Raw genomic sequence first — 72,089 nt, 5'->3', positions numbered from 1 at the left:
ACCATAATTAACCACGCTCTAATCCATCATCTTACAGATGCTAAACTACTGACTGACAAACAATATGGATTTAGACAAGCCCGTTCCACAGCAGACATCCTCACCGTGATCTCTGAACGTATATACCAATCACTGGACAAAGCGGGGGAAGGCAGAGCGGTAGCTCTAGATATATCTAAGGCTTTTGACAGGGTATGGCATGAGGGTCTCCTCAGTAAAATCAGATCATACGGTATCACTGGTAGAATACTTAACATAATTAAATCCTTCTTAGATAAGAGAAAAATCCAGGTAGTCCTCGACGGTCGCACATCTAAACAATATGATATAAATGCGGGAGTGCCCCAGGGTTCTATCCTTGGACCTCTATTGTTCCTGATATTCATAAATGACCTCCCCGACAACATTGCCTCTGAGATGGGTATATATGCTGATGACACTACACTCTATGGCAGACACGACAGGAAGACGAATGAACACATTTCTAAAGAAATGGCAGAAACACTAGAGGAAGACCTCCAATCTGTAGTGGAATGGGGACAAAAGTGGTTGGTCGCGTTCAATGCTGCCAAGACTAAACTAGTTTCATTCAATAATTACAAGAAACCCACTCTACCACCAATAGCAATGGCCAACGACTCTTTATCTGAGAGTCCATCTTTCAAACTCCTTGGCCTAACGTTCACAGGAAACATGAGTTGGAACAATTACATTGAAGGCATTGCCAGGGCCGCTGCAAGAAAGGTGGGCTCTCTCTACCGTGCTAGAAAACTACTAACACCCGAAAGTATCCTGTACCTCTATAAGGCCACCATTCGCCCATGTATGGAGTATTGCTGCCACATCTGGGCTGGTGCATCTGCTACTAGTCTCTCGCTCCTTGACAAGGTTCAAAAGAGAGTCGCAAATCTGATAGGCCCTGAACTGGCATCTAAGCTTCAGCCTCTGTCCCATCGACGAAATGTTGCATCCCTCTGCCTGTTCTACAAGTATTTTAGTGGTGAATGCTCTGATGAACTGCAATCACTTGTGCCCCCACGACGCGAGCACCCTCGACAAACCCGACAGGCTACTAGATCCCACCCCCACACTGTAGAGGTCCCTAGATGTAAAAGATCTTTTTACTCCAATAGTTTCTTCCCCAGAACCGCAAGACTCTGGAATTCCATTCCAGGTCCCTGCTTCCCCAACAGTACTGACGTGCAGAAGTTCAAGTGTAACGTGAACCGACACCTTGCTGCCCAAATCCCTACATAGTACCCCAGTAGTTGTTGCCCCTGATAGTAGCCCCCTACACCAAAGTGGCAATTTGCCTTGTTTGGGGTGAAAATGTAATAAAAAAAAAAAAAAAAAAAAAAAACTAAGGTAGGAACAGGCAGATATTATCTAGCTTGAAGTAGACCCATTTTTTTATGCTTCAAAAGCAGAATCGTATCTTTTTCAAATCAGTTATTATAAGATTATTCTGTTGCGATTTTGGGGGTTCTCCATCTGGGGACAACTGAATTTTTTCACAGTGTGGGGAATTTTTACGACCATCTTGAAGGAAGCCCGCTGGGAAAATGGTGGGATTCTTCTATCAATCCAGTAGATATCTCACTGTTGATGCAATTCTCTATCTATATAAGAGCCAGGTACGTCCAAGGATGGAGTACTGTTGCCACATTTGGGCAGGAGCTGCTAGAAAGGACTTATCCTGCCTTGATAGAGTTCAAAATAAACTTTGTAGCCTCATAGGAGATGTCCTTTTCTCTTCTCTGCAACCTCTATCTCACAGAAGAGATGTTGCGAGTTTGTCTCTGCTTTATCGTTATTTTCATGGCAAGTGCTCAACTGAGCTTCAATCTATGGTCCCCCCTCGCCAAACTTTCACAAGAAACACTCATCTAGCTGAAAACACTATCAATAATTCCCCCCCCACCCCACTCTTTATCTGTGCCTAAACCTAAACGTAGATTCCATGAACAAAGCTTCTTTCTTAGAACTGCGTGTCTGTGGAACTGTCTTCCATTCTCCTGCTTTCCAGCTGACTACAACCTGATTGTCTTCAAGTCCAACGTAAACAAGTTCTTGATGAGCCGTTCTACTTAAGTTAACAAATTTACCGAATTTCTATTACTAACAAGTACTATATTGTTCAATTGATTACTATACACTCTTAACCCTTATCTTTGAGTGGTCTCTGGGCCTTGATAAGTCGTGATGCTTATGTAAAAAAAAAAAAAAAGAATCAGCAAACAAAAAAGGCTGCACAAAAACGGTTTCTGCATACAGTGAATAGTAGAGACTAGTGTTGGGACGATTAATCGGAATCGGAATCGGGAATCGGAAAAATCAGAAGATTTGGGGGCATCGGAATCAATATCGGAATCGGGAAAATTGATGCCTATTTTCCGATGTCAAAACGATTCTTTTAATTGTCTTTTTTTTTTTTATTTGATTTTGTTCAAACCCAAATCTTCTACTGCTGGTAATAATGATAAAATATTAAATATTTATTGATTTTAAAATACCAGTAAAGCTAGAATCGATAGATCCTCCTCCACAAGTGTATTTTGATGCTGAGGAAAATATCTGCTTATTTAACATGTGTTTTTACGAAAATCAGAGGGAAGATAACAATTTTATAGTTAAATAATTAGAGATTTATAAAGAATCGGAATCGGTAATTGTATCGGAATCGCCAATTTAGCTCAGAATCGGTGATTGTATCGGAATCGGGAAAAATAATGAATCGTCCCATCACTAGTAGAGACATTGAAAAACAGAGACAAGTTGCTAAAGAAAATGGGGTTTAGTGGTGTAATTTCTTTTATTTTCAACAATGACTATAATTAAATTCACACCATATTACTCAACTGTTTAAGGGTTGTTTGTAGATAAAATGTTTACAGTAAAATAAAGTCATTAAAAAAACAATTTTGTTATTCTTGTCAATACAACAACGATGATAACCACAATACAAGGAAACATAACAATGGTGACTCTTACAAAAGAGTATAAACACAACCTTTCAACTTCACGACGCAGGCGTTTTCAAAAGACAACCTTCAACATAAGTAAATTAAATAAAATAAATTACATAAATAATCATTGAAGCGAATCGCAAAATCTTTTTCATAAAAAAGGAAAATAAAACATTTTTTTCTCACTGAAACAACATTTCTAAAAAAAAAAAAAAAAAAAAAATGGAAGAAGCCTGTTTCCAATAGATAAATATTAAAACGTCATAGTTCATGGAAGCGGCAGTATATGTCTGGTTCTCCACCCTGGAAGCACAATTTTCCAGAAATTAAACCTCCAACGACTAAGCAACAAGCAACTATTTGTTTGTTGTAAAGACAGCCAAAAATAAATAAATAAATAAATAAATAAATAAATAAAAATAAAAATGAAATAAATAAACTTAAAAACAGTTTCAGTGGGTATAAAAAACATATAATTTAATTTTACTGCGTTTGGTATAAGGTATTTGTTGATTTATATTGTTGTTTACGATTTCTCCTGTTAACTATTTTGCCCTTTTACAGTTGCCTTTGTTGTTCCTGTTTAGTTGTCTTCCCAAAAAGGCGTACATTTGCAACAGCCACAAAATATAGGACCTACTGTACCAACATGACACGCATATGAACTGATTAAAAATTAAAAATAAACTAAGATGAATGTACAAAATGTATAACGATTTTTTCAATTTTGACTAATTTTTGTCCCCTAAAAAAATATTTTAACCGGCTAAAGACCCATAAAAGAATGGCCCATAAAAAAATCCAATCATTTGAGACCCCTAGCGCCGCTCTGCGACTTTTAGTTTCGGAGGAGATAGAGTTTGAACATATGGAAACAGAAAGACAGACATATAGCCTTTTATACATAAGATTAGTTAATAACCGCTACAAGATGACCAAAAAAGGGTTTGTTATATACATCAAGTAACACGAGTTATCTCCCCTTGACTGGGATTACTCCCACCATCGTCATTACCATCATGTGGTATATCGTAGTAGCAAAAACTACTACTCCTTCTTTAGTGTTAATAAACCTTCTGTTCCGTCCACACGTGTGTCTTTCTCTTCTCTCTATGTTATTGCTAACTCCTTACCAATACAGGTCACATAATACAACAGGGTTAATATCTAAACTATTGTTCTCATCCTGAGTGTTACTCTCACAACGTTTTGACCAATGTAACTTCCGACCTTTTCAGGTTTATCGTGTAGAATTCGGGAATATTTACACACTCTTATGTTGCCTTACAACTGGAGGTCAGGTGGCTCACACTTTCCACTATTTTTTAGTAGAAGTTTCACTTTATCATTGTTGAGACCACTGGTCTTTTTAAAAACATTAGTCATCATCATCTCTTGATCTTGAGCAACCATTTACCATCCTCTCTTGATCCTTGTGGAGCGATCCTCTTTTCAGACAATCTACAGGGTGGAACAATAAAAGTGTCACCCTAAAGAAAACAACACTACAGCTTTATTTCAAAACTTTTACTGAAAAGTTCAGGTAACTTGATTACATAGTAGATCTGACATCTGTACAATGTAGTCGCCTTCAGCCTCAATCAATGTCTTGATATGGGTCCAGAACTGGGAACATGCCTTTTCCACAAGTGCCGACGGGAGTTCGGCAAATACTCGGCAGAAGTAGTTTAGTGGGTTCCAGTTGTGGGGGGGGGGGGAGCAGTGAGAGAAGGATACAAAGTCGTAGCATTCCTTCTGAAGCCAACCTGGGTCTCTTTGGACTTGTTGACTGGTGGCAAGTTTTGCTGTTACTCCCAGGGTATGCTAGCGGCCACCTGATTGCACCAGAGGATCACCCCACTCTTCAGCACATTCAGGTACACTGGTGTTGACTTTCAAGTTGACTTCAAAGATGTGAAGTGACATGATGTGGCTCTCACTTGAAACCACACCAAAGATCATAACCATAGCTGGAAACTTCGTTTTCATCATAGTTCTTCCCCACAAAAATATTGTTAGTTGGCCCTTAATTCCATTTTCATTTTTTTTTTTTTTTTTTTTTACTATGGAAGGTCTTAGTGGATTTTATCTCGGCTCTTTTATATTTAAATTACCCATTCAATCCTTTGATCTCCCCTCCCTCTCTGGTGAGCAGATCTTGGCCTACCTATTAACTTGTGTTCATTCAATTTTTGACCTTCACTCCTTCATGTTTTATCAATATTTTCTCTGCTGTTTTCTGCCTGGTAAAAGATCTGTAGCTAACTTACTGGACCATTAGCAGTCATGTTATTATAGGACTTCCAGAAAATATCTGACATGTTGTTGGTTGGCCTATTATCCCAGTTTTCTACTATGGAACATCTTGGTGTATTTGGGAACCCATCAGATATTAGCAAGTGCTCAATGTTGATGATTAATTTCTGAAATCCCCATAACTCCTGCTCCTCTGGATAGACATTGGTTTCTATAGTTTATTTTGTACAGTGTCAATATTTTACTTGTCTTTAGGTGTAACCCGTTTATGTTTTCTCTTTTTTGTTTTTGTTTTATTTTACTTCAGTCGAAGTTCTCAGAAATCAAGGGACCCACTACCTGGGGCTAACACTTGAACTCTATATGAGATACATAGATATTCGAATTTTCCATTAAAGTTCTTTATCCCTGAAACACTGAGCTAGTAAAGAAATTAAGAACATAATTTTCCTCTCCCCAAATTAACCATTTTCATATGTTGTAGTATATCTTTCATTTTGGTCTCTAGGTCTTACTGGATTCCAGGACAAGAATTTATCTAGTCTGGTGGAGTATCCAGCTTCGTGCTATTATTTGAGGTAACATCACTTGGAGAAGGTGCACCATTCCTCGTAAAAGCTAATGTAAGTTAGCCATAGTGAGGAGATCTTATTTGGGCAATGAATACAAAATGTGATTTTGAATATTTGGTCAGGGTTTACTTCTATGGAAAAAGTATCCTCATACCAGGTTGTTCTGACAAACCCCTGTAGAGAGAGACCTTAGACACTCGAGGATAGTGTCTAGTAGGCATTCAAGTTCTCTCCTTTTCACTCAGTGTAATTATGCATGTGTGAATTCAGGAGCTATTGTGTTAAATAATGGGACTGATCATAGGCCGGAATAAACAAAGATGCAAATCGAAGTAATAACACTCCAGGGCAATGCCAGGTTCCCCAAAAAAGAGTAAGCGGGAGAGAGCGACTCAGATTCTGACCTGTGATATAAACGAAATGTCAAATGTTGAACAATAGATGTGATTGTAATAAAAATAAATGGTTTTGAGTCAGTTATGGAGATCACACGAGCTATAAAATAGTGTGTTGTTGCCACTCCCATCTCTCTCTCTCTCTCTCCCTCCTGCCATATATTATTTGTCAAATAAAGATTGTTTTTGTAGACAAAGGAATTTGTCATTTATTTGATAAACACAGCATGTTTCAGATGCACATTTGGTTTCATTAAATACAGTAGAAATAGAGGCAATTAATAAAAACAATTATACATTCACATGCATGCACAGAAAATAATGTAGAACTTTTATACATACATTGTTAGAGATATCCAATAATTATGCATATTTGGCCTTTGTCAGTGTGTGAATACATGCAAACTTCTGTGTGTGAATATGTGACCTCCTGTGTATAAATACGTGAGCACTTCTGTTTGTGCATATGTGTGAGCTTCTGTGCGTGAATATGTGTGATCTTCTGTGTATGAATATGTGTATAAGTTAAGTAGTTATTCACTTGCCCAGGCCTCAAAAGATGCAAAGAGCTGAGCTGAGTCTAATATTGTATTCGTCTAATCTTGTTTTGAGATCTGCTGAATTCCTTTTCTGAGTTTTTTTTTAAGTTTTATTAGAAATTAGTATTTCATACATGCTCATGAAATTAATTATTTTGAACGAGTGGTAATTATTTGGATTGATTGAAAATTTTATGATTTGCACATTTATGTTAAATCATGTTTTTCTTTATTTCATGGAAAATATGAAGCCATTGATTTGATTGTCTCCCACTTCCACTTAGAAGTGGAAAAGAAGAAAGGAAAAGGAATGGAGAAAGAGAGTAGCTTATACAATCTAGTATTTATTTTACATACATTCATATCATATCTCTACATTGCTACAATCTCTTGAACCATTGCCGCTATTAAATATCAAGATTCGAATCAGCATTGTCAAAAAGACAAACTCATCACAAACGAATGGTTACCAACAATAATAAAAAAAAGCGTTATAGTCAGCTAATGTACTTCCCAACTTCTGGCGTGGCTGCTATCCGAAGCGGTGACAAGACAAATTAGTTCCTCCACTTTTATTGTTCTTCAGTATTTCTATTGTGAAACAATTTATTGAAATAAAATAAAAGAAAATGACATTATTGAAAAATATACAATAAAAGTTAACAAAATTATAAAAAATAAAAATAGCATAATTAATCTTTCTTTGCATTTTTAATAACAAAATTAAAAAAAAAAGTTTTAAAAAACAAGCAATCTTGGCAACAGATTTGATGTAGGTGTTCCATTTCAGATCAGGAGTGAATGTCAGTCCCAGAAGCTTATCAAGGCATGGAGCTTCTCCAAGACAAGAGCCATTCGGGCGTGATGAGTGGGGGGGGCCTTAGAGCGATTATGATGAAAGGAGAGAAGCTTGGTTTTCAATACATTACAATTAACCAACCACCCTTTTCCCCACTGCATTATGTTCTCAAGATTAGAAGAGTGAGAATCAAAAGGATCTTGGTCATTACTGGCCTTTAAATTGTTGCCATAGATTGTGGTGTTGTCAGCATAAATGTCAACAAATGATCTAATAATGTGATTTGGGTGATCATTGATGAAGATCAGGAAGAGAGTTGGGCCAAGGATGGAAACTTGAGGGATGCCAGCATTAATACTATGAGTTTCTGATTTTTGCCCATCAACAACTACTCTTATAAGCCTATCAGAGAGAAAAGATTTAATAATTGAGAGGACATTTCCAGCTAGTCAACAGCTGGCGATCTTGTGAAGTAGACCTTTATGCTGTACTCTATCAAAAGCCTTTTCTAGAAATGAAGGCTCTGTCTAGAGATTCACTAATCCTGCTTGATATAACAGTTAGTACATCAGCTGTATATCCTGCAGAATGGAAACCATATTGCATGTCAGTGAGCAGATTATTTTTGTTTTTGGCTGACCACTTCTCTCTTTATCAGAGGCTCCAGCAACTTATTCACGATGCAAAATGAACTTAATAACGTAATACTCACACACATAAATACTCACACACACATAAATACTCACACACAAATACTTACACACATAAATACTCACACACATATACTCACACATAAATACTCACACACAACCTGCTTTCAATGTAAATACGGACTTTCTCATATAAACTTTTGTGGTGATTGAATCACCAAATGATTCCACCATCATTGCTGATTGGTTGTAGCAGTGACCTTTCTTTCTGGCTTGTCCAATCAAAGAACATCACACAGTCGAGTTGACCATGTGACTGAATTTATAAGAAGTTAAACCAACGGCAATTCTCTCTCTTTCTTTCCGGATCTTGGGCTGACAACAATGCCATGTGGCATGGACCAATCCCCAAACTCTTCTCTTGGAGCACAACACAACTCACCCACTAAGACGGAGAGACAATGAATCCAACATGGCTACCATTAGACCCTGACTTAGATCCAGTGCTCAGGTGAACGCTTTTCTCATCCTACAGTACAGTCTCTAATCTTTTGTCCCCATTCATACATGAACGCACACTTCTACTACTAACTTCAACACACATCCATGCACTCTCTTTTTTTACAGGTCTGCGTAATCTTTCATCTACGTATACACACATAAGCTCCTTCCAATACTAACCCTTTTTTTTTACTTTTTTTTTAAAATTTTCTTCCTTTGAAGATTGTAATGCTGAGTATGGGGCAGCCAAAACAGCTGCCAACATTGCCCCGCTTTTTATTAAAACCAACTGAGAACTCTTTTTAGTATCCTCGCTGTTCCCTTAAGTTCAATTGTCTGGATCTCTTTTGCACTTGGTTCACCAGGAATATTAGTTAGGTAGGACTTCAGGTTCTTCTTCATAAGTCCTGTGGCACCTTCAGTATGTCTTTCTTTATTTTTGCCATGTTTAGATATAATCATCTTAAAAATACGAGGAATATGTTGTTTTCATGTGAAATTCAGTTTCATGATTTCCAAAATTTCGTTCTGATAGTATCCTCACTGTTCCCTTAAGTGCAATTGTCTGAATCTCTTTTGCACTTGGTTCACCAGGAATATTAGTTAGGTAGGACTTCAGGTTCTTCTTCATAAGCTCTGTGGCACCTATAATAACTGGTATGATTGATATCTCTCTACGATTTCAGTTTCTTTTCATATCATACATGAGACCTTGTAAGTTTTCTTGGTCGTGTGCGTTTTTGTATTAAGCATTCAAGTTCGCCCTCATCTATTAAGCATTCACGTTCTCCCTCGTCTATTAAGCATTCAAGTTCTTCCTCATCTATTAAGCATTCAGCTTCTCCCTTTTAGTTGGCATTCAATTTCTTTCCTTTTATAGACATTACGTTTCTCTTAGTTTTTCCTTTTCTTTCTTTGAAGATTGTAATGCTGGGTATGGGGCAGCCAAACCAGCTGTCAACATTGCCCTGCTTTTTATTGAAACCAACCTAGAGCTCTTTTTAGTATCCTCGCTGTTCCCTTAAGTGCAATTGTCTGGATCTCTTTTGCACTTGGTTCACCAGGAATATTAGTTAAGTAGGACTTCAGGTTCTTCTTCATAAGTCCTGTGGCACCTATAATAACTGGTATGATTGATATCTCTTTAAGATTCCAGTTTCTTTTCATATCATACATGAGACCTTGATATTTGGTCTGTTTCTCTCTTTCAGCTCTGTTCAGGCCGCCATCATTAGGGACACTCACTTCAATCAAGGTTGCCACTCTTTCTGACTTATTCCATATAACTATGTCAGGTTTCACGACAGCATTTCTAAGGTAGGTGGCTGTAGGGATTACATGGTCGTAATGTATGGTATAGAAGTTATTTCCAACCGTTCTTTCAGGTTGATGTTCCCAGGACTTGCTGCAACACTGAATGTTTAATTCTTTACAGATGGTCCAGTGGAGGTACTTACATACTCTATCATGTCTTGTTGTATAGTAGCCGTCCCCCAAAAGAACTTTGCAACTTGATATCAGATGACTCACATTTTCCAATTCTGTACGGCAGAACCTGCATTTGTTGTCATTACTGATACCTGTCATCTTCTTGAATGCATCGGTCATCAATCCCTTGTCTTGAGCAGCCATTATGACCCTTTCCTGATCGTGGTGGAGGGCTCCTCTTTTGAGCCAGCCCAAGGAACTTTCTTTGTCTATGTATTCCTGAGAGAGTTCCCCCCCCCCCAAAAAAAAATACATTGCACACTGATGCCGCTCCCATTCTTTAAGGTTCATCCTTTGGAAGGTCTCAGTTTACCTGTCTAAAAACGGTTGTACCTATTTACTATGCCTCCCCACGGGACAGAGTTAGACATCAGGGTCGTTTTTTAATGTGGAGAAAAGGTACAAAAATAAAAATTGTCTCAGTCGTGAAGGATTTCTCCTCCACCGAAAGAGAACAAGAAATGGAAGTGCAGCATCTGAAGAACAGATACTACACTTTGATCTTGACCAAAAGGCCAATGTATCGGTTAAAAACGGTTGTAATCAATAAAGTTGTTTTAAATGTTTTTTGGCTCTTTTCCTTTCCATGCAAACTCTTTCCCACAGAAAAGACATTGCGAGTCTGTCTTTGCTTTATCATTATTTTTATGGCAAGTGTTCGTCTGAGCTCCAATCTATCGTTATCAAACTTTCACAAAACTCACTCGTCTAGTTGAAACTACTATCAACAATTTCCCCCACACTCTATCTGTGCCTAAATCTAAATACAAACTCTAGAACAAAGCTTCTTTCCTAGAACTGCTTGCCTGTGGAATTCTGTTCCACTGGTCTGCTTTACAGCTAACTATAACATAGTCGTCTTCAAGTCCAATATGAACAAGTTCTTGCTGAAACGTCCCCTAAAATAATCTAATTTCATCCAATTTCTGTCACTAATGATCACTACGCTGTTGCCTCGATGACCACCATACGCTCATTAATTTTTATCCTTGAGTAGCATCTACGCCTTGATAATGGATGACTCCATTAAAAAAAAAAAAAAAAAAAAAAAAAAAGTAATATGTATATGTACAAATCGTAAGGCGACGCAAAGTTAGAAACTTCTATAAAAAACAAAGAGTCAAAATCTAGAGACGGAGATTATCAAGTTGGAAAGACCCCAGAATGTACGCTCTTCAACGGTAAATATGCACTTCAAGTGCGTAAATTATTTGACTTACATAAAATCATTAAAATCTTTTTTTTTTGATAAAACACATTAAATCTAAAGACTTAAATAAAATTATAAAAAATTAAATTCAATGCAAAACAGTAAAACGTTTCAATGTCGACCATGTTTTTTTTTTTCCTTTTTTTTTTCCAAATTAGTTAAAAGCTTTTTATAATTTTATTTAAGTCTTTGGGTTAATAGTGTGTTTTATGAACAAAAAAAAACAAAACAAAAAAACAAACAAAATAAAACAAACAAAAATCAAGAAATAATTTACGCACCTGAAGTACATATTTACGCTCTTCAACTTTAAAAGGAGTTAAAAGAAAAGAAAAGAAAAGAAAAGAAAAGAAAAACAAACAATAATGCACAAGTGCCATATTTAAAATATTGAGTGCTTATTTAGATTGGTATTTATGGCGGCAATTAAAAGTAAAAGAAAATGCAGAAAAGTCCGTGATGTATGACCGGTCACGAAACAAAGATAAAATATTCCAAAAATCACGTAATTTAATCAAGTAGGTTTTTTTGGCACTTATGCATGACAGTTACAAAGATCAAAGTGTAGTATCTGTTCTTCAGATGCTGCACTTCCATTTCTTGTTCTCTTTCGGCGGAGGAGAAATCCTTCACGACTGAGACAATTTTTATTTTTGTACCTTTTCTCCACGGTAAAAATCGACCCTGCCTGGTGTCTAACTCTGTCCCGTGAGGAGGCATAGTAAATAGGTACATAAGGCGACTGTTTGTATTTTAGTTTCAAGAACCGCCGACAGATGTCGCTTGTCAGGGGGTCAATAACTCTTCCTTTTCTAAAAGTTAGTGCAAACTAAAATTATATTTTTGTACAATCTTTCTGTACAAAAAAACAAAAACAAATTATTCTTAAACTGCTATGTTTCATGTTTTTTTTTAATTATATTTTGCTACATTTTTATACAACCTTACAGAAAAAAAAAACAATTCTAAAAACAATCTATAAATGTTTCATGTTTTTTTAAAATTATATTTTGCTACATTTTTATACAACCTTACAGAAAAAAACAATTCTAAAAACAATCTATAAATGTTTCATGTTTTTTTAAAATTATATTTTGCTACATTTTTATACAACCTTACAGAAAAAAACAATTCTAAAAACAATCTATAAATGTTTCATGTTTTTTTTAAATTATATTTTGCTACATTTTTATACAACCTTACAAAAAAAAAACAATTCTAAAAACAATCTATAAATGTTTCATGATTTTTTAAAATTATATTTTGCTACATTTTTATACAACCTTACAAAAAAAAAACAATTCTAAAAACAATCTATAAATGTTTCATGTTTTTTTAAAATTATATTTTGCTACATTTTTATACAACCTTACAAAAAAAACAGTTCTAAAAACAATCTATAAATGTTTCATGCTTTTTTTAATTATATTTTGCTACATTTTTATACAACCTTACAGAAAAAAACAATTCTAAAAACAATCTATAAATGTTTCGTGTTTTTTTTTTAATTATATTTTGCTACATTTTTATACAACCTTACAAAAAAAAAAAAACAATTCTAAAAACAATCTATAAATGTTTCATGTTTTTTTAAAATTATATTTTGCTACATTTTTATACAACCTTACAGAAAAAAACAATTCTAAAAACAATCTATAAATGTTTCATGCTTTTTTTAATTATATTTTGCTACATTTTTATACAACCTTACAGAAAAAAACAATTCTAAAAACAATCTATAAATGTTTCGTGTTTTTATCATATTTATTATTGCATTTTCGGCTATGAATCACTCATTGAAAAAAAAAATTATATTAATTCATAAAAAAATTTTTTTTGGTACATTGTTTATACAATAATTGTTTCGATTTTCATATTGTACAGTTTAATCAAGACATTAAAAAAATGAAAATATCAAGACGTTAAAAAAAAAAAGAAGTTATATTGTACATATCCGTGTTGGACTGAAGATCTCCGAATATAAATTTCACTTAATTTGATCGAGTAGTTCCCCCCCCCCTTTTTTTTTTTACAGCGGGAAAACACGTTTTTATGAGAGCGCATTGAAGCGTGACCATGAAGTCAGCCATCTTTGAATTTTTTGAACACGCCACGGGGAGATAATTCAATTTAAAGCACCGACACTCCTTCCTCATCTTTAATACTAGCTTTTCTTCCTAAAAATTGAACTTTTTGCTCGGTATCATAACAAATTGTTTTTTCGCTAAAAAAACAAAAAACAAAAAAAAAGAACTACTTGATAAAATTAAGTGAATTTTTTTTTCAGAGAACTTCATTCCATAACGGATACGTACAATATAACCTTTTTTCGATATTTTCATTTTTTTAATGTCTTCATTAAACTGTACAAGTACCTATTTTTGTATTATTTATTTCGTTATTATATATTTTTACGTTATCGTAAACACTTGTTTGTATTTGGGGTTCATATAATGGCCGCTAGATGGCAGTTCTCTTTCTAAGAACAGGGGTTGATAACTCGTCTCTGATGCTAATATGTAACTGTCATACAGAAGTGCCTTTTTTTTATTATTCAAGAAAATCAAATTTTATTCCGTGTTAATGCGTCCATGGAGGAATCAAGGGCAGACAACCGACTTTCATTTAATTTTTTTGTTTGTTTTTGGATAATGTTGGAAAAAGACAACAAAAACGTAAAACCAAACAATAATTTATTAACAAACGTGTATTTATTTATTTATCCATTTATTTTTCAGAACATAAGATTTTCAAATAACGAAAACATTCTTTTGGAAAGGTCATTTTATATAAGTAAAAGGTAAGGTAAATTTTTAGATTAGGTCCATCTCCACAATTTTCTTTTAAATGACAACTTCTTTAGGGTTTCGGCTATGCTGAATACGGAAATCGTATTGAAATTTTGCAGAAATAAATAGTTATCGAGATATAAAAGTTGTATAATGCATTGTAATCTCTGGCAGCCATCTTTTTACGCGCGTGCGCGCGTGTCATAAACAAATATACGCGCGTAACAAAGATGGCCGCCAAAGAATACTTTGCATAAAACAACTATTTATATCTCGATAAAGTCGGGTAATCGTGAAGAAAGAGAGCCTATTTCCTCCGATTGACTATAGGTGGCGTTACTGTCTGTCCACCCAGTTACGGAAGCACAAAATGTATATAATAGCACCCTTGAAATAAAAAATGTTTTTGTTATATTTTAATTTTAAACATGTTTTTTTTTTGCAAACATATTTAAGTTTTTTTGTTTTTTTTCAAACATATTTACGTTTTTTTTGTTTTTGTTTTTGCAAACATATTTAAGTTTTATTTTTCCAAACATTTACGTTTTGATGCTTGTTTATTTTCAAACATTTACGTTTTTTTTTTGTTTTTTTTACGTTTTTTTTTTTTTTTTGCAAGCATAAACTAAATGTTTTTGCTGTAGTTTTTTTTGTAAACATATTTATGGGTACAACCGTTTTTCCGCGAGTATTTTTTACGCTCTTATAAAAAAAAAAAAAAAAAAAAAAAATCAACATTTTTTCTTTTATCTTTTTTCTTTATGGACCCCCCTTTTTTTTCTTAATTTTTCTGCCCTTATTTTACCTTTTCCGCGAGTATTTATGAAAAAGGATATTGTAAAACCTGAATCTTACTTGTAAACTACTATTAAAAAATAGCGCGATACAATAAGGGCATAAGCAAACTTTTCAAAAAGAAAAATATTTAAAAAATATTTAGTTTATGCTTACAAAAAAAAAAAAAAACCCAAAAAAACCCCCAAAAAACGTAAATGTTTGAAAATAAACAAGCAACAACACGTAAATGTTTGGAAAAATAAAACTTAAATATGTTTGCAAAAAAAAAAAAATAATAATATTTAAATATGCTTGCAAAAAAAAAAAAACATGTTTAAAATTAAAATATAACAAAAACATTTATTTTTATTTCAAGGGTGCCATTATATACATTTTGTGCTTCCGTAACTGGGTGGACAGACAGTAACGCCACCTATAGTCAAAGGGAGGAAACAGAAACAGGCTCTCTCTTTCTTCACGATTACCTAAAAGTCGTCATTTAAAAGAAAATTGTTGAGGTGGGTGGACCTAATCTAAAAAAATACCAAACAAAATTTGAAGAATATTAAAATGGCTTCGGCCAACACTTATTTGTAAAAAACAAACAAACAACAAAAAAAAAAAAAACAGAACCCGCATTTTTTTTTTTCGAAAATAAAACAAAAACTACTTTATCAATGTGTTTTTTATGGTTTTTGGAACATACCATCTTCATTCCGTGACAAGTTTTTCAGCATTTTTGCTTATCACCATAAGTGCCTAAGTGCCAATCTAAATAATTGGTAAGCACCAAAAACTGACCCAACAAGTCACGGGTGATGAAGGTAAAAATTGTGTTATACGATAAAAAAAAAAAAAAAGTAGATTAGAATTTTATCTCGGGGTAAGAGTACTTTGTTCAATATTTTGGGCGAAGCAAAATATTTCAACAGTCTCTATACTAAAATTGAACCCGATTTAATCTTAACTTTCAGAGAAGTCAAATTTTTTTTTTTTTAAATCTAAATTTTTATTTATTTACCAATAAACCTAATAAGTAGGAAAGTATGGCGTTAAATAGATAAGAAAGTCTCCACTGTGAAGGTGGGGGTGTTTGTTGCTGTTTTGCGACATTTCGAACTCAGAACCGTTAACGGCTTTTTTACACTAATTTTATACCTTTTCTTCACGTATACATTAAATACGAAATTAAAAAATAACTATTAAAACTCCAAACAAGATATTGCCGGACGATCGTATTAATTAGATAGCCCATCAATTAAAATTATAAGAGGTCATTAATTCTATTTTTATCATACATTTAGAATTTTGTATAAATTTTACGACATTGCGGCTAGGTCGTTTTTCTTCAGTACTTCCGTTCAGTTTTTAATGGCCGTGTGTTGACAAAATCCGATGGCTTCTGGCAAACGATCATATTTGTTAAAATACAATTTCCAATTGGGAGAAGTGGTTTTGTGCTTCGAACCCGATCCCAGCAAGGCAAGGGTGCTCTACGATGCTAAGGTGAGTTAATATACTATGAAAAAAATATCATTTCTAAAAAAAAAAAAAAAAAAAAAAATAATAATAAATAGTATCAACTCCATCCATCTTCTACTCCCCAATAACTTATAAGAGAAAGAAAGAAGAAAAAAAAAAGAACATAATTGCTTTTGTTTGTTTTAATTTTGCGTTTTATAATCTTTATTTTAAATTTATTTTTATTTCAGGTTAAAATAATTAATGATTGCGAATTGATAATTATATATTAATGTGAAATGATTCCTTTTGAGGTTACCTCCTTCAAAATTTTTTTTTTTTTTGTAGGAGATAGTTGTTGATAAACTACCATAACTTGTTTAGCATGATTATAAATTCTATTTAGATTTCTTTTTTTTTTTTTTCAATATAAAGAACATGCGAGAATAAATCGATCTTAACATGAAATGAAAATGTTGAATGAGAAATTTAAATAGATACTCGTAGAAAAAAAGGGGCTAATAACTTGAGATTATTTCCGTATTTAATATTATCTGAACTGAAGTATCAATCCAATCCACAATTTGCGAAAGTAACAAAAGTTGCTATATATGCAGAATGAATACGGACCATGCTTAAATAACAATGTTACTATTTAGAAACCCATTCTTAACAAGAGGAGGGCAGAGCGGTTTGTAACTAGATAGGTATCTTCCTATTCTGTACTTTCATCTAATAATTTCATAAACAGAAGATACCGTAAAAATTGAATTTAAATTGAAAATCCTATTAAAAAAATATCATCGTCCATATTCATTCGGCCTAAGAACCTAAAAGTTTGGCTGACGTACACGAGTCAGACCCCTATTGCCAAATAGGCACTGGCTACAATGTTGAACGCGACATGCTGTGTTATTTCTGCACGTTTCTAGCCATCCATGTTTACCGCGAAGGAGAAAAAGAACGTGAAAAAAAAAAAAAAATAAAAAAGTGAGGTCTTTGCTGTTGCGCCCATCGACAAACCGGAAGTGACGAATGTTTAAATTAAGGCTAGTCAATCGAAGTGACCCCTCCCCGTAGAAAAGTGCCCAGTTGAGGATGAAGAAATTAATGTTTTTAGCCAATTTTTTTTTCAATATTTGTCGTCCGAAGGGTCGAGCTTCAAAACGATACCAATCTCGTGAAAATCCATCGCCTCTGTCAGAAGTTTTAAGCAGACATACAAACATACATACATGTATTTAAACAGACAGGTGAGATTTATATTATAGACTAGCCTGGGTCACCGGCGTTGCCCGGGTTGTTGGAGGTATGTGTTGAGCAAAAAGCAAGAAAAAAAAAAAAATTGGTAGTAGGCAGGCTTGAATCCGTACCGTGAAAGAGGAAAGAACGTAAAAAAAAAAAAAACGTGACGTCTTTGCTGTTTGCGCCCATCACCAAACTGGAAGTGACGAAGGTTTAAATTAAGGTTAGTCAATCGAAAAGAGGGGATGACTTTCGAAAATATCGGCGAAAAAAGCGACCTCTGTAGAAAAGTGCCCAGTTGAGACTGAAGGAATTAATGATTTTAGCCAATTTTTCGATATTTGTCGTCCGAAGGGTCGGCTTCAAAACGATACCGATCTCGTGAAAATCCGTTGCCTCTGTTGAAAGTTTTAGACATACATACATACATACATATATACATACATTTAAACAGACAGATGATATTTATATTATAGAAGAACATAATCTGAAAAGCGCAAAGTTCAAGCCAAATTAAAAAAACACACACACAAAAAACCAAGCTAAATTCACGAAATTTGGCCTAAAAATGTTGAGTGGTTCCAAAATGAATAAGAAATAATAACACAGCATCGCACGTTCAACATTGTAGCTTAGGTACCACCAAAGCTGTGTGTAAAACATCAGCGTTTTACACAATAACAGCAACATCATCGTTTCGTGTGTTTACTATTTTCTGAGCCTATTTCTATGAATAGGCATTGGCGCTATAAGTATTAATTCAAGTAACGTTTTTTTTTTTTTTTTTTTTTGCTATTGGATTTTCATATTTACATTGTAAAACAAATAGATTTTTTTTTTTTTTTAGCGAACTACACATCTAATGATAATGTTGCTTACAGGCCTCCATACTTTTTTTTTTTTTTTTTTTTTTGAAAAAAAAAAGCGTCAGAAAATAAAGATCCCCCTCTATCATTTTAAATAATAAAATCAAAGCAAATTTTTTTAGGTCGATTTTCTATTTGCGATTTTTATTATTTCAAGAGTCATATATTCTATTATCTGAATATATTTTTTTAATATTGGAAACTTGTTATAAAAAAAAAAAATCTTTGTTAAAACTTCCTATCGCGGAATATTTGAATTTAATCATTTAAAGCTTTTTAAAAATAATTATTTTTAAGAATTCTGCTTTTTTGTTGTATTTCAAAAAATTATCAAGAAAGTGTTTTTATTTATTTATTTATTTTTTTAACGTATTTATTTTATGCCCAATTTTGTTTACAACTTTAAGATAAGTGAAATAAATAACAGGATTTTATATATATATATATATATATACATATATATATATATATATATATATATATATGTATATATATATAACTATTTCTTAATTATTTGATCCTTTCAGCTTTAAAAAATGTTGAAATTTTTGTCAACCTACATTTATTTTTAGTTTTTATAACATGAAATATGGAGGGTGGGTAGAATACCTAAGAAAATATTTCCTCTAATATATTTAACAAAACCTACTTTTATTATGTAAGTTTATTTAATAATGAATAAATATCGAAAATTTCAGGAAGACCTGATGATTATTTGATTTTTGCTAGATTTTTAAAACATGGGTATATCTACGACTTCAAAAACGTCACTACATAGAAACGTTGTTTAAAGCAACGATAATGTAAACACGATTTTTGTCTCGCATTTTAATTATTTTTGCATGCTGTAAAAATTTTTTTAAAATATTAGTTTATTTGAAGCTTAAATGGTAAAAAAAGTAAGGATATTATTAAATTAGTTACATCATGTTACATACAGCAGGGGCTAAAACTGTGACACGCGTTGGAGGTAGCTATTGTAGCTGGTGCCTATTTGGCAATGGGAGTCTGACTCGTGTATGTCAGCCAAAAGTTTTTGTCAAAACTAAGTATATTTCTCATATTTAAGTAGCTTTTTTTTAATCTGAAATTTTACCTTTTTTTTTTTTTTTTTTTTTTTTTACAGTGATCACCACTTATCAAGGCCCGGAAGCCACTCAGGGATAAGGGTTATTGCAAGTACATTACGTTAGTGTGGAGATTTGATGAAGCGTTTAATTAAGGGGGCGGTTCATTAGGAATTTGTTAACATTGGACTTGAAGACATCCAAGTTGTAGTCCGGAGGGAAGCAGGTAGACGGAACAGAGTTCCACAGGCGTGCAGTTCTAAGAAAGAAGCTTTGTTCATGGAATCCGCGTTTTGATTTAGGCACAGATATAGAGTGGGGGAAATTTTTCACAGTGGATTCAGCTAGACGGGTGTTTTTCGTGAAAGATTGGCGAGGGGGGACCAGAGATTGAGGTTCAGACGAGCACCTGCCATGAAAATAACGATAAACCATTTGTTCCATGCTGTTAATAGAAAAATAAAATTTAGACTGGGGTTCACATTACTATATAAACTTAAAAATGATGATACTTGTTGTAGAATCAAGAATGTGCTTACCTTCCCTCTCCACCATTATGGACCATTTAACTAATTTCAACATATTTATTCAGTAGCAATTAGTGGTATGCTAATTGCCATTGGACCAGCCTACAATTAGTCAGGGATGGTGGATTGTTCTATTTTGAGGCGCCTGATTGGCTAAACATGCCAGGAGGGGCAGGTGCCACTCTACAAATGCCAGCTGCTCTGGCATTCAGGGTTTTTTTTTTTTTTTTTTTTAAATACTGTTCTAGACTTCTGCCAGGAACCACACTTTGTCAATTATCGCATCCATTCAGCACAACATCTTCATTGGGTTAGCTGGCTCACCCTAGCAATATTCTACACTTATGCACTTTTGTTACCATGCTGAAATAATAGAGTATTATTTAGAAAGCCATTCTTAACATGGGAAGGGGAGGGTGTTTTGTAATTATTCTGTATTTTCACCTAACAATTTAATAAAAGATCGTAAAACTTGAATTTAACTTGAAAATACTATTTCAAAAAAAATAGAGAGGTAACAAAAGTGCATAAGCATCAAAATGATTACCCATCTTATTGATCATATGGTGTAGGACAGAACGAGTAGCTATTTTTTAATTTCCAAAATGGACGCCATAATGGAAATAAAAAAAATGGAATTTATATTCATCAGCTCTCATGGCACTCAATATTTTTTTTTCGATAAAATTCAGTAACACAAAATTAAACTGCGTGTTCTTGAAATGAAACAAAAACAAACAAACATTTGATTTACAAGAGAAACGATGGTTACCACCTCGTGGCAATCTTGACTAAAGTTGCATGCAAGATTGTGGCTGCGAACGGATGTAAAAAAATGGAACAGAACGCAAATTTTAGCGAAGCAAAATTAGCGAGTCGACTGTACAGCTTAGCAAGAACAAAACAAAAAAAAACAACTGCTGATTACATCTATCCATAGCCCTTGAGCCCCTGGAGGGGCATAGGCCATCTACAACTTTTTGTAGATGTTTTTGTAGTGAGGAGTTTTTTTTTGTTTTTTTTTTACAGGGTGAGGGTGCTGACCCCATGCCCAACCTTCACAGCGCCTCACCTTTCCAAATGGTCACCCATCTGATACTGGCCAGGCTCAACGTTGCTTAACTTCAGTGATCTGGCAAGAACCGGTGTGTCAACGTGATTGTGCCGTACATAACTGCTGGTTACAACAACTAATAATAAGCATAGGCACAGCCAAAAAATGGAAGAAAAACTAAGTTTTTTTTCCATTTTTAAAATTTTTTTTTTAAATGGATTAAAATCTATTATTCTTGAGCAATTTTTGTTTTTCCAGAAAGAGAAAAGCCTAAATTTGAAAAGCAGAATAATATAAGACTTTTTCTACCATTTTTAATAAAATTTTAAATTTTCCAAAAAAAAAAAAAAAAAAAAAAAAAAACCCCATTCACTGCCATTTTTTGCTTCAATGGATAACACATTCGAATATTTTTAAAAGGTTTTTGAACCAATTACTTTTTTTTTTGTCTAAATAAGATTTAGGATTATTTGCTATAAGAATATGCAAAAATATTATAACAATAAGTACCTTAATTTCAAATAATTCCATCTTATATCTCACTCTATAGATTTCATATGATAAAATTTAAAAAAATCCAAAATTTAATGATAGTTTGGAAGAAACTATGGTAACCTTTACAAGACAAAATAAGTTCATTTAGTCTTGTAAATTTCTATGTATTAACATTTGTTTGACGATTAAGTGAAGAATCAATTTTATAAGTTTTTCATAAGCAAATATATATATATATATATATATATATATATATATATATTGCCTACATAACTCTCAAAGTTGAGCAATGATAAGGCTGGCCAGTACCAGATGGATGACCATTTTAGGAATGCTGGGCGCCATATGTGTTGGAGAGAACTCTTGCATCTGGTATCACGCTTGGTCGTCTTGATCATCAGGACCAAGTGTTTCTGGATAAGAGTGTGGTAGATGCAAGTCCCCCAAACTTTAAACTAATTCAAGCGCAAGGGGGAGATAACAACTGTGTGTAGGCGTTATGGTCTTCCATAGGTGAGGCATAACAAGAAATTACTAAAACAAATTCTTGTATATTTAGCAAAATGCGCAGTTATTTATCAATTTTTTTCTTTTTTTGGTATCGATTCTTCAAAGCATTTCCTATTTAATGGTATATTAGTAATATTGGGCTCACTAAAAGAAAATTATTAATCTATTTTTTTTTTAAGATTTAAAAGTAGTGTTTTTTGTAAAAATAATGAAAGTATATATCTATAATATAAAGCTGAATGTGTGTGTGTGTGTCTGGTCATGAATAGGCTCCTATATAGTTGACTATTTTAAAAAACTGATTACATATAATGATAGAAGATGTATCGAGACACAGGAATGAGTATGTTTGATCTGGCAGAACAGTGGTTCATTAAAATTGTGGAGTCTGCGTTCGTGCCTGGTCCACAAAGTATGGAAATAAAAAATTAAAAAAAACAAGTGTTTTTGATATAGATGTACATAAGAATACTTTGATAAGTATGTTTTAACTAAAATAGGGATGGTATAATAAAATTGTGGGGTCTGCGTTCGCACCTGGCCTCCATAGAATGAAAATAGGCACAAACTTTAATAAAGACTTTTCATATCTATCTGCGTAAGTATACTTTGATAATTATGTTTCAGTTTGAAGAAATATGGTATAATAAAATTATGGGGTGTTAGTTCGCGCCTGACCTCCATAGAATGGAAATATGTCACAAAGTTTAACAAGGTTTTTTAATATAGATCCACAGAATATTGTGATAAGTGTTTCAGTGTGAACAGGTATGGTATAATAAATTATGGGATTTATCTATTTTATTTTTACTTTCATCATATTTTGCTTTGGTTTTGATACCCCCAAATTCGAAGCTATCTCTTTACAACCCTTCCTTTTCATAACCTATCATACTTTCATAAATCAGTCCATTTTTTGTAGGCTGTTTTTGAACCCAGTCAACGACGGGTACTTTTGCTAGTATATATATATATATATATATATATATATATATATTTCTTTTTTGCTAATCTGAAAAATAATAATTATTAACACATTCAACGAATTTCACACTTCAAAACACAAAAGATGAAAAGTTAAACACCTTCAAAATTCGGATTTTCAACCTTAAAATCTGATACGTGCACAGTTGTTTTTTATTGTTTGTTTTATTTACAATCCTCACCCTCCCCACAATACAGTATATTTTGTTCAGTTTCGACTGATTATTTTAAGCATATTTGTAACCACAAATAAACGGGATTTGTAGGCAAAAAAAAAAAATATATATGAATATTGATTATGAAAAAAACAAAACATCGTTAGAAAGTTCATTCTTCACTTAATCTGTGAAAATTCCATATTGACTTGATAATTACTTGATTTTTGATAAATTTTTAGAGAAACTTCATGCTCGTCTGAACTCCAATCTCTGGTCCCCCCTCGCCAATCTTTCACGAAAAACATCCGTCTAGCTGAATCCACTGTGAAAAATTTCCCCCACTCTATATCTGTGCCTAAATCAAAACGCGGATTCCATGAACAAAGCTTCTTTCTTAGAACTGCACGCCTGTGGAACTCTGTTCCGTCTGCCTGCTTCCCTCCGGACTACAACTTGGATGTCTTCAAGTCCAACGTTAACAAATTCCTAATGAACCGCCCCCTTAAGTAAACATTTCAGCAAATCTCCTCACTAACGTAATGTACTTGCAATAACCCTTATCCCTGAGTGGCTTCCGGGCCTTGATAAGTGGTGATCACTGTTTAAAAAAAAAAAAAAAAAAAAAAACGCAATTACTCCTTCCTTCCATTTTAGTCGTGCGTAAATAAGTGTTTTAATTTTTAACCACCCTGTACTTTTTATGAATATGTTAATAATGAAATGAAATAGCTAAGAAATGTAGACTGTAGTTTCACTTAACATTTTAATAAACAAAAGATACCATAAAAATTGAATTTCATCATCCTTTCTCTGCATAATTACCAAAACAAAACAATGAAATGAAAAAACTAAACTTTTTGTCTTTCGTTTTTTTTTTTTTTTTCTTTTCAAATAGGACTATTTTCACAAACAGGACTGTAGTTTCACATAACAATTTCATAAACAAAAGATACTGTAAAAGTTGAATTTTATGGTCCTTTCTCTACACAATTAACAAATACAATGAAATGAAATAACTAAAAAATATAATCTTCCAGAATAACAGACAAAGCAATTTTAATGCCATTTTTTATTGAAATGACAAGACAGAGTAGCTAAAAAATTAAAACACGGTTGTTATCAGCAGTCAAGTCGGGTTTTCTTTTCTTTTTTTTTTTTTTTTTTTTTGCTAGGCTGTAAAGTTGAATCGCTAATTTAGTTTTGCTAACATCTGTGTTCCGTTCCATTTTTTACATCCGTTCGTAGCCGCCATCTTGCGTACGACTTTAGTCAAGATTGCCCACCTAGTCCTCATGTTAAGAATAGGTTTTTAGTGTCATTATATAGAAACCCATTCTTAATACACTGTGGGGGCAGGATTTTGTTAACTATACTGTACCTTTGTCTATTTACAACATTTTGTTTTTTGTCTATTGATATCTTTATATTGTTGCGTATTATTTTTTTTAATCATTGTTTTCTGGTGTTATTTTTGGTGCATGTACCAAGGAAGCCGACTAATCAAACATGGGAGATAAATCGTGAAACAAGGGAGATAAATCAGTTTAACAATAAAAACAAAAAGTTCCAAAATATTTAGTTAAACAACAGAAAGAGTAATCTAATCTATCTATATATCTATAAAAGTGTGTATGTGTCTGTCTGTCTGTCTACATTTCCCTATGCAATAACTCTGTCAATTTTCAGTCTACAGACTCGAAATTTGATATACAGGGTAGTGAGATTTGGGAAAATCTTTGTAATCGGTTTTCGGGCAGAAATTTGGCTGTTAAGGGGTCAAAGTTTAACGATTTGACCTTTGAAAAATCTACCAAATTCCTCCGACAATTTTGGGTTTAAACACTTGAAATTTTAGATATAGGTTCCTTGGACATGAATCTAACTTAATAACTTGATTTGAGCCCAAAAGAATAAATGTTTAGATGTCATAATAGGGGTCAAAGTTAAAAAAATTTGACCTCTGCGGTCTCTACCACATTACTCAGACACTTTCTGGTCTAAACATTTGAAATTTTACATAAAGGATATTCAGAGATAGGGCAAGCTTTTTAATCGGTTTGGATCGAAAATTTTAGCTACCAATATATAAATGTATGTATGATTGCATGTCTGCCTAAAACTTTCGACAGAGGCGACTGATTTACACAAAATCAGTATCGTTTGGAAGTTCGACCCTTCAGACGACAAATACTGAAAAATTGGCTAAAAACATTAATTTCTTCACCCTCAACTGGGCACTTTTCTACAGGGAGGGGTTGCTTTTTTCACCGATATTTTCAAAAGTCATCCCTTCTTTTCGATTGATTAGCCTTAATTTAAACCTACGTCACTTCCGGTTTGACGGTGGTTGTAACAACAAAGACGTCATGTTTTTTTCCCTTTCTTTTCCTCCTTCGCAGTACGGGTTCAAGCCTGCCTTCCTACTACCACTTTTTTTTTGCTCAACACACACCTCCAAACACCCAGACAACGTCGGACTGAAATGTTAGTTTAATAAAATTTTGAATATTTTTTAGTTTAACTAAAAAGAAATCTTTTTAAATCAATTCCAAAATATTGATTTAGTTAAACAACAGAAAAAAACAGTAATTTGATTTAAATTAAAATATGAATATTTTCCAGTTCTATTTTCATAAATTTGTATCGAAATATGGTACTTGTACAGTTTAATCAACACATTAAAAAAAATGAAAATATTGAAAAAAAATTATTGTACATACCTATTATGGAATTAAGTTTTCCAGATATAAATTTCACTTAATTTGATAAAGTAGTTTTTTTATTTATTTTACAGCGAAAAAAAAACAAGTTTTTATGACAACGAGCTGAAAGTATCATGGTTGCATTTTTATACCACGAGGAAGGTGGCTTGGGGGCGGGGGCACAGGAAGATAACTCAGTCTAAACTAAAGCGCCGACATCCCCTTCCCCATGTTAAATAATACCTTCTCTTCCTTCTGTATTCAAACATATTACCATTTATTGTTTTTAACATGTCAAAATGTCCATTTTTATTTTTAATTTTTTTTTTTTTTAAAGCATCTGTTTCGTAGCACAGGAACAATTGTATGTCAATCTTGAGTATATTCCCCACTGACTAGATATATATTTTGACACTTTTATCTTATCCTAAGGCCAAGAAAGCATATTTTAGTGTGACTTTCTTCATGTTGGACACAACAGCAACGTCTAATAAAATTTTAAGAATTACTTATTTAGCATTGCAATTTCAGTAATCAGGGCAATCCCATTTTCTCCAAAGGGTGGTGGAGGGTGATAACATAAATACAAACATGTAGATGTTTTCGCATATAATTATTATATAAATATTTCTATTTAATTATACGATTCATAATCCTTGTAATTATGCAATTTTCATAATTAGTTAAAAAAAAATTTATGTTCTCTCATCGCTGCCTTGTAACAAAAGATGACGCCAGATTTCATCCCCAAAGTCTGTGTCCAAAACAGTTTTTGTTAGCCCCCCCCCACTCACCACCTTTCAATATTTCTTTAATCCTCCTAAAGTCGCACAGAAATCCAATTGTTTTCAGATCAAGAAACTAAACATCTGTGTATACTATCATTCTATGCTTTTCACCTGTCTAAGAAATTGTTCATGGCTCAACTGATCGGCATGCAGTACTTGTACGGGAAAATGTATTACGGCAAATCATGTTCCAGATGATAGCGCTACCATTTTTGGAAATGGAAGATTAAAACTCCGTCAAGGCTTTTACCATTATTTTGGTCATAACTGAATGTTGAAGTAAACTGGACCACCTCCAACTTATGCCTGACCTCATTAAGAGCAGCATGATGTGGAAAGCAACCTGCATAATGCTAACAGAACAGATAAAACTTGATTTGATTTAATATTTGACCAAATTTTGGTAATTCTAAGACCTTCGTTAATTGAAGTTAAACCTTACGGAATTAAGTACATGGCACGGCAAAAATTTCTTCCACATTTAAAACTTTCAACTATGTTGCTTAAGAGAACATATGCAACTGTCAGTGATGTTTTCATTTAGCTAATAACTTTCCATTTATTTTCAGGCACCCTTATCAAGCAATATGGTTTGAACTAGTGCCGGTCCTGGATATGACCTTAAACTATATCAGATGGTGAGGCCTCAGCTTGCGGGCTTTGGGAAGTGTGGAGCCACCCCTTAATTGCCATTGCTCCCAGGTCCACTCTGACCCAGAGTGGTAGTACCTGTTAGGGTCCCAACTATGGGTTAAATAGAAACTGACTTGAAAAAAAAAATATATATACTCTATTAAAAAATTTGGTACTCATGCAGAGAGTGATCCGTGCTGAAATAATGTTATTATTTCAAAAGCCATTCTTAACATGGGGAGGGGAGGGTGTTTTGTACCTATTCTGTACTTTAACCTTACAATTGAATAAAAAAACATAAAACTTTAATTAAACGTGGAAATACGATTTTAAAAAATAGCGCGGATCACTCTCTGCATTAGCACCAAAAAATTTTCTTCAAAATCACTGGATTTGGCATTAAATAACCTGAAAAGGGTTGATATGCCGTAAAACCAAAACAACCAAAACAACCAACTAACTTGGACTAGTGCACATCGTGCTTTTATTGTAGAAATGTTTTTTGAACAATGGTGAATCTGTAACTGCAACACAGAATTTTCCAAATTCATTACAAGTTAGAACAGCATGGTGTTGTTCCAGATAGAAAATTAATACAGCTATGGGTTGCAAATTTCAGTGCTACAGCTTCGGCACTTAAAAGAAAAGAAAGCCGTCTAGAAAGCCTTGAAGTGCTTCAACACCAGACAGTATTTGAGCTGTGAGACTTTCTGTTGCTCTGTCTTCTACGCATTCAACTTGCAAACATGCTTTGGTCTTGGGATTGTCTGATTAAACAGTCAGAAGAATTTTGCCCACTGATATGCAGTTCTATCAATACAAATTAATGATTGCTCAGAATGCGCACGAACACGACTGGAAAGATTGCATGTCAAAATGCGGGAGATATTTCTGCCGCACCCTGTATTTTCTAAGTGCTTAACTTTACACTTTTTACTATAGAAATTTTATTTTTAAAACTAAAAGAATTCTTTTTATTTTAAGTAATTTGTACTTGTGTAGTGATATTTGATGTGATGTGCGGGTGGGGTGGGGGGTTAAGTGCTAAAAACGGTATTTTTTTACATAAGATTAGAGTAATTAAAGAAATGAATAATTCCATTGGGAGTTAAAAAGATTAAAGCGGACTTTGTTTAGCTTTCTGCCCTCATGGGGAAGTAAGTAAATATATTCAAGGAGTAAGTAAATATATTCAAGGAGTAAGTAAATATATTCAAGAAGAAAGACAGAAAAGACACAATCAAAAGGATTTTTATTTTATTTTAATGTAAATATAAGATGTTAAACACTTTTTTATTTATTTTTTTTAAAACTTCCCTTGATTTTCTTGTAGATTTTGGAAACTGCTCAAGTGAGGGTAAAGTCTGGCGAAGAGATTCCAGCTTACCGAATTCACTTCCAAGGATGGAACAGAAGGTGAGAAGTTTGTTGCTCTTTTCTCTTTTTTAATGCGTCTCTTTAATTTACATTTTTTTTTTTTTTCTTGCTTTTAACAAATTTGATTAGAAAAGAGAATTAAAAACTGTTACAATGAAAAGTTAGAATTAAAAAAAAATATCAGCACAATTGAAATGAAGATTGATAAATTTAAATACAAGGAATTAAATATTTTGTTTGCGAACTGTTATCCTCATCTTAGTTGTTGTTTCACAACGTTTCGACCAAACATTCCTCTGGCCTTCATCAGGTGCTTAATCGCGACAGGATAGGAATGTTGAATCTCTTAACGGTATCTTTAATAATTACTGCCTTCCATAGTTGTCGCAATCTCGCTACGTTTTGGCAAATTTTTGTTGGCTTTAGTTAGGATTGAAACCGCTATCTTCAGACAATGCTCACCTGGAACTGTAGAGATTCAATGTCTCTATCCACTGCACCACGGGCCCCGAAAGGCGATCATAGTTGAATTTTTTGGTCTTATAAATCCAAGTATTTTGTTATCTAATCTTCCATTGTCGGGTCCGTACCTAATGGTTATATTTAATTATTGGAATTTGAGATGAGAAATGTATATTTTATTTATTTGCAGACTGTTATCCTCATTTTTTTACATGACCGGAACGGACTGTTATCTTCATTTTTTTACATGACCGAAACGGACTGTTATCCTCATTTTTTTACATGACCGAAACAGACTGTTATCCTCATTTTTACATGACCGAAACGGACTGTTATCCTCATTTTTACATGACCGAAACAGTCTATTATCCTCATTTTAAACATGACCGAAACAGACAGTTATCCTCATTTTTTTTTTACATGACCGAAACGGACTGTTATCCTCATTTTTACATGACCGAAACAGTCTATTATCCTCATTTTAAACATGACCGAAACAGACAGTTATCCTCACTTTTTTTTTTACATGACCGAAACAGACTGTTATCCTCATTTTTACATGACCAAAACGGACTGTTATCCTCATTTTTACATGACCGAAACGGATTGTTATCATCATTTTTACATGACCGAAATGGACAGTTATCCTCATTTTTTTTTTACATGACCGAAACGGACTGTTATCCTCATTTTTTTACATGACCGAAACGGACTGTTATCCTCATTTTTTTACATGAACGAAACGGACTGATATCCTCATTTTTTTACATGACCGAAACGGACTGTTATCCTCATTTTTTTACACGTTCGAAACAGACTGTTATGCTCATTTTTACATGACCGAAACATGGTGAAACAACATCTATAAAGATGAATAAATGCTTTCTACCTGGCATTGCTCGGTGTTTATCTAACAATATTAAAGCAGTTTGCTCTGAAAATAATTGCAAAATTTGGTGCTTATATGGAATAACACTTAGTTTAAAAAAAAAAAAAAAAATGCAGAAAAATCTTTGTATGCACTTGTCATTGAAAGAATATGTCGTATTCCAAAAATGACGTAAATGAATCGAATATTTTTTTTTTTTTTTTAACAAAATTTTATAAAGAAGTGCGGAAGAAGCCATATTGATTTAAATTTTGCCAAAATTCAAGGGTGTCAATTTAATTTAACTGCAGAGATTTTGTTTGTATTTAAAGCAATTAAATATTTTTAACCACTAAAACTTTGTAAAATTTGATTTTCATAATTTAAAAAAAATTACTTGATCAGTTTGTGATATTTAGAATATGGCATCTTCATTCCGTAATGAGTATGTACATAAAGTGTTTTCTGTTATTTTTTTTTTTTTTAATTAAGTGTAATTCTAAATAGTACCCCCAATTTTATTTACTAGTTTTGTTTGATTTTTGAAGCAGTAGCAGGGCAAATTAATCTTATTTTTGCAGTTTTTTTTTTAATAAGCACTTTTAGATTTTTTTTTTCTTTGTAAAAACAACAAACAAAACCCCTTAAGAATAACCCTAAGTCCTAGTGGCAATACTTGATAAACGCTGATCTTATTTGTTAATATTTAAAAAGATTTTTTTAATCGGCAAAAAATCTAAAAACATAATTATGATGGATTAATTTTTTCTGACACCATTAAAAAAAAAAAAACTGACAAATCTATTTTAGCAAGTAATTGTTCATAGCCATAAAGTTTATAAATGACAAAAAAAAAAAGGAATTGTAATTAAAAAAAGGTGAACTTAATTTAAACAAGAGATAAAATATAAATAAAAAAAATGCAAAAGATAGGGAACCACTTTTCTATTTTTTCTTTTTTTTTTTATATAACGTGAATATACGCGCTTAAGCCATATTGTTTTCGTATTTTCCGATGAGTTTTTAAGAGTTTTTATTTATTTCTATTTTAAGTTGGGATCGAACGGTTGCTGAAAATTATATTTTGAAAAGCAGTGAAGAAAACAGACGGTTGATGAAGAAATTGGCTGAAACAGCCAAGTGTTAGTGAGTAAAATTTTTTTTTTAATGTTTGTTGCTTAATCATTTTTGATTTTGTTATTGGTCCCCCCCGAAAAAGGAAGGATTGGACCTAGAAACTCACTCCCGTTGGTCTGTTTATTTGTTCGCATTTTTCTTAATAACCACGCCTTGGACTTTTTAAAATAATTTGCACAAACATTAAGTAATTTAAAAAAAAAAAAAAAAAAAAAGTAAATTTTTGCCAGAATGGATTTTTCGGGGTAACTCTGGTATAACCCCCCTCCCTCCCTCCCTCCGAGGGAATTATAGAGGTAAAATTGCCTCCAAATCGTTCATGCAGGTTTGATTCTTCATTTGTCCACATTTTTCTCAATAACCACATCTTGGATTTTTTTTAAATTTTGCACAAACATTAATCCTAGTAAAAGTAAATTTTTCACTCGTCGAGGGAGACCCCACATGCTTGGCTTGTTTTAGTCCTGAATGTTTTTCTAAAACGTCTAAATAAAATAAAGTTTGGGATTGAGATAATTTGGACTACTTTTATCTTGTATTATTTGGATTGTTCAGACTACTCTTCTCGTCTTGATCATTATTCTCAACATTTCGGCTGATGTAACCAACCTTTCTCAGGTGTATCTTTACAATGGCTGTTTTTCATGAAAAAAAATTTTTTTTTTTAATTCTAATGAACTATATGTGTAATGCTTTTATGAAACAGCAGTCGAGTCATTTCCGTTTTTGTATAAATTCAGGTCCGCGTTGATTTGTTTTTTTAATTTTTAAGATGAGGATCGATAATTTGTATTATTTGGATTACTGTTCTCATTTTCGGTTGTTATTCTTATGTTTCAGCCAATATAACCTCAGACCTTCTTCCATTTCATAAAAACACCACACAATTCGAATTCTAACGACTTTGATTAATTGGGAAAAAAAACTATAAAAACATTCTTTTTCAGCATTCATTAACAACAGCCATTGTGAAGAAACATCTGAATTGACCAATCACTCTTAGAGAGGGTCCAAAGAAGTCTCAAATTTAATACGTCCCACACTGTCTACCAAGCTCCAACCTCTGTCCCATCACTGCAATAACATATCCCTGTGCCTGTTTTACGAATACTTCAATAAAAATGTGTTCTAATGAACCCCTAGCACTAGTGCACCCTTGACATATATATCCAAAACTAACCTGATAAGCAGCAAACTCTCACCCTCTTTACTGGAGCTTTCTAGATGCTAGAAAGCCTTCTACTTCTAATAGTTTCTTGCCTCTGACTGCTAGACCTTGGAATTTCCTCCCTGTTTCTTGCTTCCCTGACTGTACTAAACTACAGAGGTTTAAATGGAATGTGAACAGACATCTTGGTGCTCAACTTCCTATAGTCACGTTAGGCATGATTTTTAATAGTAGTCTCTTATGTTTTAAGTGGCAATGGGCCTTGTTTGGGGTGAAAGAGATTTGAAAAAGAAAAAAATAGTTTTATTCTTGTAAAGAAAATCATTTTTAAACTATTAATGGGAATCTGTAGGCCTCCTCCCTACCTCAAGTTTTAAAATCTTGCAACGGTTTTAATTATTTGGAATTATCTCCCTTGTTTTGCAAATTTGTGTGAGATCGGCTATCCTCATGTAGCCATAAAATTTTATTTTTTATTTATTTTTTAATCAATTTATGTGGTTTTTGAGGTATGATATATTCTTTCAAGTACATACATCATAATTTTTTTTACTTTGGTGTTTTTAAAGTGAGGATAAGTTCTGGACATACTGAATTTGATTACTGAAAGGACGACTCAAAATATTTGTTAACATTGAACTTGATAATGACCATGTTGTAATAAGCTAGAAAGCAGCTCCACTGTATTGAGTTCCAGATTAGAAGTTCCTGGAAATTAATTTTGTTCATGAAAGTTCTTTTTAGTTTGTATATATTTTAGAGGAAAGGGGTAGAGATCAGAGATTGGAGTTCAGTCGGGCATCTACCATGGAAAAAACGATAAAGGATAAAAAATAATAAACCTATTTTTTACATTTCTTTAAATGATTTTTAGCTTTAACTATAAAAATTAAACATTTATTTTTTACTTTTTTTGAAATGATTTTTTTAGTTTTAATTATAAAAAATAACAAACATTTATTTTTTACTTTTTTTGAAATGATTTTTTTAGTTTTAATTATAAAAAATAACAAACATTTATTTTTTACTTTTTTTGAAATGATTTTTTTAGTTTTAATTATAAAAAATAACAAACATTTATTTTTTACTTTTTTTAAATGATTTTTTAGCTTTAACTATAAAAGATAATACTTTTATTTTTTTTATATTTCCTTAAATGATTTTTTTAGTTTTAATTATTAAAAATAAACTTATTTTTACATTTCCTTTTAATGATTTTTTTAGTTTTAACAATAAAATTTTTTTTTTATTTTTTAGATTTCTTTAAATAATTTTTAGTTTTAACTAAAAAAAATAATTTTTTATTTTTAGATTTGCAGTATCTGAGAATGAGGCAGTAAGGAGGGAAAATTTGTTGGTTGGATCTATAGTGTAGAATAATGTGTAAATGTAAACTGGTTTTGTTGATTTTCCTCCTCACAGGGGCAAAGTTAGATACAAGGATGGTCTTTTAATGTAAGGAAAATCAACCTCTCGCAAAAGGAAAAGTCTGTTTTTAGCCTGGTCCATAAACTGTACCAGTGCCTTTTAAATTCAGGAAAAGCAGATGTTCACTTAAATCACTACATATATGTGAATTCTCAGTTTTTTGATCCAAATCTTTTTTCTTTATTTCTTTTCTTTTTTAACTTTTTTTTTTTTTTAATAATAAAAAGCTGATTTTCACTCTTATGACAGTTTTCTCTGAAAATTAAAAAATTCTAATTTTGCCATTTTGATAGGAAAGTTTTTTTTTTTTTTTTTTCCATCAAAGAATGACTTCATGTAACCCCCCCCCTCCCGCTTCACATATACACTCTCTATGTATCTTTGACTTTCTTGGTTGAACCTGATTGGAGTTATTTAGGAAAAAAAAATTTTTTATTGTTGCACTCTCCACAAACACATACTCGCTCAAAGATGTCTGATCTCCAGGTTGATAAACATCTCAATTTCATTTTTTTTCTTTTATTATTTGCTTCTAGCATCTGTTTTTTTTAATTTTTTTTTTTATTTATATTTTTTTTGTGTCCGTGTGATATTCTATAATTGCACAATGAAACTCTAACCGATTTTCATATATTTGCCTTTATCTTATTTTTAGCCGTAATAATCGACTGAGGAAGACCAAAATAGATGATATACTTGATAAAGCGTTCAAGCACAAACCGTTAGTCTTTGATTTTGAAGAGGAAAGTTCCGATTCAGATTCCTCTGGGGAAGATTCTAACAAGAAGTCGCATAATGGCAGGAATAGTAGTAATGTAAGTTTTTTTTTTTTTTTTTTTTTTTTTTTTTTTGTAAAAAGAATGATGAAAACAATTGCTATTTTTTTGTAAAAAGAATGATGAAAAAAATTGCTATTTTTTTGTAAAAAGAATGATGGAAAAAATTGCTATTTTTTTGTAAAAAGAATGATGGAAAAAATTGCTATTTTTTTGTAAAAAGAATGATGGAAAAAATTGCTATTTTTTTGTAAAAAGAATGATGGAAAAAATTGCTATTTTTTTGTAAAAAGAATGATGGAAAAAATTGCTATTTTTTTGTAAAAAGAATGATGAAAAAAATTGCTATTTTTTTGTAAAAAGAATGATGAAAAAAATTGCTATTTTTTTGTAAAAAGAATGATGAAAAAAATTGCTATTTTTTTGTAAAAAGAATGATGAAAAAAATTGCTATTTTTTTGTAAAAAGAATGATGAAAAAAATTGCTATTTTTTTGTAAAAAGAATGATGAAAAAAATTGCTATTTTTTTGTAAAAAGAATGATGAAAAAAATTGCTATTTTTTTGTAAAAAGAATGATGAAAAAAATTGCTATTTTTTTGTAAAAAGAATGATGAAAAAAATTGCTATTTTTTTGTAAAAAGAATGATGAAAAAAATTGCTATTTTTTTGTAAAAAGAATGATGAAAAAAATTGCTATTTTTTTGTAAAAAGAATGATGAAAAAAATTGCTATTTTTTTAATTTTTTATGTTTTATTTTTTTTGTTTTATGTTTTTTTGTTTTATATTTTTTTATGTTGTATTTTTTTTTTTTTTTTTTTTACATGTTTTATTTTTAAATGCTATTAAACAAAATTATAACACTTAAAACATGGATACTTATCCAGTTTATGACCTAATTTCTGACAACTTCATGTAGACCTCTTCCAGCAGGTTACGTAAGCAACAGTCAGATGCCAAAGCAATCAGCTGTTGGAAGACCTATGATATAAATCTAACCTGTTTGTTTAAATGTATGTATGTCTACCTAAAATTATCGACAGAGACGATGGATTTTCACAAGATTGGTATCATTTTGAAGCTCGACTCTTATAAAAAAATTGGCTAAAAGCATTTTCTTCACCCTCAACTGGGCACTTTTCTACAGGTAGGGGTCGCTTTTTTCACTAATATTTTTGAAAGTCATCCCCTCTTTTCGATTGATTAGCCTTAATTTAAACCTTCGCCACTTCGGGTTGGCAATGGACGCAACGGCAAAGACATCACATTTTTTTTTTCATGTTCTTTTCCTCCTTTGTGGTACAGGTTTGAGACTGCCTGCCTACTACCACTTTTTTTTTTTTTTTGTTTTGCTCAACACACACCGCCAAACACCCGGGCAATGCCGGGCACCCAGGCTAGTCTTCAACTAAAGAAGATAATACTGGCAGATTTTTTTATAAATTAGGCATAGATTGCAAACCCTTCTCACACAATCCAACAAGCAACAAAATCACACCTCTTCATTGTAGAGTTCTTTAGATGCTGGGAGATTTTCTAAGGGCTTCTTTCCTCTGACTACTTGATTTGGAAGTTGTTCCATTTCGCCAACTGTACCAACAGGCAGAGTTTTAAATGCAATGTGAATAAACATCTTGCTGCCCAACTCTCTCCCTCTAAATCTTGTCCCTATCATAGTAGCTTTTTTATTCATGGCTTCTGTTCAATATTTAGACAATGGATATCCCCCCCCCCCCCGTAAGGGTAGTTGCATGTGTAACTATGAAGCAAGAGTTATGTAATCTCTATCCACATCTCTCCTGTATCAGCACTACTTGATTAGAGTGGCAATGAAAACGTCAAGACAATTGGAAACAATGCAGAGATAAGCGGAGAGCACATACAGCACCTGGTATTTTCAAATGGTCACCCATTTAGTACTGGATTAGACCAACATCACTTAACTTTGGTGATTTAATGGGAGTGTGAACAGACATCCTGCTCATTTCAAATAGTCCCTAGTAGACATGATCCCAAATAGTTCTTACGTCTAAAATGAAAATATGCCTTGTTTGGAGTAAACTAGAGTTTAAAAATAAATTGTGTGTGTGTGTTAACGTGATTATTTTGTGTATAGTATCCTTTTATGCTGTATTGGTCGCCCGACAAAAGGAGGGTGGACCTGTAAATTCACCCATGTCTGTTCATCTGCACTTTTTCTCAATAACTACACCTTGGTCCCAAATAGTTCTTTCGTCTAAAGTGGAAATCTGCCTTGTTTGGAGTGATGCAATTCTCTATCTATATAAAAGCCAAGTACGTCCAAGGATGGAATACTGTTGCCATATCTGGGCAGGAGCTGCTAAAAACAGCCTATCCTGCCTTGACAGAGTACAAAATAGACTTCGTGGCTTAGTGGGGGATGCCCTTTTCTCTTCCTTGCAACCTCTCTCCCACAGAAGAGACGTTGCGAGCCTGTCCTTGTTTTATCGTTATTTTCATGGCAGGTGCTCGTCTGAGCTCCAATCTCTGGTCCCCCCTCGCCAATCTTTCACGAAAAACACCCGTCTAGCTGAATTCACTGTGAAAAATTTCCCCCACTCTATATCTGTGCCTAAATCAAAACGTGGATTCCATGAACAAAGTTTCTTTCTTAGAACTGGAAGCCTATGGAACTCTGTTCCGTCTGCCTGCTTCCCTCCGGACTACAACTTGGATGTCTTCAAGTCCAACATTAACAAATTCCTAATGAACCGCCCCCTTGTCGGGGGACCAAAACGGTGGCTGGTTAATTTTAATGCATCTAAAACCAAATCAAATCTCCACACTAACGTAATGGACTTGCAATAACCCTTATCCCTGAGTGGCTTCCGGGCCTTGATAAGTGGTGATCACTGTGTAAAAAAAACAAAAAAAAACAAGAATAATAATAAAAAAAAAACTGGTATGTGTGTGTTAACGTGATTATTTTTTGTATAGTATCCTCTTATGCTTTATTGGTAATATGTTTTGTTTGGGACAAAGAAAAACAATCAATTTTATCTGTTTATTTATATATTTCTTATTTTGTTTTTGACCGTCCGTGTCTAGGAATCGTCGGATGATGATGATGTTATAGATGTTGAGCTGACCATTCCTCAGGTTCTACGAGAAAAGCTAGAAGAAGATTTCCTCATGATTAACAAACGAAACAAGGTAGGTCATTGTGGGTGAACGTAGATGGAAAACTAAACGAAACTACAACCTCTCTGTATCTTTTTAAAGGGGAAAGCAGTCGCACAGACAATGTTTATTGCCTGACATCTGTGTGATACTGTTACGTTTTCTCCCCACGACCACCACCACACCCGTAATCTCTGGTGCTATCAAATCAGGCTGTCTGAAGATTTTGGCTTCCTGACTTAAAAGCACCAAATGTTGATCGTATTGTTTTTTTTATGTTTTTTATTTTCTATTTGCAAAAGCACTTGTGTCCCCCCTTGATGTAAATACCCCCGACTGACATGACAAGCAAAATTTCATCCCTACACTTTAGAGATCCCTAGATGCTGGAAAGCCTTCTTAAATAGTTTCTTCCTTCGAACTGCTAGACTTTGGAATTCCCTCCCTGGCCCCTGCTTCTCTGACTGTACTAACGTGTAATGTGAATAGACATCTTGCTGCTCAAATCCTTACATAGTAGGTCCTGGATATGACCTTAAACTATATCCGATGGTGAGGCCCCAGCTTGCAGACTTTGGGGAGTGTGGAGCCACCCTTTAATTGCCATTGCTCCCAGGTCCACTCTCTACTGGAGTGGTAGTACCTGTTACGGTCCCACCTATGGGTTAAATAGAAACCGACTTGAAAAAAAAAAAAACCCAAATATATTCTATTAAAAAAATGGTTTCTTCAAAATCACTGGATTTGGCATTAAATAACCATAAAAGGGTTGATATGCCGTAAAACAAAAACAACCAACCAACCTTACATAGTGTCCATGCAAATTTGGCCCCAAATATTAGCCCCTTACATCAATGGCACTGTGCCTTATTTGGAGTTGAAAAGCTGTAAAAAAAACAACTTTTTTTAAATCTATTTCATGTTACATAAAGTCAAAACCAAAAACAATTTTCCTCCATAAAACGGTCAAAGTAAAAACCAGGAATAAATTATTTGAAGATTTAAAGAACTTGAAGCGGAAAACCTTTTGCCAAAATGATTGAACTTGAAAAACGGTTGATATGCTGTAAAATAAAGCAACCAAACCAGGGCCACTGTGAGAGATTAACTATGAAATGAATGATAATTTAAAAGTGACTGATCCATTGAACTTCCTAGACAAGGTGACGCCATGGACAGTTAACCCTTAACAGCCAGGGTGGGTGTCAAGTTAGAGAATTCAGAAGGATTAAAAATGAAAGTTTCCAGTAGACGTTAACTAAGAAAGAATAAACTGATGCTTATGGTTTCCAGTGGAGAGTAGATATTAGTGATGGGATGATTCCAATATTTTTCCCAATTTGACATAAAGGGGAATTGAGATTTGGGAAACCCTTTTTAATTGGTTTTCGGCCAGAAATTTAGTTGCTAAGGGGTCAAAGCTCAACAATTTAACCTTTGAAAACTCTACCAAACTCCTCTGCCAATGTGACATGGATCAAACTTTAATTTGATTTGAGCCCAAAACAATAAATGTTAAAGGGTCAAAATTGGGGTCAAAGTTAAAGAAAATTTGACCTCTGCAGTCTCTACCAAATTACTAAGCTAATTTTTGGTCTAAACATGTGAACTTTACATAAAGTGTATTAAGACATAGCACAAGCCTTTTAATCAGTTTTTGGCTGAAAATTTGGCTGGAAAGAGGTCGAAGTTGAAAGAGTTGACCATTGCAGACTCTACCAAACTCCTCTGCCCATTTTGGGTCTTAAAACTTGAAATTTTAGATGTAAGTTACCTGGACATGTCAAACTTATATATATATATATATACACTAGCATTTCAGCCCAGCATTGCCTGGGTGTTTGGAGGTGAGCAAAAAAAAAAAAAAAAGTGGTAGTAGGAAGGCAGGCTCGAACCCGTACCGCAAAAGAGGAAAAACGTGACGTCTTTGCGGTTAGGATTGCCGTCAAACCAGAAGTGACGTAGGTTTAAATTAAGACTAGACAATCGAAAGGAGAGGATGACTTTCGAAAATATCGGCGAAAAAAGCGACACCCTCCCCTCCCTGTAGAAAAGTGTCCAGTTGTTGAAGGTGAAGATATTAATGTTTTTAGCCAATTTTTTGATATTTGTTGTCTGAAGGGTCAAACTTCAAAACGGTACTGATCTTGTGAAAATCCATCGCCTCTGTCGAAAGTTTTAGGCAGACATGCAAACATACATACATACATTTATATATTGGTAACTAAAAATTTTCGACCCAAACCGATTAAAAAGCTTGCCCTATCTCTGAATACCCTTTATGTCAAATTTCAAATGTTTGGACCAAAAATTGTTTGAGTAATTTGATAGAGACTGCAGAGGTCAAATTTTTTAAAACTTCGACCCCTATTATGACCCCTTAACATTTATTGTTTTGGGGTCAAATTAAGTTATTAAGTTAGATCTATATCCAAGGAACCTATATCTAAAATTTCAATTGTTTATACCCAAAATTGTCGGAGGAGTTTGATAGAGTTCTCAAAGGTTAAATTGTTGAACTTTGACCCCTTAACAGCCAAATTTCTGGCCGAAAATGGATTACAAAGATTTTCCCAAATCTCACTACCCTATATATCAAATTTCGAGTCTGTAGACTGAAAATTGACAGTTATTGTGTAGGGAAATGTACACAGACAGACAACCACACACACATGTCCACTTATATATATATATATATACTAGCATGGGTGCCCAGCGTTGCCCAGGTATTTGGAGGTGTATGTTTAGCAAAAAAAAAAAAGCGGTCAATTTTTTAAACTTTGACCCCTATTATGACTCCTTAAAATTTATTGTTTTGGGCTCAAATCAAGTTATTAAGTTAGATCCATATCCAAAGAACCTAAATCTAAAATTTCAAGTGTTTAGACCCAAAATTGTCAGAGGAGTTTGGTAGTTCTCAAAGGTCAAATCGTTGAACCTTGACCCCTTAATCGCCAAATTTCTGGCCGAAAACCGATCACATCGATTTCCCCAAATCTCAGTACCCTGTATATCAAATTTCGAGTCTGTAGACTAAAAATTGACAGAGTTATTGCATAGGGAAATATACACAGACAGATACACAGACACGTTCACTTTTATAGATATATATGCACATAAAGTTATGAACAATACATAGGACCCGAGCAAAGCTGGGCTGAACTGCTAGTATTTTAGAAATCAAGTTTATAAAATTTACACATAAGGAGCAAAGCAGTTCACAAAGTTGCATTGAACTTTTGGCAATAAGTTAATGACTTACTATTGCAAGACTGCTAAGTTCATATATTATCGAACAAATAGAATTTTTAACAAGTTTCACAAGAGGGTTCCAACAACTCTGGGAGAAAAGTTGATGAATATAGCTATATTCTTATATATATATATATATATATATATATATATATATATATATATTCTTCAGAGTGATTATACTGTAAGCGCTATTATTTTATATCATCTTAAAAAGAAATTATTTGGTATCCTATTTATAGGACCTCATGGGTTAATGTGTTTGTGTTCTTATTTATATTAGTCTGTTATCATACTTATTTTCATAAAATAACGTACATTTGTTGGAATTTATCAATTTACTTTAAATTATATTTCATATTTTGAAAAAATATTGAATTTTATTTGCATTAAAAAAAAAAAAACGGAGAAACATGCACTGAAACCAAATATAATTTTAATTTTTTTCTTTTTTTTTTTTTTGCATTTTCCAGTTGTTACGTCTTCCTGCTGAACCAAACATTGTGTCTGTTCTCGAAGGATATGTAAAAAATTTCTCCATTAATGTCTTTTATGGCCTTTCTGATCGATGGAAATTTGTAGGTGACAAGAATTTCTCTGCGAGTATGAAAAGGTGAAGTGAAATTTTTAAAATTTTTTATTTCATTTAGCCATCAGTCTCTCCCATCCACTTTCTCGCATCTGTAAGATTTTGTCAAACGATTTCTGTCACGCTTTCGTTTGAAATAACATTTTCAGCACTATATTTAGCAATTCATGGGAACATATGCCAGAAAAAAAGAGTTGAAAATAAGTCATACACCATCCACGATGACTATGCAGTTTGTACAACTACACATCTAGACTGCTGCTACCAGATTAGACTGTCTGAAAGTATTGGCTTCCTGAGACAAAATGCAACTAACATTGATGCTTTTTGTTTTTCTACTTTTTTTTGTGAAACTTAATTATGTTTTGCAAAAATAAAAACAACCCACCTTTTCTGCTTTTTCCTTCTTCCCATTTCCCCTTTCTATCTCCCCCACTTCATAACTAGTTTCCTAACTCAAATTGTACCAAGCATTAATACTGTAACCCTTTTCCTCTCCAATTTCAAAACTCCTTCATGTTCTGCAGGGCAGGGAACAAAAACGATAAAATCTACTACAAAACAACCAAACCAAACACTAAAAACTAGTGATTGAAGATACAAAGAGCTTAAAGAATAAAAATCTTCTACAAAATAACTGGATGCAATCTATGGTTCCTCCTCGCCAAACTTTCACGAAAACCACTCATCTAACCAAAACCACTATCAACAATTTCCCACAATCTTTATCTGTGCCTAAACCTAAACATAGATTCCATGAACAAAGTTTCTTTCTTAGAACTGCACATTTGTGGAACTCTCTTCCGTTTGCCTGCTTTCCAACTGACTACAATTTGATTGTCTTCAAGTCCAATGTAAACAAGTTCTTGATGAACCGTTCCCCCTAGGTAATCCAATTTACAAAATTTCCACTACTCATGATTACTCTGCTATAATCCCATTGAGTAATGTATACCCATTAACCCTTATCCTCGAGTGGCCTCCGAGTCTTCATAAATGATGACTCCTTTGTTTTTAAAATAAAAACAAAAAAAAACTGATCCTATTTACTTATATTAGTTTGTTTATTTTTTTTGTTTTCACGAAAACCACTCATCTAGCCAAAACCACTATCAACAATTTCCCACAATCTTTATCTGTGCCTAAACCTAAACATAGATTCCATGAACAAAGTTTCTTTCTTAGAACTTCACATTTGTGGAACTCTCTTCCGTTTGCCTGCTTTCCAACTGACTACAATTTGATTGTCTTCAAGTCCAACGTAAACAAGTTCTTGATGAACCGTTTTCCCCCTAAGTAATCTAACTTACAAAATTTCCACTACTTATGATTACTCTGCTATAATCCCATTGACTAATGTATACCCATTAACCCTTATCCTCGAGTGGCCTCCGAGTCTTCATAAATGGTGACTCCTTTGTTTTTAAAATAAAAACAAAAAAAAGGAAACTGATCCTATTTACTTATATTTGTTTGTTTATTTTTTTTGTTTTTTCTAGCATCCCAATGTGCCGAGAAGTTGTTGATGGTATTCGTATTTGTTTTGACTTCACCCTTCCCACGATTCTGTTGTACAGATTCGAGAAGGACCAATTCTCAAATTACATAAACCAACATTGTAGGTGAGTATTACTGTCTCCATTGCTCAAAGAACAACACTCAGTCTCCTTTTTTTCTTTTCTACATAATTTCATACAACTTTCTTAATCGGATTAAAGTTTATTCAAATAGAAAGGATTGAGTGCTTCAGTACTAGACATTCTTTTAAACGAATGGAATTCCCTTTGGCATTCTAGATAATTTTTGTTTAAAGTATTTCACACCTTGCAAGATTCTTCAACTGACAAGCAATAATTGAGTATATATATATATATATATATTAGTGATGGGACGATTCCAATATTTTTCCCAATTTTGATACAATTCAGATTCCGATTCTTTATAAATCTCTAATTATTTAACTATAACATAGTTATTTACCCTGATTTTCGTAAAAAAAAAAAAAACATGTTAAATTTGCAGAAATTTTCCTAAACATCAAAATGCACTTGTGGGGGATGATCTGTCGATTTTAGGTTTACTGATAATTTAATTTAAAATTAATAAATATTTATTATTTTATTATAATTGCCAGCAATGGAATATTTTGGTTTAAACAAAATAAAAAAATAAATAAATAAATAAAAAAATAAATAAATAAAAAAATTAAAAAAATTGTTTTGCCATTGGAAAATAGGCATCAATTTTTCCGATTCCGATACCTCCAAATTTTCCGATTTTTCTGATTCCCAATTCCGATTCTAATTAATCGTCCCAACACACACACACACACAATATTTTTTGAAAACATGAAATTAGAAGAACAATCACATGCAAATTTTTTTTTTTTTCAATAAACAAATATTTATTTAAAGTTTCAAATTTTCGGCTTATAACAAAGCCCTCATCAAGTATTTTTAAAAAACGATATTTTTTTACTTGCTATGGTGTCATTTGGCACAGTTTATTTGTTGAAGATGGTGATTGTGTATTGTCCAGTCCTGTGGGTAGGCGCCCATTCATGCGAAAATGTGTAGCAATTATTAGTAATCCTGATTCCTGATGAGGGCTTTGTTATAAGCCGAAAATTTTGAAACTTTAAATAAATGAATATTTGTTCATCTAAAAAAAACAAAAACAATTGCACATGGCCATTCTTCTAATCTCATGTTTTGAATTTCATTTTCTCCGTGCTTCTTAAAAGTGGATTACTATCAATTGATATATCTATAATATGAATCTCACCTGTCTGTTTAAATGTATGCATGTATGTATGTCTGCTTAAAACTTTCAACTAAGGTGATGGATTTTCACGAGATCGGTATCGTTTGGAAGTTTACCCTTTGGACGACAAATATCGAAAAATAGGCTAAAAACATTAATTCCTTCATCCTCAACTGAGCACTTTTCTACAGGGAGGGGTCGTTTTTTTCGACGATATTTTCGGATGTTATCCCCTAGCTTTCGATTGATTAGTCTTAATTTAAACATTCGTCACTTCAGGTTTGGCGATGGGCGCAAGGGCAAAAAAAGACGTCACCCATTTTTTTTCTTTTTTTTTTTTTCACATTCTCTTCTTCCTTTGCGGTATGGGTTCGAGCCTGCCGGTCTACTACCACTTTTCTTTTTTATTTAATTTTTTTTTTCTTTTTGCTCAGCACACACCTCCAAACACCCATGCAACGCCGGGCACCCAGGTTATATATATATATATATATATATATATATATATATATAAAGTTAAAAAGTAAACTTTATTACATTATTTTATTCTAGAGTACACTGAATTCCTGATGGATTATCATCAATTTGAGTTGATTTACATTTTTTTCTCTGTTCTTATTTCTTCCATACTTAATTTATCCTGCTTTATTTATATTTATAACTTAAATTTCTTTTACCTGAACTTTATTGGAAGTTTTTTTTAATTTAAAAATAAAATCTTATTTTAAATTTAAGTTTTTAACATTTTTGTAAATTTGTTAAAACTTTTCTTATTACTGTATTTCTTTTATATCTTTTTAGCTTTTTTAAAAAATTTTTGTTTGGCTCTCATTCCTTTTATACTCTCATCATATTACCCCTCCCCCCCCTTCCACAATAATTTTTCCAATTATCTAAAACGTTATTCCATTTCTAATTTGAATATTTTTAAAGTCAGTGTTTTTTATCTTTACATTTGTATAATGTTGCTTTTTCTCTTGTGCCGAAAAGCATTTAGCTTCAAAATGCCATGGTCTAAAGAGGTTTCTTCTCTATTCCTCTTCTGTAACTCTTATTGACTTGATAATGTAATAAAGTTTCTGATACTTGTACAGTTTAATCAAGATATTAAAAAGTGGAAATATCGAAAAAAAGGTTATATTGTACGTATCCGTTTTGGACTTAAGTTCTCTGAAAAAAAATTCATTTAATTTGACTGATTAGTGTTTTTTTTTTTTTTTTTTTTTTTTTTTTTTTTTTTTTTTACAGCGGAAAAACATGTTTTTATGAGAGCGCGTTGAAGTCAGCCATTATGGAAATTTTTAACACCCCACGGGGAGATAAACTGCCGACACTCTCTCCCCATCTTTATTACTAGCTTCTCTTCCTAAAAATCGAACCTTTTGTTCGGTATTATAACAAATTGTTTTTTCGCTGTTAAAAAAAACAAACTACAGTATAACTCCTATAATTTGAACATCCGCTTCGTTCAAATTAGAGGATGCTGTTCAAGTTTCATGATAAAAAAATCTGCTGCAGTTAACTTTAATTTTCTAAGAATTAAGAAATAGTAAATGAAATTCATTGCTATATGATACTTCAAGTATATATTAAGTTGAGTTTATGATATATTGCAAGTAAGAATTGTTAAATATTATTACCAGGAACAAAAACATTGAAAATAAATTAAATCTACTCTTACTTGTTAGGTATTTATTACCTAAGTTATCATCTACAGAAATCATACATTTATGTAAAATACAGTTTTTTTAGTTATTCATTGAATGAGTCTCATTGCAGTTTCTATTTTCATCGATTGAGCCCTCGGGCGCTGCCATTGTATTCCGTAAGCGATCACGAAAATCTACAATTTCTTGGTTCTGTAGCTTCTTTATGATTATATCTCTTTAGAGTGACATTGCTTGCAAAACATAGTTGTCACTAAAGTAAGAAGTCCAAATGAGAGGAAGTCCAACTTTAGAAGAAGTTCAAATTAAAGGAGTTTTACTGTACTTGATGAAATTAAGTGAAATTTTTTTTTCAGAGAATTTTATTCCATAATGGATATGTACAATATAACCTTTTTTTTCGATATTTTCATTTTTTAATGTCTTGATTAAACTGTACAAGTACCACGTTTCTATATAAATTTACTCTTTATCTTAACTTATTGTATATATATACATGCATATTTTTTAAATATATATAAAGAGTAATATTTTTACATAACTTTACTCTTTCTAGTTTTTCATCCGTTTAATCAGCTAAAGCTTTTATCCAGATACGTCGGCCTTATTATCGAAAGTTTATTCTTCAGCTTAATTTTATTAACAGATATATTAGTAAGTTATGAAAATATGTTTATGGCAAGCTACAGAAGCTTCCACATTTCATCTTCATAGGGAATCGTCAAGCTAAAATGACAATTCCTTGCAGAGATGAACGATGGAAGCCATTGTATAGCTTAAGTGCTATAAATATAACTTACGGCTTAGTTCTACTCGTGTAAATACTGAAAATCAACACATGAAATTCTTGTAACTTTCTTTTTTTTTTTTACATGAAATGATATATGTATATATACGGGCAAACAGTTAATAAAACATGTTAAAAAAACACTTCGAAATGAGTTAAAAACATATTTAATCTGAAAAGGAAACACTAGATAAGTGGATAGTCCTTAATCCGCGGAGTGTCGAAGAAATACTTTCCTTCTCATCAGAGGGTAGGAATTAGCAAAATGCGGGATCGGATTTTGCATACAAAAGTATTTGATGAAACAACAAGTAAGTCAAAGATCTTACTTGATAACAAAAAAAGTGAAGCAGAGGGAATATGGTGAAGAAAAAGGTGATTACACATGAATGGATAGTCTGGTGGAAGATAAAAAAATTCAGTGACGGTAAAATCCAAATATATGATATACTTTAATTTTACCATCTTGGATTATTTTGGTAAATTTAATTGTAATTTTTATTTTATATATATATATATATATATATATATATATGGTGGCCCACTTAAAAGTAGCCGAGAAAATGTAGAGAGAAGGAACATTCTTTTATTGTTTAAATTATCTGTAATGTTATAAAAGATGCTGGCAGTGCTCCCTGTTGACATCTATGCATTTCTGGGCACGTTTAACATTTGTAGATCTTCTCTGGTGATTCTCCTGATAGCGTCGGTAATGTTCTCCGTTAGTTGGTCTAGATTGTGAGGATTTTTTGCATAAACATTTTGTTTTAAAGTCCCCCAACGATAAAAATCACTTGATAAGTTTGGGGAACTTTGCTTATTGTTCTCTCTTCCGTAAACATGTGATGAACTCGCGTCAGTGATCTGTGAGACGTGTGGCATGTAGCGCCATCTTGTTGGAAAAAGAATTACATTTTGTCTTGTGGTGTCAGTTGGTCGGTAAGAGAAAGATTAGATATATCGTTTTTTTTTTAAGTGGGCCACCCTGTATATATATATTCTAAGCATACACGCATAAACTCAAAGTTGTGGGTGTACTCTTTTTCTTTGCACAGATGGTTGTCATAATTTGATAACTTATATGGAACGGCTCATCAAGAACTTATTTACGTTAGACTTGAAGACAACCATATTGTAGTCAGCCGGAAAGCAGGAAAACGGAAGACAGTTCCACAGGCGTGCTGTTCTGAGAAAGAAGCTTTGTTCATGGAATCTACGTTTAGGTTTAGGCACAGATAAAGAGTGGTATTGAGCAGAGAAGGGATCAATTTATGTGACTTTTGGTGTATATTGTTTTCTTTACATTATGGGTACGTCTGTCATACAGATTTTTATTTATTTTATTTTTTTATTTTAATATAGGGGGAATTTTCAATAAGCAGCTCTTGTTAATATGGTGATCATAATTATGTGGTATACAATTTTTATCTTATTTTTTTTTATTTTATTTATTTATTTATTTTTTTTCAACTCCAGTGATGGACAAAAAAAGAATCTTTCCAACTTTAACCAGAGTCCGAATACCAATTCCTGTTCAAAGACTACCTCAAGAAGCAAACCCCGGAAATACCAAAGAACTAAATCTCCTAAACTCACAAAAAATTCCCCTGAAAAGCCACAGCTGGATAATGAAAACTCTATAGACACTGTTGGTCCAAACGCGTCGGAAGTGAAAGTCGCCACTGCTGCCGCTGCCGCTGTCACCATGCCGACGACTCCAACATTAGCAGCATCTCCACTTAGCAGACCATTTTGTCGTGTAACGAGACAGTGCCTTGCGGAAACTGGCAAAGTTTTTTCTGAACCCGAACAGCAATCAAAACCTCAGTGTCAAAACAGATGGAAGCATAAAGATTGTCGGTCTAAAAACCAAAATAGTTCTGTGAAAATAGAAAGGCGAGGTCGACCCAAAGGTCGGAAAGGCAAAAAGTCTATAGCTCGCTTAAATAGGCAGAATTTGAAACTGTTAAATGAAAAAACAAAAACGGATTCTTGCGCGATGGAACTACTGCCAAAAACCGAGTGCAGTTCGGATGTAGCAACAAATTCTCATACATATAACTGTCAAACTTTTACGTCGCCCGCGATATCGGAATCATCTTCGAATGCAGTGTCTACGACGACAGCTACACTTGCTGTCACTAATCACTCAGAATCTCCATTTTATCAGGGATGCAAAATGTCTAGTTCCGTTCAGTTAAAGACAGAAGAAGGTGTGCAGTCCACTTCGTCTTCATCAGGACCCCATCCACAGGCATTGTTCACTGCTGGCTCCAGTATATCACCAATACCTCAAAATATTACCTTTGATCAAGGCTGGCCTTATCACAATTTAGTCAAAGAGGTAAGGCAGCATCTTTTTATGACTACGCCCAAGTGATACTATCCTTCATTGGAAACTGACTTTTCTTTTATGTTTTGTTCGATTTAAAAAAAAAAATTTTTTTTTATCACTTTTGGTCATCTATAATTGTCAGTACTTCAGTTCTTAGATTTCATTCAGTTTTAGCGGAAGATTTCATTGATACCAGTCGAAGATGTACGTCCTTAATGATCCGTCTAACAGAGTTGGCAGTTGTAGCATCTTCTAACCCTACATCGTCGGGCTCGGGGTTTACTTCTGTGCAGTTCTAGGAAGTCCACCATCCCAAGCTTTACCTTCTCATACTTTGGGAAGGCGTTTTTTTTTTTTTTTATTGCTAATTGCCTGAGGCGCCCCTTCTGGTTAATACTGACAGGGCTGCTCAGGCATTTTTTGTCGGCTTGGCTTTAGATTTTGATACCAGTTAATATGTCCTCAGCAATAAAAAGTTCCAGTTCGTGTCTAGAATTCCTTTTCATATTAAAGACAAAAATGAAGAAAAATCTGTATCGTTGATTTTATGTCCTAACCTGACCTGTGTCAGAAGTTCTTGAACCGTTTTTAAAACTCATTTAAAATTAAATGAATGTAAAAATAACCTTAGAAGAAAATGTTCTACCATTTTTAGTGATCCTTTGTGAATACTATCGTTGATAAGCGTTAGGAAGCAGGGGAAAAATATAAGAGGAAATATGCTTCTTGCACGTTAGGGTAGTGCTTTTGGAGGTTTATGGTTCAATCCTCAGTACAGGTGATGCTAAGAATGTGATTAAGAAATACTGAATACTTCTATTCCGTCGTGGCGGCACAAGCTTTTGCAAAAAACAAGGCCGACAGCCATTAGTCGCGTGCTCTCGTGTAATGAATGAATGCGTGAATGTAGGATTGACATGAAATTCTTAAAAATAAACTAAAATGACGGAAAAATGGGCTGAAATTACTTAAATGACTTAGAATGACTTTAATGAACTTAAGGATGAATTGAATGACCTTAAGAATGACTTGAATGCTTAAAAAAATAACTGGAATCCTTCAAAAACAACTTGAATGATCTGGAGAATGACTTGAATGGTTTTGAGACTGACTGGTTGTAAAGTGGGTGATCATTTTACATTAAATTAATACAGAAAAGTGATCCCCCACTTTATATCACAATAAGTAACGCATGTAGTAAGAACAGATATTACACTTTGATCTTGGTCAAAAGGCTAGGAAGAGCTTGAAAAGCTAAGAACAGCATCTATTAACAACAGACCTTTGATCTTAACCAAAAAGGCCAAGCACAAAAGTGTTACGGACAGACGGACCGATTTATAGAGTCGCTTGCACGCGATTAAAAACACAGAAATTCTCATTTTTGTTTTGTTTTTACCTAAAAAGATGAAAAAACAAATACACCGAATGTGTCCCTAAACACAAAAAATTTATTTTTCTATCTAATTGAAGGGAGAAAAAAAAAGTGATTTCTGCAAAAGTTGGTGCCGCCATGATGGAACCCAACTCTAATGACAGACAATTTGAATGAAATATATTGAAATAAACTTTAAACAATTTTAGAAGAAACAAGTGAAGCATGCATGGTCCCTCGTGAGTGCACAGTGAACAAGGCATAAAAAAAATGGTTAAGTTCAGCATTGCCCCCCCCCTCCATTTAGCCCCAAAAGTCCCCAGGGGATGTCAAATCCTGGTGAAAATGAACAAACGGTGTGGTTTTAAGCCTTAAGATATGTACATTTGAGTTCTGCATCATGCAAAAAAAATAAATGACTAAGTCCACCATTTGCCCCCACCCCCACCCCCATTTGGCCCCTAAAGTCTCCAAGGCCTTTGTTATATATTCGTTATCATCGAGTTCTTCATTTAGGGGCGCCATTTAAATCATTGAGGGGCACTTTTTACGTTTGGGTGTATACACTATATAACATCAAAGATTCTGTGTGATTGTCTCTAATATAAATGGTTGTGTGTTTGATTATCATAAAGGGAATGGTGTGTGACATGTAATTTCTGAACCTACCTCTGCTTCTTCAAAACGGACCATCTGGAAATTTCTTATCCTGGAGGGAGACTTGATACCTGTTTGACGAAGATTTATCACTCCAAGACGATGAATGTGTTTTATAGTTTTTTATTTCACTTTCCCCAGAGGTCCTGCAGCAGGTGGAAGTGAAATCTGCTTGTGTGGGTCTTCTTCACACACGTCAGCGTTCGTCTCCCCCCTCCCCAGTTAAGAGGGGGAGACCACGGAAAAACGTCCGTCTTCTTCAAAGCTCAAATCAAATCTCACAGATCTAGCCAACCACGTCACACATACGTAATTTGGTCAGCTGACCTTTAGTTCTGGTAAACGTGTCTACCTCCACGTTTACTCACCTCTCTCTCTCTCCCTCTCTCTCTCTGTAACACCTTAACATATTTAAATTTGAGTTCAGCACCATGCAACACTGCTAAATAGACATACACAGAAAATTTTGGACAAATATGATAAAATAGTCCCAAAAATTAAGTTTTTTTTTTTTTTTAATTAGTTCTAAAAGAGCCCCTGGGGCACACCCAAGAGTTATTGCAAATTATAGACAAACAAAATTATATAGAAATCAATTGCAGTTTTCTAAAAATCCCAGGCATCAATTTTTTTTAATAAACACAAAAGTGTCAATTTTAGCCATTTTAACTCAAAAGGCACCCCTAGAGGAGCAACCGGGATTTTCTCAGAAATTTTTTTTTTTACTCATATCATGTTTAATGTTTGTGCAAAATTTCAAAAAATTCCAAGGCGTAATTATTGAGAAAAGTGCGGACAAACGAACGAAGATACGGACAAGGGTGAAATTACAGGTCCACCCTCCTTTTGTTGATGCATGGGTAAAAAAGTAAATTTTCTTGTGCTTGATAAGTTATTCTAAGAGGTTCATTCCAAAAGTAAAGTCTCCTATTTTTTTCAGCTAAAAAGCTGAAGAACTATGAAGATGCGAGTGGTACCATTAAAATGATCAACCTTTTGTGCTCCAGAATTTATTATTTTTCTAGATAGTCACCACCAGCCTTTGAGAGGTGAAAAAAAAAAATCACTCAACCGCTGGTCGAGTGTGAGGGGAAAATTTACTTGCCCCAAAATATTTTTACTCGTCCGACTTTGTCTTTCTTTCAGTCAATAATAGTAAATAATTTTACAACAATTCAAGAAATTACCGTGTGTATAATCCTACAAGAAAATATTTGTTTGACTCTTGTAAATAAACTATTTTATTACTACAAACATTTCAGTAAATAAACTATTTTATTACTACAAACATTTCAGTAAATATTCTACAAAACATTAAAATACAACACCACTTTATATAGCATCATTCATATTATTGTTCCATAGAAATAAGAATCATTTCTTCAGATGCTTGACGGAACGATGTGTTTTTTTCCTCTTTCAAATATTCGTCTTTACTTTTGTAAGCATGAAGTGTATGTAGTTGCAACGTCGAAGAATTTTTTTCCAAATGAATTTCAAAATCAGAGAGCTAAATGAAGACGACATTTTGACTACACGCCGAATGTGTAAATTTGACCTCTTGTTGACCTTTAGTGTGACCACTCTTTTTTCAATACGATATTCCAACGGTCTCACAGCTAGAGATGAAAGAATTCACAAATGATAAGACATAGGTCATTCTAAGTCACCGCATATTTCAGAGTCGTAAAATAAATGAGTTTTTCCCCATTTCTTTATTTAAAGAAATTTTATCCACTGGCGGACGAGTGATTTTACGATTTTAGTCACCTCAAGAAATTTTCAATCGACTGTGGGGACCGGTCATGTAAAGTCTCAAAGGCTGGTCACCACTATTCTTAATGCACTTTTGTCAGGAATTCAATGATGCGACTCTGCTTCTGACGTACATCCATGACAGAGGTTGCTCTCTTAGAATCTCACACTATCAATATCTGCAACAGAGAGATGAAACTTTCAGGTCATGAATGCATAAGTGTATTCATCATAACAATGCAATTTGTGATCCCCTCTGATCTATTCTGATTAAATAAAAAAGAAACAGGAAGCATTACTTTGTGTGTAATATATATATATATATATATATATAAGAGAAAGAAAATTAAAACTGTAAGTTGAACTTTACAATCAAAATTTATTGTTCGACTGAATACTCCAAAAAACAATTTACAAAGTTCTTATTCCGCGGAGTTTCAAAGAATGCTATTCTTGTTATTCTTCTCATCAGAGGACATAAAGAAATCAGCAAATTATATTTGTAGCAATGCTAGAATTTGCTATATACTTTTTTTTTTTTTTTTTTACATATCCAACATTTTTTCACTTCTTTCCTTGGCAATTTATAACTACAATAAATTGCAGTTTTACTTAATGCCATAACTAGCAAATATTTTCATTTTCTTTCTCTTATAATAAGCTCTACTCTTTATTGCGTATTGAGCTTTTTTCTTCGGTTGGGATTAAATTATCTATATATAAATACTGTTATTTCTATTAGTTTGAAGTTCACCATTGTGTATATCAGGTAAACACTACATCACTTTGATTTCATTACTATATATATATATATATATATATATATATATATATGTAGTAGGGATTTAGAAGTTTGTCACAATGCGAGGAATGAAATATAGTCATTGTTGGTAAGAGAAGACGAGAACAAGTGGCGATTTACAAATCAATAAGTACATACATATATTTTATATATACATATATTTATTCAGTTGTATTGGTAAAATGTCTTATGTCTGCGACAAATTCCATTATTAATTTCGGAAAAATTCCCTTTTCAAATGATAAACATAACAGATCGATTCAAAGCATGCTAGATGACGGAGCGGAAGTTGGGTAGCTATGTGGGGCCTCGGAGCAAATGTGAGTAGGGGATTTATGTATGGTATGATTAAGTAATTAACATGTTTATAATTTTATTTATTTCTATTTATTTGTCTTTTTTTTTTTTGGTTTGTAATTTTGAGCTTTTTTAATTTTATGTTTTCTATTTTGTTGTCTTTATCATTATTACTATATTTATTTATTTATTCTGGTGTGTGCAGTGTCTACGTTTATCTAGGTCACGTAAGTCGCTAGTGGTCTGTGTCCGGTCGGCTATTGAAGGATAGTGTAGGGGTGGGATGTGAGAGGGGAGGTGGGGTGCGGAGTGATGCGCTCTCGGTCGGCAGCTGGGTGTTTATGTTAGTGTTGCCTGGAGTAGGAAGATAGGTGGGGAGGGGGGAATTGGGATGCCAAATAAATATATATATATATATATATATATATATAACTACTTTATTTACTCACATAAAATTAATATACGAAAGTATAAATTTATGCGTAAACTTTAAGTATTTACTTCAAAAGTGCTCAATATATAGGTAGAGCTAGTAAGTAATTTATAAAATATATATGGCGATTAAGCTACACTGATTATTCGGTGTTTCATCCACTCTAGGATTCGTCAGGCTTATGCACGAATTCTGTGGTTATTTCTCGTTTTTATATGGTCCTCTTCTGTTGAAGATTTTAGTTAGCCAATCAGCTTTCTAGTATCCACCGCGCCCCTTCCTATCAGCCAACGGGCATGCATTTTATCGAACAAAGGATCTGTTTTAGAACTAGGTTAGTGATTTAAGGCAGACCTTTTCCTCTTTTTTTTTATATATATAAATATACATATATGTACATACATATATGCACACATATATACATACATATATGTGTGATCGTTTATGTATATTCATGTTTATTTAATTCATTTATTTGCTTATTTTCTATTGTTTTTGTTAGTTTTAAAGCTATTTTGTATCGCTATCCTAGAGTAAGTTTTATTTTGTGGACACAATTATTTGCTATTTCTCTTCTACAGTTTAATAGATTTTGGGGTTCTTTAAAGTACAGGATAGCAAATTTTTCATGAAGGCATAATTTACATGGGTCGTCTAAATGCCTACACGTGGTAGCTTGTCTTATTATTTTCCATTCGACTACTGGCGAATGTCCGCTTTCTTTGAGTTCCCAGTATTTATTCACTCGTGTTGTTTTTATACGGTGTTATTTATTGTCGAATGTACTTTTGTGGTCATAGTATCGGGTTTTGAAATCTAAGGAAGTCATGCCTATGTAATATTTCTTGTTATTCGGGTTTTCTTTCGCAAATATTGTTGCTTGATAAACTACGCTTTTTGTTAGACATTTCTTTTGAACTGGGCAAAGTGTGCTGTGTCTACAGTTGCGTTTATCTTGTTCGTTATTAGTATTTTTATTTATGATATGGTTGTTCCTGTCCGGGGTTGGTTTGTTGTTATTATTATTATTATTATTTCTGCTAGTGTTGGTTTTATTTTTGTCGTGGTGTCTACTTTTTTTATTGTTTATTTTGTTGTTATTTACATTGTTTTTTTTTTTTTAGTATTTTGTTATGTGCTTTAATTATCATCTCTAAATTTTCGCAACAACTGTAGGATAGCTTTAAGGTATTTTTATTGAAGATTTTGTGTAAGGAGTTGGTTGCGGGAAAGTGTTTTTCAATAAGATCTAGAAATTTCTTGCCAAGTTTTGTTTTTAACATTTGATTGTATGAGGCCGTATACCAAATTATAGTTCTTTTTCTTCTATTTTTAATTTTATTATAGTTGTTGGTGTTTTATTGCTTATATTTGTATCCACTATTTTTTAGGGCTGTTTCGTAGATATTGGTTGATATCGGTAAAGAAAGCGGACATTCGCCGGTAGTCGAATGGAAAATAATAAGACAAGCTACCACGTGTAGGCATTTAGACGACCAATTTTTCAGTTCTTTTCATTTAGAGAACTCAGTACTTGTGCAGAATTTGAACCAGACGTAACTAACTGGTCGCTTGGCTTTCTCGGAACATGATGTCAACTGCCAGCTTTCGCCGAGTGTCATCTTATATCAAAGTGTAACAATGCTACTCAAGGAAAATACTGAAGAAATATTTAAATATAATGAAATCACTAGAAAAAAAAAATATATATATATATAACGAAAAAAAAATATATATATATATAACGAAAAAAAATATATATAACAAAAAAATCTATATATAACGAAAAAATATATATATATATAACGAAAAAAAAATATATATATATATAACGAAAAAAAATATATATAACAAAAAAATCTATATATAACGAAAAAATATATATATATATAATGAAAAAAATATATATATATATAACGAAAAAAAATATATATAACGAAAAAAAAAATGTATAACGAAAAAAAAAATATATATAACGAAAAAAAAAATGTATAACGAAAAAGAAAATATTATATAACGAAAAAAAGAAAAAAAATATATATAACGAAAAAAAAATAACATATATATAACGAAAACAAACAAAAAAAACAGCAACTTACCGTAACAATTTCTGTTATATTCTTGCAAAAAATTTTTTAAGTTAAAAAATAAACAAGTCGTAATTTTTTTCTTTTTATTCAACCATTATTTATGGTTAAACAAAATTGAACAAAACTAAAAAAAACTAATTTTTTGTCATATTTTATAACAAAGTTTTTTTTTAAAATAAGGACTTTTTTTTTTATGTGTTTTTCATGTATTTTTTTTTTCGCAATTTTTTTTTTTTTTTTTTGTAACTAATGTAAAAGTAATCTTTTATGAACATTTTTTTTTCATGTGGAATTGGGCAGTGCAACTGATTTTTTAAAATTAAACCAAGGCAGCTGGAATATTCCCTTATGATTAGCTAGACTTTTCTACGGGCTCATCAGTCGATGTTAAAGTCCCGTGAGAAGAAACAGCGGATGTGGAAGAAACTTTGCCAACCCAATCGGGTAGCTTTCCGATATATGGTTTAAGCTGAAGACAAAAGGATTATTACCAAATTTCTGTCTCTTCATAAACTCGAAAAGATAACTGTCGAGAAGCTCCTGGCTGGTCCCGTTGATTTATTTATTTTTATTTTTTTTGTTTTTTTATTGTTTTTTCAATATTTTCCTCAAAGATCATCTGCTTCTTTGCTGCGCATTGATCAGCGTCTTGTGTCAAATTTTACAGTCAAACCAGAGCGCATGACCTCATGTTCCGAGCAAAGCTGAGCGGATAGTTAGTTACGTCGGGTTCAAATTCTGCATGTGTACCAAAAACTTAATTGGATTAAATTATGATTATTTTGTCTTGCCAATTATCACTTAAATTTATTTTTGTCTTGTGTAAACATTTTGCTTTAGAAAGGAAAATTGGAAAATAATGTATAAAAAAAAAAATGGTTTCACTAAACCTTGAAATATTACTTTCCTACAACGTAACAAAGCTGTTACTCTTGAATTTTCTTGACTGGAATAATTTTTTGTTTTGTTTATTCTGCACTTTGTCATATCTCATACTTTAAAAATTATTATTTTTTTTTCTTATTTGGGTCTTTTAATTTTCACCAATTCATCCACAATTTTAATTTCTTTTTGTAAACAGGTGTTCCATACATCTGCTGGCCAGAACCAAATTGACGAAATACTCACCTGGAAGCTGTTAAATCCAGCAGTTTATTCAGAATGTCCATCCCAGCCATCACTTATTTGTGGTCCACATCAATTGCTCAGACTCTTTGGTCAGTTCAAAAAAAAAATCTGTTGCTTAAAAAGAAAATCTGTATTTTTAGTTAAAAAGAATCAGTATTTTTAGTTTTAAAAAAAAAATTCTGAATTTTTACTTGTTAAAAAATCTATTTTCATTAAAATATCTATTTTCGTTGTTAAAAAATCTATATTTTTAGTTAAATAAAAATAATCTGTATTTTTAGTTGTTAAAAACTTTATTTTTAGTTTAAAAAAAACATCTGCATTTTAAGTTTTAAAAAATCTCTATTTTTAGTTAAAAAAAAATCTCTATTTTTAGTTATTAGAAAAAAAAAAGAATCAGTATTTTTAGTTGCTAAAAAGAATCAGTATTTTTACTTGTTAAAAAGAATCAGTATTTTTACTTGTTAAAAAGAATCAGTATTTTTAGTTGTTAAAAAGAATCAGTATTTTTAGTTGTTAAAAAGAATCAGTATTTTTAGTTGTTAAAAAAAAGAAGAATCAGTATTTTTAGTTGTTAGAAAAAAAAAGAATCAGTACTTTTAGTTGTTAGAAAAAAAAAGAATCAGTATTTTTAGTTGTTAGAAAAAAAAGAATCAGTATTTTTAGTTGTTAGAAAAAAAAGAATCAGTATTTTTAGTTGTTAGAAAAAAAAGAATCAGTATTTTTAGTTGTTAGAAAAAAAAGAATCAGTATTTTTAGTTGTTAGAAAAAAAAGAATCAGTATTTTTAGTTGTTAGAAAAAAAAGAATCAGTATTTTTAGTTGTTAGAAAAAAAAAGAATCAGTATTTTTAGTTGTTAGAAAAAAAAAGAATCAGTATTTTTAGTTGTTAGAAAAAAAGAATCAGTATTTTTAGTTGTTAGAAAAAAAGAATCAGTATTTTTAGTTGTTAGAAAAAAAAGAATCAGTATTTTTAGTTGTTAGAAAAAAAGAATCAGTATTTTTAGTTGTTAGAAAAAAAGAATCAGTGTTTTTAGTTGTTAGAAAAAAGAAGAATCAGTATTTTTAGTTGTTAGAAAAAAAAAAGAATCTGTATTTTTAGTTGTTAGAAAAAAAAAAGAATCTGTATTTTTGATTGTTAGAAAAAAAAAAAGAATCTGTATTTTTAGTTGTTAGAAAAAAAAAAGAATCTGTATTTTTGATTGTTAGAAAAAAAAAAGAATCTGTATTTTTAGTTGTTAGAAAAAAAAAAAGAATCTGTATTTTTGATTGTTAGAAAAAAAAAAAGAATCTGTATTTTTAGTTGTTAGAAAAAAAAAAAGAATCTGTATTTTTGATTGTTAGAAAAAAAAAAAGAATCTGTATTTTTGATTGTTAGAAAAAAAAAAAGAATCTGTATTTTTGATTGTTAGAAAAAAAAAAAGAATCTGTATTTTTAGTTGTTAGAAAAAAGACTGTTAATCTACGATAATACCAAAAGAAATATTGCAATGTATTCATTTTTAAATAGTCCTCTATTTCGGTTTTAGTTTCTTGTACATAAAATGCATTATACTTCAATTTTGGGTTCTAACGTTTCTTTTAATAGATACATGACATTTTTAAGGAATTGCAGCATATTTATGTGCATTTACTGTAAATCATTTGGAAACCGTTAATTTGTTCAGATTTTCAGTGGCATATCCTGATTCCTTGCACAAAAATACACTTTTATTGCAAATTTTATTGCTTAATCTTGTGTTTTAACAAAGATACATTTTTACTGAAAAAATAGTGTAAAAATGTGACACAATGCACATGGTCTTAAAGAAAAAAAAAGTATCTATTTTTAGTTTAAAAATAAATCTGTACTTTTAGTTGTTAGAAAAAAATGTATGACAAAAAATGTGACAAAACGCAGAAGAGGGAAAAATATCCAAACGTGCAAGACACAAAAATAGTCATAACTTCCTTATTTTAATAGGATTTAAAAAGATTCTTTCTTAGCTCATCAAGCTCTTTCTATGTATGCCATTATTGAGATATTTTAAGCATTTAATTTTTTTATATGTATTACTATTTAAAGAAGAAAAGTTATTTTGTTTTCAGAAATTGTAAAATTATAATTCAAATACTAAACAGTATTTCTCAGTGCCAATATCCTATATATATATATATATATATATATTAAATCTATTTATACAAACATTGATGGCTACATATGTGCATACATGTTTCTGTAATCACCCGCGTTGGGGAATTACGTCTTCAGGCCAAGAATTATCGTCGAGAATTTTAATATACCTGCTCTGTTCACTCATTGAGAACTCTTCGGTAGACACATGTTGTTTCATTGGATGTACTTCTAGGAAACTAAACTCTAATGGCTAAAAATATATATATATATATATATATATATATATATATATATATATATATATAAGGAATTTTGTGTGTATAAGTTTGCTAATACAGAAACTGCTGGGCTGATTTTAAAATTTCACAAACAAACGTACTGTGTCTGGGTATGTTCTTAGGTTTTGTATCGAAAATTGATAATAAAAAAAACATCTGATTGGAGAAGCAACAGTTCAATTTTGACCAAGCTCAACACCCTTATACAATCTAACATCACAAGTGCATTTGAAAAGTTTCATTACCGCATAAGTGAAAAGGTTCTTAGATAATTTGAAATGAATGTTTCTGTTTAGAGCATAATTGAACCATGATATTTGACTTTTGCATTTTAAAACTCAAGCCATTATATAAAAATATATTTATAAAATCAACAATTGCTTCTCTACAGTGCAGTGTAAACTACAATGTATTGTGGACGAAGTCACTGTGGGGAGGCATGTGAAACTTCCTTCCTGTGCACTTCAGTGGGTCCCCGAATTTAGTAGGCAATCAATCGATTTGATTGAAAAATGCTCAATTTCACTGATTTATAAAATTATTTTGATGTATAATGGCTTGAATTAAAATTTAAAATGACGTCAAGTATCATGGTTCAGTTGTGATCATTCATTTTGAACACACTGCTGTTATATCAAAAACCTACTGTTGATTTTATATGCCAGACCTTTTTACTTGTGTGATAAAAGTTTCAAATGCACTTGTGATGTTAGGCTGTATAAGGTGCTAACTTTGGTCAAAATCACCATTTTTTATTTTATTATTTTTTTATTTTTATCAAATTTTTTGGACTATTGTTTATTGATACTTATGCCAGATAAATTAAGTACATTTGTGTGAAATTTCATAAAAATCGACCCAGCCATTTTTTTTTTTTTTTTTTTTTTTTTATTCAATTTTCACCCCAAACAAGGCACAGTGCCACTTTGAAGCAGGGGGCTACTATTAGGGAATTAATTAGCGGGGTCATTATGAAGGGAGAAGAGTAGAAAGATGTTTGTTAACATTACACTTGAACTTCTGCATATCATTGCAGTTGGGAAAGCAGAATCCCGGAAGGGAGTTCCCAAGACCCGCAGTTCTGGGGAAGAAACTATTGGAGTAAAAGGCTTTCTTGCACCTAGGGATCTCCACTGTAAAGGGATGAGACTTAGTAGCTTGTCGGGTTTGTCGGGGGTAGTTACGTCGGGGAGGTACAAGTGTTTGCAGTTCGTCAGAGCATTCACCATTAAAGTATTTGTAGAACAGGCAGAGGGATGCAACATCTCGTCGATGGGACAGAGGTTGAAGCCTAGATGACAGTCCAGGACCTATCAGGTTGGCGACTCTTTTTTGAACCCTGTCCAGGAGCGAGAGACAAGCAGCAGATGCACCAGCCCAGATGTGACAACAGTACTCCATACATGGGCGAATGGTTGCCTTATAGAGGTATAGGATACTGGCAGGCGTAAGTAGTTTTCTAACACGGTAGAGGGAGCCAACCTTCCTTGCAGCAGCCTTGGCAATGCTCTCAATGTATCTATTCCAGTTCATATTCCCTGTAAACGTTAGGCCGAGGAGTTTAAAGGAAGTACTTTCAGGCAATGTGCTCTTGGCCATTGCTATTGGTGGTAGAGAAGGTTTCTTGTAGTTATTGAAGGAAACAAGCTTAGTCTTAGCAGCATTGAATGAGACCAACCATTTTTGTCCCCATTCCACTACGGATTGGAGGTCATCCTCTAGTGTTTCTGCCATTTTCTTGGATATGTGTTCATTTGTTTTCCCCTCATATCTGTTATAGAGAGTGGTGTCATCGGCAAATGTACCCATCTCCGAAACAATATTATCAGGGAGGTCGTTTATGAATATCAGGAACAATAGAGGTCCAAGGATAGACCCCTGAGGCACTCCCGCATTTATGTCATATTGTTTGGATGTACGTCCGTCGAGGACAACTTTGATTTTTCTATTACTTAAGAAGGATTTAATTACGTTATGAATTCTTCCAGTGATTCCATATGATCTAATTTTCCTTAGAAGACCATCGTGCCATACCCTGTCAAAAGCCTTAGATATATCAAGGGCCACCGCTCTACCCTCCCCTGTTTTATCCAATGAACGGTATATACGTTCAGAAACTACAGTTAAGATATCTGCTGTTGAACGGGCTTGCCTGAATCCATATTGTTTGTCAGTCAGGAGTTTAGCAGCTGTTAGGTGCTGGACTAGGACTTGATTAACTAAGGACTCAAATATTTTGGCGAAAAGCGGGAGGAGGCTAATGGGGCGATAATTTAGTGGGTCAGTTCTTTCACCAGAATTCTTGAAGACTGGTACCACAGAGGCGGTTTTCCGTTTTGAAGTCCAAAGGGAATTAATTTGCACACTAAGTTCCTTTTGTATAACAATAGAGATATAGAGATTTTATTTTAATAAATCTCTTCAAAATACAAATATTGAATAACCAAAAAAAAAAAAAAAAAAAAAAAGTTTTGCCTCTTTACTGGTTCCTGTAGTGTCACACAGAAAATTAGGGAAGACACTAGTTGACTATAACCAAAAAAGGTTTTATTTTATTTTTATTTTCGGATATTTATTTATTTATTTATTTTTTATTTGTTTTTATTTTTTATTTGTTTTTATTTTTTATTTATTTATTTTTTATTTGTTTTTATTTGTTTTTATTTTTTTATTTGTTTTTATTTTTTATTTTTTTATTTGTTTTTATTTTTTTATTTATTTTTTATTTATTTTGTATTTTTTATTTATTTTGTATTTTTTTAAATTTATTTTATTTATTCATTTATTTCATTTATTCATTTATTTTTTATTTTATTTAATTATGTTTTTTAGTGGATGCTTTTGCATTATAATGACCCAATTATTTTTGACATTCTTTTGTAGTGAAACTTCCTGAATTGCTGTGCAAAATGGACCTTCCTGATATGAAACTGAACATCTTGGTGCACTACTTAGACAATTTTCTAGAGTAAGACAAAAAAAAAAACGCTTGTTTTATTCCTTTTGATCATTTTATTTCCACGGTGTTGTCCAGGAATTTTTTTTATTATTATTTTGCTTTTTCTTTTTAAAATCACAAATATTTTTGAGTCGTAATAGCTTTCTTAATAGAAATTAGAAGCTAAAATCGACAACTCCCAAATCAACAGGCCGGCTAATAAAGGCAGTTGTGGCTACTGATTACATGAGAAAAGTAGGGAGAAAGAAATGTACAAGAGAAGTGCAAGAAGGAGGAGAAACGAGTGAATACTAATTAAACATTCACTCTTTGGTCACCTTTCTATGCCTGTAAATCTGGTTCCTGTCACAGTAGTTTCTTGTATTTCAATGACAAGCCATATTGTCACTCTTGTGTGAGAGTGAACATTTGTTAAATTAATTTTTCTAGAAATAGGATTTAAAAAAATTTATTTTATATTTTTTTAAGTACTTTTCTATAATGGTTATTTTAATATAATCAGTTCTATTTGGTGCGTCTCCATCATAATAGTGAAATTCCAAAATTGAAATATTGAATTTCACGTATAACCAATTCTATCCACTCAGTTGCTATGTTGCAGTAATGAACATATCAAAAAAAAAAATTCTGGAAAACGATAACGTAGAAAATTAACTATTAATGCAAATGATTTTCAAAGAAAATTAACAAAAGTTGAGTTTTTCTAAACAAAATACAGAGAGGTTGAATCATGCATGACAAGCGAGGTAATTTTTTTCTGCAAACTAAATTTTTGCTAATTGTCTTCGAAAACTATTTTCATTAATAATTAATTTTCTACTGTATCATCTTTCATAATTTTTGGATATGTTCATTACTATGACATGACAATTAAGTAGATACCATTGGTTTTACGTGAAATTCAATATTTCGATTTTTGAATCTCATTACAATAACGAAGAAGTACCAAATAGAATTGGTTATATGCTAACATCAAAATGACCATTATATAAAAGTATTAAAAAAAAAATGGTACTTTTTCAGTGGAAAATAAAATTTTAATGAGATCTATCTTATCCTAGCCATCTTGCCTATTTTGCAGATGAGGAGGAGGGGAGGGCGCCAGGAGAGATAACTTCAATAACTCTGTCACTGCTTAAAGTTTGTCAAAATTTGATGAGATTATTTTGAACCATGGGCAGAAAAAATACATAGATAAATATTTTAGTTTTTTTCCACTTATTTTACAGAGTTTCTATGTTCTTTTTTAATCCCCTTTTCATTTTGTCCTTTGTTAATCCCTTTTTTCTTTTAAAGGCATCCCCCTTCCTCCATGAGACGGTTGATCGCATTAAAATTTGATTTTCCTTTGTAAAAAAAAAATTTTTTAAAACTACTTGATCAAATTAACGGAAATGTTTTTAATGAAAACTTAATTCCATAACATGTATGTACAATATAATTTTTTTACAATATTTTCATTTTTTTTTTTTAATGTCTTGATTAAGCTAAACAAGTACCAAAAAAAATTTTTTTTTAATCCTATTTCCAGAAAAATTAATTTAACAACTTGGATGTCTTCAAGTCCAACATAAACAAATTCCTGGTGAACCGCCCCTTTAAGTAAGACACTTTATCAAATCTCCAATACTAACGATTACTACGATACTATCCCATTGATTACTGTACATGCAATAACCCTTATCCCCGAGTGGCTTCCGGGCCTTGATAAGTGGTGACCTCCATGTAAAAAAAATTTTTTTTTAACTAATGCCTACCCCAAACAAGGGCAACATGACAAGTAGATACCATTGGTTTTACTTAAAATTAAATATTTCGAATTCCCTCTAATAATGAAGCAGCAATGTCTATTTTATTCGATGAATACATAATTCAAAATTTGGTAAAATATGAGCTAAATTTAATTAATTGATTAATAGTAAAACAAAAATATTGTGAGTTACTTAATTGCAAGAAACACAGTGACAGCCGGACAACTTCAGTAATATAGATATCATTTCAATTAAACCCAAAACGAAAAGATAATGCAAGTAGGAGTTATGCCCCCTTGATCTAGCATGTTTTCTCTTTACTAAGAATTTAAAAAAAAAATCTAAGAAAGAAAAAAATGGTTAAAAATGTTTTTATGGTTTACGAGGGGCCATTCCAAAAGTAATGCCTTCTATTTTTTTTAATTTCACCCGAATGGATCAGAGATGGATACAAATTGCATTTTTATGATGACTGAACTTGTGCATTCATGACCTGAAAGTTTCGTCTCTGTTGCAAATATTGACGATGTGAGACTCTTAAGAAAGCAACCCATCATGTGTATATCAGAAGCAGAGATGCATCATTGAATTCCTGGCAAAAGTGCATTAAGAATGGTGGTGACTATGTAGTAAAATAAATCCTGAAGCACAAGAAGTCATTTGTTTTAATCATACCACTCCTGTTTCCATAGCTTTTTAACTTTTTTGAGTTTAAAAGAAAAAAAAAATAGGAGGCTTTACTTTTTGGAATGATCCTCATATAACAAAGCGTGCTCCAGGTGCCCATGCACAGCCATTGTTCAACGCTGGCAATAGTACTTTCAGAATGGTGGTGACTGTGTAGAAAAATATATTCTGGAGCACAAAAGGTTGTTTGTTTTAATAGCAGCTTTCTAATTTTTTGAGTTAGAAAAAAAAATAGGAGGCTTTACTTTTGTGATGTCAGTCATATAACACTTTTACTTTAGGACAGTTATGAAACTTAGATAAATTTATAAAATAAAATACGTATTATATACGTTTGAAGCCAAAACAGCGCATTACTACAAAATGAACAGACATTTATTTTGTTTGAAATTTATATTGAAATTCATAAATATATTTCGAAGAAAACCTTCATCTTCAGTATGTCTTTCTGTTTTTTCTTTTTTTTGCCATGTTGTTGTTGGTGCAGAGAATCAGCAAGTAGAAGTCCGTTTGTAGTTTTTACAGTAGTTTTTTTTTTAAATCTCGGAACGGGGCGTTGGTCACTCGGGATTCACGCTAAGATTTTTGTTCCTTAGAGGCGCTGGTTGAGTTGGAATAAAATAAAATACGTATTATATACGTTTGAAACCAAAACAAGGCATTATTACAAAATAAATAAATAAATAAAATAAAAAGAAAGACATACTTAAAGAAGCTTTGTTCATGGAATCTACGTGCCTAAATCCAAACGTAGATTCCATGAGCAAAGCTTCTTTCTTAGAACTGCACGCCAGTGGAACTCTCTGCCGCTTGCCTATTTCCCACCTGACTACAACTTGGACGTCTTCAAGTCCAACATAAACAAATTCCTGACAAACCGCCCTCTTAAGTAAGACACTCTATCAAAACTCCCAATACTAATGATTACTACAAGACTATCGCATTGATTACTGTACACGCAATAACCCTTATCCCTGAGTGGCCTTCGGGCCTTGATAAGTGGTGAACCCCATGTAAAAAAATAAAAAAAGGTAAAGGTTTTCTTCGAAATATATTTATGAATTTCAATATAAATTTCAAACAAAATAAATGTCTGTTTATTTAGTAATAATGCGTTATTTTGGCTTCAAATGTATATAATACATACTTTATTTTATTCAAACTGAACCAGTGCTTCTAAGGAACAAAAATCTTAACGAAAAAATTTTGTTATTTGCACTAAATTGTTGCTGGATATACATTAATAGATGTAAAAGTTTGGTGCAACTACATTATAATAACGAAATTCAAAATCTTTTATATTGAACCAGTCTGGGTGCCTGACGTTGCCCGGGTGTTTGGAGGTGTGTATTATAAAAAAAAAAAAAGTGGTAGTAGGCAGGCAGGCAGGCTCGAACCCATACCGCAAAGGAGGAAAAGAATGTGAAAAAACAAAAAAGTAACATCTTTGTCGTCGTGTCCATCGTCAAACCGGAAGTGGCAAAGGTTTAAATTAAGGCTAGTCAATCGAAAAGAGGGGATGACTTTCAGAAATATTGGCGAAAAAAGCCACTCTTGGTTGTTATAGTCACAACGTTTTGGCCGTTGAGGGCAAAATGACCGAAACGTGACTATAACAACCAAGATGAGGAAGTCGGTCCGACAATCTCAATAAATAAATAAAAAAAAAAATAAACATCTCAATAATTCAAAAACAGTTTTATCAATCACCTCTATTTTCACTGTACTATTTAATGACACCAAATGTGCATCCAAAATATGCTGTGTTTATCAAGTAAATGACAAATTCTTTATTCGACAACCAAAGTGTAGTGGGCAGTGAGGGGAGGATGACAATGATAGACCGATTTATAGCGTGCATGACCTATGAAACTGTCCTCCCGACTGACCCAATACTGTTTGCTTTTATTAGTTATAACTCTGAACCTGTTGTTCCTTTGTTTTCCATTGATGTTTGTGATTTATGTCACATATCAGAATCTGGGTTGCTTTTGTCCCACTCGCTCTCTTATTTTTGGGAATCTGGCATCATTCAGAAGTTTTGTTACTTCAATTCTCATACTTGTTAATTCCAGCATTATTTTTGTTATCATTATCCAACATATAGACCTTGTTAAGTGATGACATCATAGTTAAAAAAAAAAAAAAAAAAAATGAAGTTAAATGACTGGTTTTATCAAAGAATGACTTCCTGTCTCCTTCTGCTTCACATGTACACTTTGGTGTCTTTTTCTTAATTTTGACTTGTACCAAAATTTTAATCTTATTAAACATTTTCAAATTTGATAAATTGGTTAAGAAATCAGATAATATGCAGGATTTTTTTTTTCTTTTTTTAGTTCTCTGACAAAAGAGGGATTGGACCTAGTAATTCACTCCTGTTTTTTTCCGTTTGCTTGTTTGCACTTTTCTCAATAACCATGCCTTAGATTTTTTTTTACAAATTTTGTACGAACATTAGTCATGGTGAAAGTAAATTTTTTTTTATTAATTCATTTATTGCGGACTATTTTAGTTGTTTAACAACGTTTCGGCTAACTATTCCTCTATTCCTCTGACCTTTCTCAAGTGGTAACCGCAATAGGATAGGAACTCCGGATCTCCTAACTGCATTCTCAGCAATTACTGCCTTCCATAGTTGTTGTCGTCTCACCACGTTTTTGGCCAAGTAAGCCTCTGGCCGGCTTTAGGTAGGATTGAAACCGCTATCTTCAGACATTTCTCACCTGGAATTCAACATCTATCTTCATCCTGGAATTCATCATCTCTATCTTCAGACATTTCTCACCTGGATTCAACATCTCTATCCACTGCGCCACGGGCTCTGAAGGGTTAGGGTTAGAAACAATGGATTGATTCATTAACTCTTAAAATATTAAAATGGATGACTTGTTTACGAAGAAACCGAAATGCATTATGATGGATTTTATTTTCTTAATAGAATTTAAAAAAAAAAACTTTTTCACCATAAACAAAGCATTTTGCCACTTGGAATATAAGCAGTTCCTGTTTGCCAGCATGCTTAACAGGGGATTATGGAGAGTTGAGAAGCAAGATCTTTGTTTACATTACATTTAAACTTCTTTCAGTTAGTACAGTCAAGGAAACAGGAAACAGGGAGGAAATTTTAAAGGGATTCTGATTAATTAAATTCTGAAGGACGATCAAGGTTGAAGTTTTTGGTCTTATAAATCCACGTTTATTTATTATCTGATCTTCCATGGGTCCGTACTGAATGGTATATATATATATATATATAATTTTAATTGGAACTCATTATTGAGATGAGTATTATTTATTAATTTATTTTTATTGCGAACTATTATCCTCATCTTTTTTTTTTTTTTTTCTTTTAGTTGTTGTTTCACGACGTTTCGGCCAACTGTTTCTCTGGCCTTTGTCAGGTGGTAACCATGACGGGATAGGAACTCCGAATCTCCTAACTGCATCCTCAGCTATGGATGGCAGTAATTGCTAAATAAATTAATAAATAATACTCATCTCAATAATGAATTCCAATTGAACGATATTTAATTTTTTTTTATTCAGAACCTTTCAAATCCAATTTTTCATGTCAATCACAGACATAACGTTGCTCATTGCGGTCAACACTCCCTACATACAGCTTCATGATTGACATGCCTAATATCAAAGTCATCATTTCCTTCAACGACAAACTTAGTTTTCCTTTTGTCGATTTATCACAATCATAACATAACTGCTTTTAGCAATCTTCAGTGTATCACAAGAATGCACACCAAGGAAAACAAACAATCTCTTTGCAGAGCATGCATCGCACAAGGTATGTTATACCTTCACAGCATTCCACTTTCGTTGACATAGCATTTCTCTTCTATATCTCAGTCACTCTCGAAATTCTCTTTCCAGACTTATTCATTCGTGGAGGAGGACCCCACATGCTCTGCTTGTTTTTAGATAAAGAATATGGTTTTTTTTTTTTAATCCAAATTTTCAGCTCCATAGGTGATATATATATATATATATATATATATATATATATAAAATTTCATTGTTGAAATTTTACAGTGTGACCGAAGATCATCGCTGTTGTATTTCATTTGTATTTAAAATGCATTTTTATTCTCGGTAACGATTATGGATGGTAGGTGTTAGAAGGAAAATACTCACACGGAAATTTGACGGGTTCATTCTTCTCTGCCCAATTGTCAACCAAAAACGATATCCTTTTCGATTATTAGTTAAACAATTTTGATTACCTGAAATGCCCCTTTTGGGTGGTATTGTCCTCTAAACCACACGTCAAGAGTGTTTTGTTCAACCCTCAGGATTCACTGGACTACTTTCATTTTTCCTATATAACCTTTTGCCAGAAATTGCCTTTCAAATATCATACTTTTAACTTTCCTTTCTGACGATTCTAAATTTGTTTCTTTTATATGCTGGTTACCTAAAGCCTCAAATGAAGAATATTCTCTTCACATTTCATGGCATGGAATGACCCATAGGGTTGATGTGCCACTAAACAAAAACTTACCTTTATATGCTGGTGCGTATCAGCTGCATAGTTTTTATTAAAATAATTTTTTGGTACATTTGATAATTATTATTGTTTTACAGGTGAGTTTATGTCAAAATGATCTTCAATACATGCAGCCTAGGTATTAAGATGTCTAGTGCATAATTTCCACTGAAATGACTTTTTGCAAAAAAAATTACTTTTTGGTATACAAGGCTCGAGTATTTAACATCCGTTTTCTTATCTTGAAAAAAATCCTGCATAGTGTTATCTGTTTTTTTTTTTTTAGTATTTACAAATTTATCATTATACCGATGTCTCCATTCTAGTAAAATTGATCTCCGTATTATTTTTCAAATTATTTTAAATACGTTTTTAGTAATCATTAGCACATTTATATCAGTTGTTTTTACATTGTTTTAGGCTGGTCTTCCCATGCATTTAACGTTGAAAAATTCACTTCAAGTTCAGCATTTTTTTTTATGCCACTGGCTACTCTCATCCCTGTTTAATGTTTTTTTTTTTTTATGGTTGACCATTTTCCAGGTATTTAGCATCAAGACATGAAGATCTGTTTCCAGTATCTGCCTACGTTGATGCCGTATGAACAAAAAGCTAAAGTAGAAGAAAAATAAAAATTAAAAAGAAAGAAAAACAACCACATCAAAACCGTTGCCGCCACCTTATCTGTGTTCATTTGAGATTTGTGCTGGTTTGTCCTCTTATTGGGGGAAGGGGGTGGGGACGGCTTTGACCACTCAACACCTCTGCCCCCATGCCTCTCTGTCTTTCCTTGCAAGGAGAAAAGTTTTTCTTTTGTCACTGTCCCAGAATTTTTTTATTTTTTTTTTTTTATTTTAGCTATTTGGCAGACATAAAATATATGCACCCCTTCTTTTATCGAAGTGTTTATTTTGTAAATGTTTTGTAATTTCATTTGATTAAATGCCAATTTTCAATTGATATCAGTTTAAAAAAAAAATTTTTTTTTTTTTTTTTTTTTTTAGATACACGCACACAAATACTCCTAGATACACGCACACAAATACTCCTATATACGCACACACACAAATACACATAGATACGCGCACACATGCACACATATTAAGAAATAGATGAATAATAAAAGTTGCATATAATTCTATAGCATCAGAATAAGCAAAAATAAGAGAAAGAAGAAAAAGAAAGAAATCGTTAGGCCATGTCATTCTGGAGCTAAATGCTTCTCATCAGAAGAGAAACCAATTTCTATCTATATTTACATTTTGTATAATTCTGGCCGTTAATAACATTTAAATTGGAAATGAGAATGAACAATTAATCAAAAAATATTAAAAGTAAATAACAAATAAGCGCGTAAGATAGCGACCTCTGAAAAATATTAAGATTATAAATATTATAACTAGGAGAAATGAAATAAGTATACAATCTAAACGTTAAGCCAGTTTCTATCAATATTTACATTGTATATAATTCTAACCCTTCTTCTCTTCTGATGAGAAGTATTTAGCTTTGAAATGCGATGGCCTAAACAGGTTTCTTTTTCTTCTTCCTCTTTTACTTTTCCTTATTGTTCTGATGTTATAATAAGGTTAAATAAATGGAACTTTTATTCTTCATCTTTTACTTAATATATTTAATTGCTCCTCTTAACAGTGTTGAGTTTTTTTTTTTTTACTATCTTGATAAGTTTTTGTTATAGAGCCGATTTTCTTTGATAATCTTATTGCATTCTACAGGGTGGAACGATAAATTTGTCGCCCTAAAGAAAACAACACTACAGCTTTATTTTAAAACTTTTATTGAAAAAAATCAGTTCTGGTAACTTGATTACATAATAAAGCTGACATCTATTCAATGTTGCCGCCTTCAGCCTCAATCACCACCTCAATGACTGGGAGCATGCCTTTTCCACAAGCACTGGCAGGAGCTCGGCAAAGCTGGCTTTTGGTGTTGTGGGAAGTCGTGTTGGTGATGTTCTTGACATATGACCAAATGAAATAGTCCAGTGGGTTCAGGTTGGGGGCTGGAGGGGAGGCGGTTAGGGTACACGGTCATAGCACTCCTTCTGGAGCCAAGCCT

At 32.5% G+C, this 72,089-nt stretch overlaps 1 protein-coding gene across 1 annotated transcript; it reads left to right on the top strand.

Moving 5' to 3' along the window:
• Positions 1 to 16,203: 16,203 nt before the first annotated feature.
• LOC145269503 (MSL complex subunit 3-like) lies at positions 16,204 to 70,902 on the top strand. The gene is made up of 11 exons (XM_080125239.1): positions 16,204 to 16,448; positions 28,766 to 28,848; positions 31,193 to 31,285; positions 34,528 to 34,687; positions 37,718 to 37,822; positions 41,515 to 41,654; positions 43,130 to 43,252; positions 48,324 to 49,191; positions 57,673 to 57,808; positions 62,996 to 63,080; positions 70,554 to 70,902. Exons 1-11 carry the CDS (start codon positions 16,338 to 16,340, stop codon positions 70,612 to 70,614), a joined length of 1,965 nt encoding a protein of 654 aa, XP_079981365.1. The 5' UTR covers positions 16,204 to 16,337; the 3' UTR covers positions 70,615 to 70,902.
• The last annotated feature ends 1,187 nt before the right edge of the window (positions 70,903 to 72,089 follow it).

Source organism: Euprymna scolopes, chromosome 45 (assembly GCF_053919585.1).
Source record: "Euprymna scolopes isolate OS-2025 chromosome 45, ASM5391958v1, whole genome shotgun sequence".
Lineage (NCBI taxonomy): Eukaryota > Metazoa > Mollusca > Cephalopoda > Sepiida > Sepiolidae > Euprymna > Euprymna scolopes.
The sequence above is the reverse complement of the archived record's forward strand: the minus strand, read 5'-3'. Positions and strand labels throughout refer to the sequence as shown.

Excerpts from the sequence above, each read along its gene's own strand:
- LOC145269503 (XM_080125239.1), top strand. The coding sequence starts at position 16,338 with ATGGCTTCTGGCAAACGATCATATTTGTTAAAATACAATTTCCAATTG. Across the intron at positions 49,192-57,672 it reads ATCACAATTTAGTCAAAGAG|GTGTTCCATACATCTGCTGG; the intron begins GTAAGGCAGCAT and ends TTTTGTAAACAG. Across the intron at positions 57,809-62,995 it reads TCAATTGCTCAGACTCTTTG|TGAAACTTCCTGAATTGCTG; the intron begins GTCAGTTCAAAA and ends ATTCTTTTGTAG.